Raw genomic sequence first — 72,089 nt, 5'->3', positions numbered from 1 at the left:
TCTTATCATTTTATCATCTCATCTTATCTCATGTTATTTTCCCTCCAAATACGGCCAACTCGACATACCCAGTGCTTCCTGGGACATTACCCATATAGATTCTCTCATTCTAACGTCCTCAGTACCTTAAAAGTCCTTTTCCCCTTTCCTTCATTACATGTTGAATTCCTACTCATCTTTGAGCCTAACTCAATGTTGTCTCTTTCAGGAAGCCTTCTATGATTATCCTGCACAGTAATAACCTTGAGTGAAGAAGGATTTAAGTACCAAAAGGGCACAAAGGCAAATCTGTGTACCATTAGGAGTTGGAGATACAAATACAAGATGATACAGAACCTGCCCTCAAGAACCTTATGTTCTAGTTGGGGAACTAAGACATGTAGGGCAGTGGTGGCCAGGAGGGTGGAGTTTTGGTGTGGGACATCACTGAGATAGTGAGTAGAACCATAATGTGGTCAGTTGTTACATCTTTTCATGGTAGTGTTAATCTGATCACTAGTCCCTGACCAAATGGCGAGGAAGTCTGGGGGGAGCGGGGAAAGGGGAACCTAAACAGTGACAGGGCAGATGGCAATATGACCCTGGGTGGCTGGGATGCCCCTGGGAGGCATGGTCTGGGGCCAGTTAGATATAGGGGGTTAGGTGAGTTTGTAATCACTCACTCGGCCTTTCCCCCTTAAAGCTAATGTAGCATTTTATCTTGCTTCTCTGTGATACATTAACCACGTAACATTTGGTATTATTTATCTGTGATGGTGTCTTTCTTTACTAGACTATAAGTTGCATGAGGGCAGGGATTTTTGTCTTATCTAAACTTTGTATCTCTCCCTCCCCACTGAGTGATCTGTACATAGTTGGTACTTAATATTTTCTGAATGAATAATACTTCCAAATCCTTTTCAGAATCTTGAATCAGTTTTAAGATGCGAAGGTACTAAATGGATAAACAAAACGAGTTTGGTGTCAGCGAAATAGGGAGGACAAAAGAGTTAGTGACCCAGCTCAGACTGGCTCATAGGGCAATACAACTTTAACATCCTCCACTCTCACTGGAGGAATCCTGAATAGTCTGAAGACCCTTTCTATGGATCTAGTTCTAAATCTGCCGTTGCCATTAGCATCCCTTTTATCCCTCAATACCCCCTCCCTTCTTCTACCACCTGTATAGTCTTGGCAATACTCAGGCTTTGTAGATTTATTTTGGTTGATGTTTTAAAGAATAGCCTCTTTATACTTATATACTCCCACTTCTTTTCTTAAGAGGGGTATTCTCCAAGAAAGTATTCATGAGAAAATATATTGGGGCCAAGAGTAACATAACAATCTTATATCTGCTCAAAAGACCATGCACACAGAAATTATATTTGTATGCATGTATCCATGCAAGTAAAACCACCATTGGAAAAGAAAGAGACTAGGAGAAATACAGAAGAATATTTCTAAGTTGTAAGAACAGTGGTTTTATCAGCAGCTAGGCAGGAAGATAAGGTGACCCAGCCCACCCCAGTGCTTACTAGCCTTACTCTTTAGCTCTGATTCTCCCAGGAAAGAGGAAAAGGAGCTGCTGACATTTCTGCTTAAAAGAATCAATGCATCTTTGTTTCCCTGTCTGTTCATTTGACCTTATTGTGTTATGGAACAGGGGGGAAAAAGCTTCCAAATGAAAGTGGTCAGGGTAAGAGAGGCAAGGTGCAAAGCAGGGGGAACAAGGTTTTTCCTACTAGACACCGTAGGTGAGATCACAGACTTCTGATCATCACCAGGGTGTTATTATTTGGTGGTGGTGATCTTATTTGTTCCTGCTTCTAATTTGGGATTCTTGGCTTGCTGTAATAAGTCACCATCTTCTCAGCCATCATTCCCGTATTGACAAGCAAATGTCATCCACATTTGATTGACGTCCATTGCTCCTGAATGCAGAAGTACGATTTAGGAATCAATGCTGCTTATTTATTTAAAGCTGCTCTTGGTGTGTCTTGTGTATTTGTTGGTGGGATAACTTGCTTAATACTTACTCTGGGGACTTTTCCATTAATATTACAAATTCAGAGAATTCTTTGACCTCACCCTTAAAGCTGCCCATTCTTCCCCATCTCTTTCTCATTTCCCTTCCTCTTCACCCCTCCCCCAACACACATGGGAAATCTGCTATGGAAACTACGTATCTGTATCTGTATCAGAGAGAGACCTTTCCTAGAGCCCTGTGATACACTGCTTTGTGTGAGGACTTTTAAATGCAGTTTGCCAAATAGTCACTTTCTTAGGGACCAGAATTCTTTTAGGAAATGAAATCCACAGACAAAAGAAACACTCAGTAGTCTGACTTGAATTCATGTACATATATGTCCCACTCTTTCCAGAAGCAATGTTGGGCTTGATTTGGTCACTGTTCCCAGAGCATGGGGAAAGACAAACCTGTCCCAAATGTGTAAAATGTTTGGACTTAATGGCAGGAATGACAACTCCCAACTACAGTGAGTTACTTCAACTGCCCTCAGTAAGTTTAGTATGCTAACTTTCTTGCTAGAAGTGAAGTTCCTTCATTTTAAGAAGCCTGTCAGGAAAACTAGGTGCTTTCAAAAGAACTTTCACTTGTGCCATTTAAAAATTCTAAAGGGCTGTGCTTATATTTTAAAAAAAAATGGTATTTCACATAACACTTGAAGGGCTAATGAGAGTCAGGCCTTTGTGAAGTGTTGTTGGTCCAAGCCCTTCCACCTCCATTATTCGGATGCTGCTCCTGGTAGATGAAAAGCAAGGCAAAGACAGGAATGACCCTTTAGTCCAAGTTGAGTGACTTGGAAAGCTGTCGTGTCCCTCCCAGGCCCCCCCTTCCCCCGACCAAGTAAGGGAGATGTCATCACTCAGGTCCAGCAAGGGGAATGTTTGGGATTTCACTGTTCATCCTTTTGAAGAGAAAGAAAAAAAAAGGGAAAAAAAATCCCCACATTGTCAGAGTAATGCCAAACTCCCTATGAGTGGGAAGAGCAGAGCAGATGCTGGAATGTGATGCCAAAGCGGCTCCCCTTCCTCTGTGCCTTGGGTGCCTATAAATTGCTCGGGCGCGTTTGTCAGCCTCCTCTTCTCCTGGCAGGTGGCATCGGAGCAGAATCCTGCTCTCAGTCTCTCTGTGTGCCCGGCCGAGAAGCGCTCCTCTCCTGGCTCGTGCTCGCTCTTCGCTTCCACGTCGCAGGTTTCTGGTGCCTCGAAGGGGAGTGGGAGCGGGAGGCAAGGGGTCGCAGCCTCTCCTCGCGGCTCCAGCCCTGCGTCTGCTGCTGCTGCTTCTTCCAGGCAATTGGCTTTGCACGCTCCAGGAGTTGCACGGCTGAGCTCGCGCTCTCAACCCTGCGTGCGCCTATCTTAGAGTTGTGCTTGGGGGAAGAAGCGGTAGGGGTGGGTTAGGAAGAAGATCTCCAGGACAAGAAAACGCGACAGTAAAAGGAGGAGGGAAAGCAACTTCAGACGGAAAGTTGATTCGAACTGGCATAGTATGCAAAAAAAGGGGACAAGTCGATGACTAGCAGCAGCATAAAAGTGTGAGAGGCTTCAGTGGTACCCAGGAGGCGGGCGGTTCCTCTCTGCCCCACGATCCCTCTACCTCGGCTGCTGCAGCGGCTGCAGCGGCTGCAGAAGCTTCACTAGCAGCAGCGGCGGCGGCGGCGGCGGCGGCAGATCAGCAGAAGCAGCCACAGGTGCGAAAGGGCGAAGGGGCGCAGAGCAGGCGAGAGGGCGCCCTCGTCACCCTTCCCCCCTCCCTCCAATCTCAGCCACCCCTCCCCGTACAGCTTGGGACTTTAACTCAAGTCACCTTTCTCCCGCCCTCTCGCCCTCCCTCCCCAGCGGTAGCCACAGCAGGGAGGAGGAGGAAGAAGAGGAGGAGGAGAGCTGCCGGACGCTCGGCGGCCCTAGGGAGTTGGGGGTTCGTAGGGGGTCGTTTTCGGCTCTGAGGAGGTCCCCGCCCAGCCTTCAAAATTTTGTCCAAAAGCAGACAAGAGGATCGCCCCGCGCTGAGCCGGTTGGTGGGCAGCAGGAGGCGCCTGATCGCCGCCGGGGCCCTGGGGGTGGTCATGGTCCTGCTGCTGGTCATCCTCATCCCGGTGCTGGTGAGCTCGGCGGGCACGTCGGCGCACTACGAGATGCTGGGCACCTGCCGCATGGTCTGCGACCCCTACGGGGGCACCAAAGCTCCCAGCACGGCGGCGACCCCCGACCGGGGCCTCATGCAGTCGCTGCCCACCTTCATTCAGGGCCCCAAAGGCGAAGCCGGCCGGCCGGGCAAAGCCGGCCCCCGCGGACCTCCCGGAGAGCCCGGGCCGCCGGGCCCCGTGGGGCCGCCCGGAGAGAAGGGGGAGCCGGGCCGTCAGGGCCTGCCGGGTCCCCCCGGGGCTCCGGGGCTCAACGCGGCCGGGGCCATCAGCGCCGCCACCTACAGCACGGTGCCCAAGATCGCCTTCTACGCGGGCCTTAAGCGCCAGCACGAAGGCTACGAGGTTCTCAAGTTCGACGACGTAGTCACCAATCTGGGCAACCACTACGACCCGACCACGGGCAAGTTTACCTGCTCCATCCCAGGCATCTACTTCTTCACCTACCACGTCCTGATGCGCGGGGGGGATGGCACCAGTATGTGGGCTGATCTCTGCAAAAACAACCAGGTGAGAAGAGAAAGTGGGATTGGAGAGAAAGGGGGACTTCGAAGGAAGGGAGGAGGGTGAAGGTAGAGGAGATCTGCGAAATCAAGTTGGGGGTGGGCTAATGTTAAAGGACGTGGGGAAGGGGAGACGTAACCAGGACTCAAGAGTGAGACCGGTGGAGGGGACACTGTCGCACTCAGGGGTCCTAGGATTGGGAAAGGGGTGGAATTTTTCCGACGGCCGGTAGAACTGCGGGTCAGCTTGGAGAGGGCGGTCCCAGGCTGCTGTGAGATAGCTCGACTCCTCCACCCCCGACGTCCAAGCCCAGGAGAGGTCAGATCCAGGAGCATTCCGAAGGGCGGGAGTGCGCCTGGGGGAGTTCCACAAGAGTGAAAAAGTTGGGACCTGTATCATCCGGAAGAAAGGGGACGAATAGGGCAGAACCTACAAGACAACCGGGCTCTCGCGGGAGCCGGAGGCTGTCAACCCTAGAGGAAAAAGCTAAGTCCCAAGAAGATGCTCAGAGCAGGGGCGCGCACAAGATTGACGGGCTCCTGACCTGGGGGCCAAAGGGACTCACGCTGCCTCCTTGGACAAAGGAAGGGAGAGATCTCCTTAAGTGTGAAAAATTAGAACCTCTACTGCAGGGAGGAGGAAGGACGAGACCCGGGATGTTTCTGGGAAGAAGAAAAGTAGAAAGGCTGGGAAGTCCGTGGGGGGTCGACACAGCACCTCGCGGGCCTGGGGGGACGCGCGCGGGGTAGCGCACCTTGTGCTAAGCTACTCTGCCCGGCCTGTGCCCAGGGCACCAGAGGAGGAACTTCGTCCCCTCCCAGTCTCCGGCCAGGGCCCAGGGCTGAGGCCAGTTGAACTCAGGGCTCCCTCCCTCCCACGCGCGGCTGCGTTAAGGGTGGGAGAAGAACCCAGGAAGACGGAGCGGCCTTACCCACGCACAGAGACAGAAGAGTGTTCGGGGAACTGGGTTGACACTTGGCTCGCGCAAACTGGTGTTCCCAGCGCTTTTCACTTTTTCTCCGGTAGTGAACTGCTGCTGTAAACGAAAATCGTGCGCAGTCCCGTGGTTGGAGACAGAAAACAATGCTGTAATCCTCTTTTCCAAGACGCTCTAAGGAAAGCATCCACACCGTGCTTTTAAAATACGCGCCTGCCTCCCTCGCAGTCAACTCATTCAGAGGCCTTGCAACACCCAGCTAGGGGTCTTGTCTTGAGAAGAATCACGATGTTAATTGGGTGGCAATTAATGGGGACCCTCTAATTCCCCTAGGTTAACTGTTCTGGCAAGAGTTGGAACCGCCATTTACTTAACTAAGGAAAGTACGGCATCAGGTCACCCTTTCTCCTCTCTCCCCTAACCACTAGAGGCCTTTCTTCCATTATTTCTCATTTCAGCTCCATGAAAACAAAAGCCAGATGATAGATAGCTAGAGGGGGGAAAGGGCTTGGATAACACCCCCCCCCCCAAAAAAAAGGACAAAGGCCTTTTCCTTTAAGGGGCCTTCAGGGCCCAAGGATTAGAAAAAGAGGCGAACTGCCACCAGGAGGCACTGCCAGGGATGTGTATTATAATTATTATGAATGAAAATAATATTAAAATAAATAACATTTTTCTCTGATTCCCTGGATAGTTATAGGTAGATTGCTGAAGGCGACATTGACTCAGTGTAAGAAAACAGGTCATTTAGGGTGTTATGATATCCTGAAAGGTGTATTTATATTTATAGACAACCAATGAGTAGGTATTTTTTTTAAATGTGATTTAAGATGTAATAGGTAACATAAGTGGACTTTGAGGGGACAAAAAACATTAAAATATTATTGCATTTTTAGTTTAATTTTTTTTTTTTGCCTCTCAGAATTCACTTAATCTATAGAACACTACGCTGGCATGAATTCACAAGTTTCAGTTCTATGGACAAATTAAGTTTTAAGAAAGTCTATATGATGGATTATTCATGGATGTAATAAGATCCAGCTTTTATTAAAAACATTTAAAAATTCACTTTCTAGAGATTGGGCAATAGAACAGAAAACAGAGGAATAATCCATTTAAAACAGTTGAAATTTGATCCTCACCTAGTGAGCCTGTGTATATTAATAGTGGTTCCATTAAAATCTCACTCCCCCTCCTTCCCCCAAAGCTAATTATTTTGGTGTTTCCAATTATTACACTGGTGGAGTTTCACTGATAGAGGCCTCTTTTGTACAGTCAGAAAGAGAAGGCAAAACAGATAGCCAAGCTTTGTGAATGACAATGTGTAGAATGTATAATGCTTTAAATCATTTAGATAAGTTAATTCTGCAAGATGTATGCAACAGGTAATTCTTTAAAAAAAATCTGTATAGTAGTGAGCAGATAACTGTACATTTAGAGCCTGGTTCTGAAATAATGGGTCCTGTTGGAGAGTCCAGGTTGTTGGTAGAAAATGTGATAGGAATTCCACAAAAGTATTCTTCCTTCATTTTTCCCCCTTTGAAATTATACAGCATTCTGATAATTTCTTAGAACTATTTTCTATCCTACCCCCTTTTTGAACCGATCTAATTTATGTCCATAGAACTGAAACTTGTTCATCCATGTCAGTGTTATGTTCTATGGATTAAGTGGATTTTGAGAGGCAAAAAATGAAATAAAATTTAAAAAAAACCAAAAAAAAATGTGCAATGTGCTCCAGGAAAGAGAGAAATGCTACTGTACCAGAACCATGTAAAAGCCATTTCATTTACGCTCTGTGTTGAATGCAGGATCACAAATGAAAACATCAAAGGCCAGTAAATTAATCTGATATGCCACTTAACCTTTTGTTTATGGTTCTTCAGAAGTACTATGAAAATGAAGTTATAAGGACTTCAGTAACAACTAATTAAATTAGCAAATGTCTGCCATAAATATTGTCTGTAATGATAAACCTTTAATAATAAGATAATGATAAAACAATTCATCCTTACTTTGATAAACTTACCACTAAAGGGATACAGCTGGCTTTTTACATTTTGTTATTGTTGTTGTCTCACCAAATAAGCTTAAATTTATTTTTGCATTTTGCCTCTTTCGTTATTTAGGATAGGCTAAAACCAAAATTATTCAAAGTAGAAGTAAAAAAAAAAACAACAGAGAAAAAATCCTTATATAACTTCAATTAAGCAGGAAACATTGAGAGTAAAAGATTGTCATTCTATTGAAAGTACTACTTCTGCTTTTTAAAATGATAATAAACTAGCCAGTGAAGGCAGAAAAAGATCAGAAATGGATAATTTAATAATACAGATATTTTTATTTCCTTAGAATTTAACTTAAGTACCTGATCTTATCTTTAAGATGACTCTTTTAGTGGGTTGATAGTTATTGGTGTCATTACTATAGTATATTTGTTATCTTTTTATGGACTTTGGGAAATACTGGAAGACAAAAGCAAATTCTTAGGTAACATGCAATATAGAAAAGATGGTGGATCCCATTCAGGGATATACTAGTGATAGTGGGTTGAACATGAAGAAAGCATCCCATTCCCTGAGAAAACATCCAAATTAGTGTACATTTAGGAATTCCAAATCATCTCCAGGGTGAATATATTACCCTTAATAGCCTGAGAGCTTCAAGAATTGCTGAAGTCACAGAGCTGGCTCCTACGTGTTTGCAGTTTCCAGGTCCCATTATGCCTTTGCAATATGATGAGGTGGGCAGGCATATTAAATGATATCAGGTATACTAGAGAATGATACTTGTTTAATTTGGAAGGTCTTGTAGCAGAGTATTTTAAAGTCTTATGGGATTCTTCTCAGACATTAAAAAGAAATTGCACTGGCTTTTCCAAACAAAGGAAGGGAAATCTGTAAGGGGAAATATGTTGGAATGGGGGATCAAACTAATGCATTTGCAGGATTTTGTGGGGATACACAACCGAATAGAAATTGCTTTATATCTTAAGGACTGTCACCTATAAATGATAACATTTTAATAGAGAGAAAATGATTTCTTAGCCCTGTAATGCCCTTCTAGAGGATGCACTTAATGTTTAAACCAATAAACTGCAAAATATACTTAAGCATATTACCCCAAATATGAAATGTTATGTAAATCCTATTAACAGCTATTAATTATATACTGGATTGCCAAACACATGAATGGATTTTTTTCCCTATCCAATAGGACAAAGAATTATTATGGAATTTATTTTTCACCACCCATTAAAACTAGCCTTTGTGTTTTTTGTTTTTAGTATTTGTTCCAAATAGCAGCATCCTATAGTTTGGGGGTTTTTCTGGGGAATAATGACTAGGTGAAGTTGATGACTCCTTCCAGCTGGTAATTAATTCCCAGGAAATGTTCTGTGGTTCAATTGTTATTATTTAATGATCAAAACAGATCATTTCACTCAATTGGTGTATATATTTGAGTGAATATTCCCAAGTATAATCACATGGTATATTGCCATCATCATAAGAAATATACGTGCAAGTTTGTATAGTGTTAAACTAGTCTACTACCTTGAAGCTCCTCTTACCCTTTGGTATGTGATACCTAGAAAGATTTCTCAACTCCCTCACCCCCTCCCACCCTGTTCCTTACTCAAATTACTTTTCGAGTTCAGCAATGTCAGAGAGGTTTCTCCTCTTTTTAACATTTCAGCATTGATATGGTATCATCCTACATGAAAATTTAAATCTGAAAACCCATCATTTAAACTCTGAAGGGAGGGCAAGGAAATTCTCGACTTATGGGTCATTTCCTGCCCCTCCCCCTCCAATTTGCCAAATGATAAAAATCCAGCATATTATTCCCGAAGTCATCTATTATTGCTTAGTGGAAGCTTGCAAAGGTATTCTATCCCCAGGTCCTTTACTTGGGGAGATGTCATTAGTCTAGGAAGAAGTAACTAGTCACAAAGAGGAAGATGTTTTTCTCTAATAAATCACCTACAAATATACTTGCCAAAATGCTTTACAAGGCAGAACCAAAACAGGACTAAATGAAGCTGAAGCTTCATTTGAGTTGTAGATGTGACAGAACGCTCATATCACTTGATGTGATGGGCAATCTGACTGTTTGCAAATGCCTATCAACTCACTAATGAGATCACAGACCCAATTCATGAGCAGCTTACATGCTGAAAACCAACAGGAAAGGACACATTTACAGCCATCAAATGATAAAAGTACATTCAATTAGAGAATTCACATTCTAAGCCACATAGAGCCCTTAAATAATGGGAATTTAGTTCATTTTATATCTTCTAGGTTATGCTCAGTTTAGTTCATTGATTTAAGGGGACATGCCAGCACTGCCTGGCTAAGCTATGATGCTCAAAAAGATCAATATATAGAAAAAGGAACTCCTAACAAACTTAGGTTGCCTAACCAAAAGATGTTCGATGAGGTCAGTTTCTAAAGCTTGTCTAGGTGGTACAAGGAGGTACTAGGAGGGAGGCCTTAGAGTAAGAAAGACCCAAGGTCAAATCCTGCCTCAGACACTGAATAGATGTATGACTGGTCAGATTACAAAGTCTCATTTGAATTTCACTTTATCTGTAAAATCAGGATAACAATACCTACCTAACAGTTGTTGTGAGGATCCAGTGAGATAATATGTTAAGTACTTTGAAAACCTTAAAGTGCCACATAAATGCTGACCATCACCACCACCACCATCATCATCATCTCAGGTTTTTGTAAACTGTAAGACCATACTACAGATTTATTTTCTTTTATATTTAATATGAGGCTTTGAGGACCCAACAAATCTGTTGATTATCATTAGTTTAAAAAACAAATCTTCCCTAGAATCTGCTCAGTCCATTCAGAATATATTTTTTGAGGTTTGCTTGTATCCATTATTTCTGTTTTAGTTTTATTATTTTTTTTAAGTCCAAGTAGTTCCTTGGATCTTTTTCTACCACAAATACTATAGAATCGGTGCGAAGTTCCAAAAGTAAAGACTAATGGAATGCAGGCATGAATAGTCTCATATTCTTTTGTCCCTTCACTAGGTTGTCTAGTTAATGGTGGTTTAAATAAAAATGAAAGAAACTAAGTAGGTGTTTTTCTTACTTCAAGAAGAGACATTTGAGGGGTGAGTGGAGTCAGGATAGGAGGGATTTTTTTCAAAAAAGAGGAAAAATTGTTTTTGTATTATTTTAAGTAGTAAATGTCACAATGGTAATGATAAGTATCAGTCAAAACTGACAAGGAAGCTGAACGGTGCCTCACTGCACTGCTGTCCTCAAGATTTGTGCAACAGGACTGTGAGGGAGTGGAAACCATGGTATAATGACATCATTCTTTTCCAGTAACAAACAGTTACAGACTAAATATACCAATTTCCATGCTATGGAGGGTCACATTAGAGTAATTATAAAGAAGTCCACAAGTCTCATTTAAGTCTAGGTCTTTTGAGCACCAGAAGGAAGCATCCTAAGTTTTTAACAATGATTTTAATTATGTCTGTTTTACACAGGTCCGTGCTAGCGCGATTGCTCAGGATGCCGATCAGAATTACGACTATGCCAGTAACAGTGTGGTTCTTCATTTGGAGCCAGGAGATGAAGTCTACATAAAATTAGATGGAGGAAAAGCACATGGAGGAAACAACAACAAATACAGCACGTTTTCTGGATTTATTATTTATGCAGACTGATAATTCAGAAACTAAGCTTATTTCTTCTGAATCTGAGCACTGGATCCATAACGGCTCATGCCTGTGAATCAAGAATCCCAGTGGATACCAACAGTGGGGCACATCAGTAGTGTGTGTGTTGGGGGGAGGGGGGAAATCAAATGCTACCTGACTCACATCTGTACAACTCAGAAAAAAACCTTATGTTAAAAAAAAATTAAAAGCAAGATACGCAGATGTGTGATCCACTACCGCCGCCAAAGCAAATACTCCTTAATGTTAGTGTCCATGTGAATGAAGTCCTATAGAGATCACAACTTTTTATAGAAAAATCTGCTACATTGAATTATTTCTTCAATATATATGATACTTTGGTGTATTATGATATTGCTGCTTTTATCCATATGTCAGCTTTGGTTCTTGTGAGTTTACCTGCTAATTATGAAACCTGGAGGCCACTTATAGCGTGGTGAGGGATGATTTTATGCTAAAAGGAAAGATTTGAGGAAAATCATACTGTTTCTTTCCAAAGAAATTGTTTGCCTTGTATTTTTGTTACTTTTACACCTAAACCTAGGAATGATTCAGCTTTAAGCCTTAACCTGGAATGTTCTAGATTTTGAGGGAAGTAATTCTCAAGCCTTGTATTATTGCCACATAATTTTTTTATTAATTTGGTTTTCCCCTCCCTCTAATGATGATTTTTAGAAACAGATCTAGAATGTGACATTGAATTGTCCTGTACGTGTGCTAAGAAATTTGTGTATCTACAGTGTTTAGATAGCTTCATAATTGTTCATCTTGTTAATATAAATATTGAGTCCATATAAAAAAAATTGTACACTTCCTTCAAAAGGCAAAAGCATTTCTTCTTCTTCAGTATAAATCCAGATTGCTGTTCTCTTCCCCATCCACACCCCCCATACCCTGGGATGGAACAAAAGATTATTGATGCACAAAGGCTTAATTTGAGCCACAGCATGATTTGCCAAGGGGAAAGTTTGTAATGCCTTCTAACCCTTACTACAAGTTTGTAGCCTGAGGTTATTTCAAAATTAACAGATAGAAATATTATCAATACAACAAGATGTATATATTTTATATACAATATATATTATATATAATATGTACATTATATATAATGTATATATATATTATATGTGGCTTAGGCACAGTGGATATAGAGTCTAGAGAACTACATTTTTAAAAAGTATACTATATATGGTATTTGAATTATTTTGAATGTCAAAAATGTATGGAGTACCAAAATAACAGCTCTTAGTGAAAACAGCTCCTGTTAAGAATTTAAAAAGAGAAAATTATTTTGCATAGGTTAAAGATGGCCTGGAGCACGTTTTTCCTTCCTATTTGACCACTCCTCTTTTATTCAAACTAAGAGTTTATCCCAGGGTCTGTGGTAGACTATTAACATTAGGCTTGCAGTAACAAAGCGGCTTCTTCTTCAATGTTGATGTATTACATGTATTTGAGCCATCAATTTGTTCTTGTTTCAGAGGTGGACTGAAACTGACACTAATGTAGATTTTGAGCGCAGTAAGAGGCCAAAATCCAGCCTTTCTGGTTAACACGTACCGCCAAAAGCCATCTCTTTAAACTACCAAGTGAAAGATATAAAGTACGCATTGTCATACACTGAACTGTCAAACAACTTCCCCCATAATGATGAAAAATCTATTCCTTGCTATTTGCCTTTGAAGATCCTTTGACAAATAGCTTTCAGAAACAGAAATTTAAAAATATTTAACCCACTTGTTTCACTGCTGAAGGAATTGTACATGTCCTTTCTGCTTTTTTCCAGAAACTAGTTTGTCCCTGTGGCTTGTCTCTTTTGGGACAGTTCCATTCCGAGTCTCTGGGTCATTGTCATAGTTCCGCTATGCTCATTTTCAGTAAACCTCTAAGGTAGCCTAGTCAAGATCTCAAAAGGCAGTATTGTTGTTCATCAATACATTTATTTATAGTTCCTGTTTTCCCCAGTAACATGTCCCAGTCTGGTCAAATACTATGATTTACCAGATGAAAAAGCATGAAGATACTTACCAAGTGTAATGATTAATCTTCTCTGGTCTTTCAAATGCTAAGTTATTTCATTAAAAAGAAAAAGATTAAAATGGACTACTCTTCCACTTATGGGACTCACAATTGTGGATATGTATGTTTACTACAGAGGAAATTGGAAGCAAGGTTTGGGGAAACTCTGTGTGTATCAACCAGAAAAATGAGCATTCAAGCAAAAGATTTTTTTTTTAGGAGCCGAGTACACCAAGGAGTTAATAAAAGGACTTCGGGGGGGAAAAAATCCCAACAACCCAGAGCTGGGTACCAAGCTCTAAAAATCAAGACTGTCATTTCTAATAGATATGACCTTTTCTTCAGATAAATAAGCATTGCTTACCCTTGTTTAGGCCCAGAGAAAAATACTCAAATAAAAAGTACACAAAGGAAATGGGAAAACGTATAAGGCAAACATTTCTTTCATTTATTTATTTATTTGTTTGTTTGTTTGCTTATTTATTTATTTATTTATTTATGTATTTATTTATTTTGCATCATATCTTACAAACCAATTAAATTGTGGCCTTTGTTATACATGTAACAATGATGATTCATTAAACTATATTATGTAATATATTTCAACTTTTATTATTACATTTTTATAATTCAGAGCGAGTGTCCATGGTAGTTCATGTTCACCCATGAAAGCATGAGAACAAAATTTAGAACAAAACAGATATGGATCTCTGAATGTAGATAGGAGAGGGACCTGCTTTTATTGTTTGTATATGTGTAAGAGAGAGAGAGAGAGAGAGAGAGAGAGAGAGAGAGAGAGAGAGAGAGAGAGAAAATACATTGGATATTTCATTTAAAAATATTCTAAGGCATTTGTGAATTGGTAGCCATGTGACAATATCTTTTGAAGAAAAAACTTAAAATCTCAAGTTCAGTTGCTACAGAAGCTACTTTAAAGTGCCATATTATTCATTAAGCATTAATTAAAGAACAGCAGGATAATTAGTAGGATCATCAATATTACAGGAAACCTCAAATTGCTCCAGAGGGGGGTGATTTAACTGGAAATAGTTTAAATTTTCTCAAGTAGTGCAGCTGATGAATCTTCAAAAGAGTCCAATTATTGGGTAAGTATAGGATTAAAATCACCGTTTGGGAACAGGTATTTCTCAATTTTTTTTTAAAATAAGGAACACTGGTATTAGAGGTAGCCAGATTCAGAGATAAGGCAAACCTCTCATTATTCTAATAAAAAGAAAGACTATTAGCCCTGAGGGGATCTGAATAATCTCCCACAAGTTTACCCCAGTCCTCAACCCCCTCCCAGCCCCTCCTCCCCTCCAAACTGGATTGGTTTCAAATAGTTGGATTTTCTCTGTCAGTTTCATGTGCAAGATTCAGAAATGATTTTACTATTTGAAAGTTAGCCATCATTTAGGGTTCTCTACTAGTATCTTCTCAATTGCATACTCAGATATGCCTCTAATTAACATCTTAGGAATTACATCAGTGAGAGTATGTGAGTAGCCATGACCTCCATATTTCATCAACTGACGTTTAGTATGTACGGTCATGAGCACCCAGAAGTTTGTCTTCATAGCTTTCATCCACCAGCACCCTGCAAAAATGTTAACATATTACTTGGCATTTGTCTAGCATTTTATATTTTTTGACTGCTTTATAACTATTTTTATTCATGAATCTTATTTTGCTTATGGTAAAAGATAGTGCCTACTTGTCATTGCATGTGTAGTAAGAGACCTTTAATAAATATTTTGCAGTGAGGATGATATTGCTGAATTCTGGTAGAGACAACATCTGGATTCAGGGCACATAAATCGATCACTCTTGCCTCAGCTATTTATGGCATAATGTCCCGAAACCTGCCTGAGGGGTTGCCTCTGATAGGTGATGCTGTCTTGAGTGACCACTTAAGCATACCACCAGTGATACTGTGATCTGGCTTTACATTCAGGTCACCTCTCTCCAAGGTCTGCTCCTTCCCAAATTTCAGCGATCTCTCTGTTCCCTCGATCTTTCTTCTGCATTTAAAATCAATGCATGTTAAGAGGTCTAGAGGACCAGACCGTTCATGCCTCAGATAAAGAAACAAGAGAAATGTTTATTAAAGCAAAAATTGGGTAGCTTTATGAGAAAGCTTTAAAGTAAACAGGACAGGCAAATTAGTAGCTTTAAAAATGGAGGGCAGATCTATCTTTCCCTAGTGTGCACGGGGAGCCTGAGTATTGAACAATCTTTGAAGTCGATGAGAATTCTGATTTAGTGGTAGTCTTTGGGGGTCGGGCTAAATTGGCCCAGAAAAATTTATGATATCTTCCCTCTGCCTCAACAAGATTTTTGAAATAATTAATAGGTTTCTTAATATTTTATAGATGGATGAATGAACAATAGCTTCCCAACCATCCAGCTCTGAAAATGATCTGAGAGATTCTCTCCAGTCTGCTTATTAGGATTGCCACTTTCTGAATGGGTTAACCTCAGAAAACTGCTGAGTGACAGTGACTGGAGTTGAACAATCCCTGCCATGGCTGAAAGAGTGTATTTGATGCCAAAAGATATCAATTTGGAGACAATGGAGATTTGGAGGAATACTTTGTCTGGATAGCAGAAGTGAACAATAGACGACTAGTGACTACTTCAGGGTTAAGTTTTCAAATGATCCCTCAATGCCCTCAGCTTTGGCTGGTGCAAAATCAGGTATGGACCACTCTGGTACACTCTGGTACAAAATCAGGTATGGACCACCATTACCAGCAATTCAAAAAGATATGATCTGTGAACTTTGGGAATGTGGTTTAAAAGATAAATTTGCAATTGTAGGTCAAATTCTTCACCAGCAGGCCAAGCAAACGTTTAGGCTAATCCCAGATACTCTAAGAAAACCTGGAAGCCGTGCCTAGCAAGTGATTGACAAGGCATATATCCAAAGAATTTATCATAGGATCATAGGTCTATAGCTAGACAAGACCTTAGAGGTCATCTAATCCAACTCCCTCATTTGCAGATGAGAAAACTGAGACCCACAGAGGTTAAGTGACTAGTCCAAGGTCATAAAGATAGTAAGTGGTGGACCTGAAATTTGAACCCAGAACCCCTGGCTCCAAGTTCAGCTTCCTTTTCTTTGTAATGCACAGTGAAATATTACTTATATATGTCTTAGTTAACCTGTTGAAACCCTTTCCCAAGTAGCTTAGTCTTCCAGAAGTTCTAGGGAGAATACCCTTTAAGGGGATTTATCTGTCTGGAGAATTTATGAAAAAAGAGAACTTCTCTCCCTCTCTCTCCCTCTCTCTCCCTCTCTCTCTCTCTCTCTCTCTCTCTCTCTCTCTCTCTCTCTCTCCTCTCTCTCTCTCTCTCTCTCTCTCTCTCTCTCTCTCTCTCTCCCTCCCCCCCCTCTCTCTCTCTCTCTCTCTCTCTGTCTCTCTCCCTCGCTCTCACTCTCCCTCTCTCTCTCTCTCTCTCCCTCTGTCCCTCTCCCTCTCTCTCTACCTCTTTCTCCCTCTCTCTCTCCCTCTCTCTCTTCCTTTCTCTCTCCTTCCCTCTCTCTCTCTCTCTCTCTCTCTCTCTCTCTCTCTCTCCCTCTCTCTCTCTCTGTCTCTCTCTGTCTCTCTCTCTCTCCCTCTCTCTCTCCCCTCTCCCTCTCTCTCCCCTCTCTCTCTCTCTCTCTCTCTCCTTCTCTCTCTCTCTCTCTCTCTCCCTCCCTCTCTCTCTCTCTCTCTCTCTCTCTCTCTCTCTCTCTCTCTCTCTCTCCAAATCCATATACACATATACACAATTCATATCAGTGGAAGAAATTCTCATGCCAAACTAAATTGGAGGTATTTACTTTATTGATATACTAACATACATAAGTATAGCTCCATTTGATGGCCAGAGTGTCAGTATAACTAACTAACTTCAGTAAATAAAGAATTGGGATGGCCCTATTCTTTTTCTGCCTCAGGCTTTTTGGGGCTCCTCCTTCTTTTGACATTGCTTTTCTGTTATCTGTGAAATGGGGAAAATAATACCCTTTTACTAGACAAGGCTGTTACAAGGCTAGTTAATGACGGCAAAGTGACTCCTTGGGTCACTCCTTGAAAGTACAGAAAAGCTACGGAAATAACAAAATTGTGAAGTAAAAGAGAATATGGAAATATCTCATGTAAGGTGAGGTATTTTTCTAAATAGATGCAGGGCTCAATTTGTACTCAGTCAGATATTATTAAGTCAAGATTCTTGAGGCTGCTAATCTCACATGATACTTCCATAAGAAAGGTACCAGTGCAGTCTTCCTAGAACAACGCTTTGGCAACTGAAGGCAGCAGCCAGGTCTTTTGTCACATAGAAAAGAACTTCCCCCACGCTAGGCCATTTTGTGGAATGAACAGGCCTGGCAGAGATGCCACCAGGAGGGAGGGACTACTACAGATGAGGCTAAAAAAAATTACAGTAATTATAGAGAGACAAATTAGTTAGTAATTTGCAAACAAATATTAGAGAGAGACTCCAAGTGTGAAAAGCCAGTGATATAATAAGATTTGAGAAATGGAGCATAAGATTGAAAACAGGTGTTAGGCATAGCACATTTCTGGTGATGAAAACCAGAGTCCAAGTCCACTGGTGCCCAGGCTTTAAAATTAGTTTGGACCTAACTAATAACTGTGGATTAGTGATGGAAATCAGGAACCCAAGGGACTGAAAATGGCAGGATAAAAGGGAGTTGTATAATGGACACGGGTTAACATGCCAAAATAAGTCATTCTAATGATTTCACCAAGAGCCCCAATTGGATAGGGCAGCCCAAAGCAGGGCTTCAATTTTAGTAAATATAATGGGGAAAAGATGAATTCCTCAAAAGATGTGGGGGTGATTTTCTTGCATCCCAGGTACATTTGAGTCAGTTTCCTTAACTTCTTAGCATCAATTTTTTTTTTTTTACCAAGTTTAATGTCTTGAACCCATTGGCTTAGAAAAGGAATCATGAAGAACTCTGGCTCATTTCCTGATACCTCCAGATGGATTCCCTCTAGGAATCACCTCCTATCCATACTGGGAGCTTTGAGGGTGCTTCCTTAAAGGCTCAAGGATAAAGACAATATTCACTACTACAAATAGGTTTTGGGAGAAGGGAAGCTAGTTGGCAAGAAATTAATCATTCTGAAAATCAATGTCCAGCTCAACTTACGTATCACTCACAATACTGACAATCTTAGGCTACTCACATCCTGGACCAAAGTATTCAAGGCTTTAGAATATTTGAAGGGAATGCTTGTAGAAATAAAATGTTCACCTTTCCTAAACACATTGGTAAAATGACTAAGGCAGTCAATTAACAGTCTGATAGATTTGACTGATTTGAAGAGTCATCAATTAAAAACCAACCAGCAGAAACAACCCAACACAAACAAAGTTAAGTGAGACAGTTAATTTGCTATTTTATACAATTAATTTCACTAGCCAAGGCAAAGAAAATATTTTCTTTGTTAGGCAAACCTAATTTTTGCTATGACATTAGGAAGGGGTTGATCTAGACTTGTTAGTTCATAACTACAAAATATAAACTGAACAGACTGTGGAAAAAATTAAGCTTAAATCAGTTTGTTGTCTGCTTTCAACAGAAAGAGCCATGACCCAAGTTAATAATTCAGCCCAGCTGTAGTCCCCCCATGTTCCAATGCCCTAAAGAAAAAGACTTTAATGCTTCCAGATCTGAGTGGTCTAAATGGAACAAGAGCAACATTGAGTGAGTAGACTCATGGAAATGATAATTTTTTTTTCCATAGGAAGCACTGTGGCACACTGGAAAGAATGGGATTCAGAATCAGAAGAACTGTGTTCAAATCATGGCTGTCATTCACTACCTCGTAACCTCTGTCAAGTCACTTAACTCTCAGAACCTCAGTTTCCTCAGCCATAAAATGACATTTTGATTAAATGGCCTCTAAATCTCTCATCTTATAAGATATTCCAATTGCCAACCAACACACATACTTTATAGCCTCATCTTTTTTTGTCTCTGCATTTAAGGCAGAAATATAAAAAGGCTTTGGTCCAAGACCCACCCACTCTCTTTTCCTTTTCATGCTGAGAACGTTAACAAGAACTAGGTCTCTATTCACCCCTGTGCTAGGCTTGAAAACATGTAAGTAGTTTCTTTTAAGGTCAGACTGGGAATATACGAGTTTGCAACGTCATCCTCCTGCTAGTTAATGAGGCATGATCCTCAGCTCCTTATTATCTCTCACCTCCCCATAGCAGATATGTTGCCTAGTGCTCTCCTTTGTAATGTCTCTCTTATATGCCTTCTTTGCTTTTTTGATGCTGCCACCACCATGATACAGGCCCTCATCACCTCAGCCCTGGATTATTACAACAGTTTGCTGGTTGGTCTCCCAGCCTCAAGTCTGTCATCAATCCAGGCCATTGAAGTGAACTTCCTAAAACTTTGGTTTGAATATGTCTCTCCTTCTATTCGGTAAACTTCAATGGCTCCCTATTACCTTCAGCATCAGATATAAAATCATCTGTTTGGTTTTTAAAGCCCTTCACTAGCTTTGTGCCTGGCACAAAGCAAATGCTTCATAAGAGCTTGTTGACTTGGCTTGACATGACTTGACTTGCTTTTTATTGCTTTTTGGAAAATGTTTGGAAGAAGGGTTTTGTACTGTCTTCTAAATTGTATCTCATCTTGGTGAATGCTCTTAATGAAGCACTAAAAGGTTATCTCATGGTGAATTATGATGCTGAGTTTATCCCAGAAAAAAGATAAACCAGTCTAGTTCAATCTTAGTGGTAAAGATTAGAAGTGCCATTTGGATGAACCAAGAGAGGAAGATCCATTTTGATTTCTTTCTCCAGCATGGTCATGGGAAGTTCTTCCTATTGATCAATCAACAAGGTAATGTCTATGTGCCAGGGTCTGTGTTAGGTGCTAGGGTTACCAATACAAAGAGAGATGCGAGATTCTTGGCTCAGTAAGAAGTCTGATGAAATTCAGTTTTACTCTGACAGTAACAATCCAAAGCACTTTTGTGATGCCTTGAAGACTATTTATGGACCAAAGACTTTTGATGTATCTCAACCATCAGCACTGATGGAGCCATACTGATCAGTGATAAGGATATGATCCTGGAGAGATAAATTTCCATTTCACACTGTTTACTTTTTTATAAAAAAAACTATGTAATGGGTACCACACATCATTTTCAAAGCTGCCCTGCTTTTCTGTGCTTTCTTCTAAGTTTTCATTTGTTCTCTGTTGTGAACTTTTTATTTTTTTCTCCTTCTCTCTTCACCCTACCCTAGAGAAGGCTACCATTAGACACAATATACACACACACACCTACGGGTGTGTGTATGTGTGTGTGTTTGTATATATGTGTGTATATATATATATGTATATGTATATATGTATATATATAAAACTATACTATATGTGCTTCTATTTAAGAGTTCTTTCTCTGGATATGGATAGCATCTTCCTTCATATGTCCTTTGCAGTTTATTTGACCATTTATAATACTTAAAATGACTTAGTTGTTCTAAGTTCTTCTAAGTTGTTCTTTAAAACAATATTGTTGTTACCGTGTAGTCTGTTCTCTTGGTTTTGTTCATTTTGCTTTTTGTTATTTCATGCAAGTCTTTTTATGTTTTTCTAAAATAAACCAGCTCACCATTTCTTATAGCACGGTAGTGTTCCATCACAATCATATACCGTAACTTGTTCAGCCACTCCCCAGTTGATGGGCAGCCCCTCAATTTCCAGTTCTTTGCCACTACAAAGAGAGCTGCTATTAATATTTTAGAACATATAAGTTCTTTTCCTTTTCCCCTAATTCCCTTGGGAAACAAACCTAACAGTGGTATTGCTAGGTCAGAATGTATATACAGTTTTATGACTCTTTGGGCATAATTCCAGAGTGTGCTCCTAAGTGGTTGGATCAGTTCACTGTTCCACCAATAGTGAATTAGTGTCCCAATTTTTTCACATCCCCTCTAACATTTGTCACTTTTTCCTTCTATCATTTTAGTCAATCTGATAGGTATAAAATGATACCTTAAAGCTATTTAAATTTGCATTTCTCTAATTAATAGTGATTTAAAGCAGTTTTTCCATCAGACTATATATAGTTTTGATTTCTTCATTGGAAAACTGTCTGGAGAGGATTTTGGGAAGATGGCAGAGTAGGTCAGAAAATTCCAAGCTCCCCAGATTTCCCCCCACAAATAAGACAAAATAATGCCTCAGGGCAAATGTAGAGTAGGTAAAAATAAATAAGAGTTGGGGCAGAACAGTAGTCCTCTTGGGACAACTGGAGAACATTGGAAGAAAACTGGTGAAGTGTAAAACACCTTCAGGCCAGTTCCACTGAAACAACAAGCGGCAAGCCCTGAGGCTAGCTGGTTTGGGAGCAAGCCTTGGCTCCAGCCACAGGAATTTTCATTTCCTGGACAGTGTGGGGAGTCAGGTATCTGAGCAGGGGAAGATTGAGGGAACCTCTGCTGATAGGGGATGCCAGGCCAAGTTGTGCTGCCAGACACAGCCCTGGGCAAGAAGGAATCAGCACACACCCAGTGAGTACAGAAACAGCAGGGCAGGGACACCCACTGGCTATGGACACTTACAGGAGGATAGAGTTCTTGGTTTCTGTTCCAGGCCAGAGGGGAGAACTGAAGGAGGATATGAGGCCAGAGGCACCATCACCCATACCCCAGAATTAGAAGCGATTACAATAATAAGCTGCTACAAAAAAAATGAGCAGGCAAAGGAAAAAGAACCCAACTATAGAAAATGACTATGGGAATGGAGAAGACCAGGAATCATCTTCAAAGGAGGATATTGAAGCAAAACAAAAGCCTCTCCAACCCCAAAGAGCAAAAACATCAAGTGGTCACCTGGCCAAAAAGAATTTGTAGGAGAACCTAAAAAATACTTTAAAAATCAAATGAGAGAAATTGAGGAAAAATTTTAAAAAATAAGAGCAACCCAGGAAAAACCAAGAAGATTGTTAAAAGAAAGTTAATCAACTGGAAAAGGAGATCCAGAATCTTAAGGAAGAAAATGACTCCTTGAAAATTAGAACTGGGTAAGGGGATGCCAGTGAAGTTATAAGAAACCAACAAATAATAAACAAAACATAAAGAATTAAAAAATAGAAGAGAATATGAAACATCTCGTAAGAAAAACAACTGATCTGAAGAACAGATGAAGAAGAGAAAACATAAGAATAATTGGACTACCTGAAAGCTACAATATAAAAAAATTTTGATACAATAATACAAGAAATAATTAAAGAAAATTGTCCTGAAGTATTAGAACAAAAAGGGCAAGAAGAAATAGAAAAAAAAACCTACCAGTTATCACCTGAAAGAGATCCTCTGAGGAAAATCTACAGGAATATCATGGCTAAAGTCCAAAACCCCCAGCTTAAGGAGAAAATATTATGAGAAACAAGAGAAAAACAATTCAAATATAGCAGCACAATTAAAATTATACAAGGCCTACCAGTGGCTACACTAAGTGACCACATGTCTAAAGCACTATATATCAAAGAGCAAAACAACTGGGGTTGTGACCAAAAATGTCATACCCAGCAAATTTTAGCATAATCCTGAATGAGACAAAAGGACATTCAATGAATTGCCAGACTTTCAGGATTTTATAGCAGAAAGACCTAAACTCAATAGAAAATTTGACATAGATCCAAAAGAAATACAAAGTAAACATCAAAGACTAATTGCAAGGGACTCAACAAGGACAGACCGTTTACTTTTTGTACTAGGAAGTGTAAACTATATGTTTAAGATTGTAATTAGTAATTGGGTAGTTCAAAAGAAAAATTGGGGTAGAGCTTAGTATGATGTGATTCTAAAAAGTGATACCATCTAGGAAAAGGTAAAAAGAGTAATTATCTTATACAAATGAGTGTGAGGAAGAGCTGACACAGAGGAATTAGATAGGGGAGGAGGGCTGGTAGTTCTAGAACCCTACTCTCACCAGAAATGGGTTAAAGAGGGAACAATACATACATATTTTGAAGGGTATAAAAGTCTTCTAAATTCAGAAAGAAATAAAAGGCCAAGGGGATAGGGAGTGGGGAGAAGATAAGGGAGAGATTTTTAGAGGGAACCCTACTCACATCATATCTGGGTTGAAGAGAGAACAACATATACATTTAGAAGGGAATACAAGTCTTCTAAATTTATAAAGAAATAAGAGGATGAAGAAATAGAATAAAGGGGGTATAGAAGGATGGGAATAGGATAAGGGGGGTATAGAAGAGTGTCTAGATTAATGGGAATGGGATAAAGAGGGATAAGTTGCTTCTTATAGCTTTAAGGAAAAATCTCTTTGTATATATGCTTTCAAGTACTTTCTTTAAAATAGAAATGAGTGTTGTATTTTATTAAAAACCTTTTCTATATCTATTGATATAACAACACGATTTTTGTTACTTTTGTTATTAACATAATCAATCATGTCAACAGTGTTCTTTATTTTAAACCATCCCTGCATTCCTGGTATAAATCCCACTTGGTCACAATGTGCAATCTTTGTAATATACGGTTGTAGTCTCCTAGGTAGTATTTATTTTACTTAGGATTTTTGCACCAATATTCATTAATGAAATTGGTCTATAATTTTCTTTTTCTGTTGTTGCCCTTCCTGGTTTAGGTATCAGTACCATATCTGCTTCACAAAAGGAATTTGGTAGGATTCCTTCTTTGCCTATTATTCCAAATTATTTAATATTGGAATTAGTTCATCTTTAAATATTTGGTAGAATTTACTCGCAAATACATCTGGTTCTGATGCTTTTTTCTTAGGAAGCTCATTTATGGCCTGTTCAATTTCTTTTTCTAACATAGGTTTATTCAGATATTTTATTTCCTCTTATGTTAATCTAGGCAGTTTGCATTTTTGTAAATATTCTTCCAATTAACTTAAATTGTTAAGTTTATTGGCATATAATTGGCAAAATAACTCCTTATTGCTTTGATTTCATCTTCATCAGTGGTATATTCACCCTTTTCATTTTTAATAGTAGTGATTTGGTATTCTCTCTTTAAAAAATCATATTAACTAATGTTTACTATTTTTTTTTATAAAGCGAACTCCTAGTTTCATTAATTAATTCAGTGATTTTCTTACACTCAATTTTGTTAACCTCATTTTTAATTTTTAAGGTGTCCAATTTGGCATAGAGGGGATGTTTAATTTGTTCTTTTTCTAGCTTTTTAAAAAAATTGCATATCCAGTTTACTGGTCTGCTCTTTCTCTATTCTATTGATATAATCATTTAGCAATATACAATTTCCTCTGATTTCTGATTTTGTGGCATCCCATAGGGTTTGATATGTTGTCTTATTATTGTCATCCTCCTTAATTAAATTATTAATTGTTTCTATAATTTGTCCTTTAGCCCATTCATTCTTTAAGATTAGGTTGTTTAGTCTCCAATTAATTTTTAATCTGTATTTCCATGGTCCCTTATTGAATATAATTTTCATTGCATTGTGATCTGAAAAGGATACATTTAATATTTTTGCTCTTTGGCATTTAATTATAAAGTTTTTATGCCTTAATACATGGTCAATTTTTGTAAAGGTGCCATGTACTGCTGAGGAAAATGTGTGTTGCCATTCAATTCTCTCCAGATAGTTATCATATCTAGCTTATCTCAGATTCTGTTCACCTCCTTAACTTATTTCTTATTTATTTTTTGGTCAGATTTATCTAATTCTGAGAGGGGAAGATTAGAAGTCCCTTACTGTTATATTATTACTATCACTTTCCACCTATAATTCATTTAACTTTTCATTTAAAAATTTAGATGCAATAGAATTTGGTGCACATAGGTTTCATATTGATGTTGTTTCATTTTCTATGGTACCTTTTATTATAATGTAGTTTACTTGTCTGTCTCCCTTAATTAAATTTATTTTAGCTTTCGCTTTGTCTAAGATAGTGAATGCTACCCCTGTTTTTTTTTAAATCTCAGCTAAAGCATAATAAATTCTACTCCACTCCTTTATTTTAACTCTCTATATATATATCTCTCATGTTTAAATGTATTTCTTGTAAACAACAAATTTTTTGGTTCTGATTTTTAATCCATTCTGCTGTTTCCATCTTATGGGTGAGCTCATCCTATTCACACTCAAAGTTATAATTACTAGTTGTGTATTTCCCTCCATCCTATTTTTCCTCTCTATTATACTTCTTACCCTCTCTTTTTATCCTAATCCTCCTCACATGTCTGTACTACTTTCCTAATCTGCACCCTTTTAAAGAATCACTTCCTTGTCCTCTCTCCTTACCTTGCTATTCCTTAATCTACCCATCCCTCTAAGTATCCTTCCTTTATCTTCTCCCCCAATCTCCTACTTTTTGATATGTACCTCCTTCTAAAAGTCCCTCCCTTATCTTTTCCCATTTAGAAGCCTTTTATACCCTTCTAGATGTATATATTATTGCCTCTTAAACCCAGTTATGATGAGAATAAAGTTCCAGCACTCCTAGCCCTCTACCCCTACCTACTTCCACTCCAACAGTTCTTCCATTCATACTTTGTTTGTATGAGATAACTGCTCCATTTTACCTCTCCCTACCCAATTTAATTTTTTAGAATCATCCTTCCATACTCAACTCAATCCCAAGCCTTCTATTTATGTATGCTCTTTCAAACTACCCAAAGCATGATAACATTCTTACGAAAATAGATAACATTTTCCTATATAAGAAGTAAACAATTTGACCTTTACTGAGTCCCTTATAATTGGTCTTTAATGTTTTCTTTATGTTTCTCCTGGGTCTTATATGTTGAATTCTCCATTGAGTTCTCATCTTTTTGTCACAAATACCTGAAAATCTTTCAATTCATTAAATATCCATTTCTTTTCATTCAGGATTGCACTCAGCTTTGCTGGGTAAGTTATTCTTGGTTTCAAACCCAGTTTCTTTGCTCTTCAAACTCTAATGTTTCAGGCCCTTCATTTTTTTAACGCAGAAGCTGCTAGATCTTAAGTTATCCTGACTGTAGTTCTACAGTATTTAAATTGTTTTTCCCCCTTTATTGCTTGTAACACTTTTTCTTCAACCTGGGAGCTTCAATACTTGGCTATGATGTTCTTGTGAGTTTTCATCTTGGGATCTTTTTGAGGTGTGATTGGTGGGATTTTTTTTTCTATTTCTATTTCACTCTCATTCTAGAACTTATGGCAATTTTCCTTAATGATTTCTTGTTCTAGATTCTTTTTAAAAAACCATAACTTTCAGGTAGTCTTATATTGCCTCTCCTCAATGTATTCTTTACAACAGTTGTTTTTCTAATGACAGGTTTTACATTCACTTCTATTTTTTCATTCTTCTGATTTTGTTTTTATTATTTCTTGGTGTTTTCTAACATTATTAGCTTTTCCTTGCCCAATTATATTTTCTTCCTTAAGTTTTTTGATCTCTTTTTCCAATAGTCTTGAATTTCTCGGATTGCTCTTATTTTTTCCTTGTTTTTCCTCGACCTCTCTTATTTGATTTTTTAAGCCCCTCAAGGTAGAAGTAACTTTTTAAAATTCAGTATTTTCTGAGTATGAACCCAGATCTTCTCTTTCCCCATAGTAGCTATCTATGGTCAGGTTCTTTCTCCTTTGCTTACTCATTATCATTATCATTATCAGTATTATTTAGCAGCATCTTATCACAGTCAGGTTGTAGTCCAGGTTGTGGGGAGTGATGCCTCAGGCTTCAAGTATTTTGGTGCTATTGTTTTCTAAGCACTGTCTGAGGACCTACTTTGGGTACTCTTCTCTGCCCCTGAGCCATAGCTAGGTTCCCCAGTCATGATGTCACCACAAATGCTCTTGCTCCCTGCAGTGCCTCCTGGGGCTGCAAACTTCAGCTCTCCTATCTGCCCTAGAACCAAAACCAGGGACTCTTCTCTTCTGCAAGTGCCCACAGCCAGCAGGGTCCCTTCTGCTACCACACTCACGAAGTGTGTGCTCGCTCGTCCTCACCCATAGCTGCAGCCTAGGACTGTGTCTGGTGAGCACAACTGAGTCCAGCATCCTGTGACAGCAGAGAGTCCTTCAATTTTCCCCCACTTAGCTGCCCAGCCCCCATACCATGAAGTGAGAGTTCCTAAAGCTGAGGCTGCCCCCAGGGTTTGTTTGTTGATTCAGCAGAGTTACCTGGAGGTATCTGCACTTCCACTGGGACAAACCTCTGCCCCTGGAGGTCAGATCTTTCCTAAGTCCTCTTAAGTTGTCTTAGGAAGATGACTTTTAATTATTTCTGTCACTCTAAGTTCACTTTGGGATGATGTTTTGTCTTGTTTGTGGGGGAAATTTGGAAAGCCCAGTATTTTCTGTCCTACTCCACCATCTTCCCAGAATCCTCTCCAAAAGCAAGTTTTTAATGCAATTAGGCTCTTCTCATGTGGCAAAGTGCCTACTGTTGATTCCATTCCAGCAGAGATCTACAAGGCAGGGGGTCCACTGCTCATATAAAAGCTGAAATCTTCCAGGTTATATGGCAAGAGGAGGTTATTGCCCCCAGGAGATCAAGGATGCCTCTATTGTCCATTTCTATAAAGGAAAAGGAAATAGATTGTTTTATGACTATCAAAGCTGGTGGTGGTGGGGAGGTCTCTCTCTTAGTCATTGCTGGCAAGATTCTTGACCGAGTCCTCCTTAATTGGCCAATCCTTCACCTGTAAGATGGTTATCTACCTAAAAGCCAGTGTGGCTTCAGAAAGGGCTGAGGAACTGTAAATATGGTGTTTGTTCTTTGATAATTCCAAGAGAAATGTCAGGAGTGGAACAGAGGTATGTACACAACATTTTTTGATCTGACCAAGGCCTTTGATACTGTCAGTTGTGAGGGCTTGTGGAAGATCATGGTGAAATTTGGTTGCCCAGAGAAATTCACCCATATTATACTCATGATGGCATTGCTTGCACAGGTTCTGGATAATAGACAATGCTTTAGTGCTTTTCCAGTTACCAATGCAGTGAAACAGGTTTGAGTGCTTGCTCCCATGCTATTTAGCATGATGTTTTCAGCAATGTTGTCAGACGCCTTCAGTGAGGATGAAAACAGCGTCAAGGTCAGCTCCTGCAATAATGGTAAATTATTTAACTTGGAAATGCTATAAGTTTAGATAAATTTTAAGCAACAATTTTGAGAGAGGGGGGTCTAAACTTGTGATTTCATTGGCATGGGAAACTCTCAGTATAAAATCTCCATCCACCAATGCAAGTAAGTAACTCTTCTATAACTTGTAGGCTTAGTGAGTTGACTGGTGTCAATGAGCAGTTAAGTAACTTGTCCCCAGTTACACAGCTTGTATGTTCCAGAGGCAAGATTTGAACTAGTCTTCCTGTCTCCAATTCACGATAACATACTACCTCTCTTATAAAGCACTAGCAAAATTGTCCTTCTCTCAAAGTCAGTGGTTCAGTGTGCCTATTCTTTGATGAACCTGGATCCCATAATTAGATAGATGTAATATTAAAAGAGCTTAGCAAATGAGATAGTAGTAACCAATTATATTTTATTTGCCTTCTTATTCACTTGTCATCCAGCATGTCAATTTCTGGGTGCAGTTGGTAGTAGAGCAGGACTGTACCAAAGAGATCATACTCTAAGCAACATCCAAGTTGGGTAAATTCTAATAGCTCTTTCAAAAAAATCAAATATAGTCCTAAAGGTAATGAGACAGAAATACTATTATCAAGACTTTTATATATAAGAGGTTTCAAAAATTCTATAAGCAACTATACCCATTAAAAATTTCAGGATATAGTCAGTCAACAAACATTTATTAAACATCTACTATGTTCTAGGCGCTGTGCAACATACTGAGGATACAAAGAAAGGCAAAAACCAGTCTCTGCTCTCAAGGAGCTCACAATTTAATGGGGAAGATGATATGAAAACAACTAGGTACAAACAAGCTACATCTAGGATAAATTGGAGAAAATCAACAGAGGGAAGGCATTAGAATTAAGGGGGATTCGGAAAGACTTTCTGTATAAAGTGAGATTTTAATGGGGAATTTGAAGGAATCCAGTGAACCCAGGAAGCAGATGGAAAGAGAGAGAGAATTCCAGGCATGGATTCAGTCAATGAAAATTTATGGAATTGGGAGTTGGAGTGTCTTGTGACAGGGACAATAAGGAAGTCAGTGTTGATGGATCACAGAGTAAGTGAGGGTGAGGAAGGAATGAGAAGACTGGAAAGGTAGGAGTGAGACTAGAGTTTATAAGATATGTTGCCAAAGTAGCCTGCAAAGAACTTGGAAATATATTGGATATTGGAGGGTGAGAAAGGACGAAGAGTTGAAGAGGAAATCAAGGTTGTGAGCCTGGGTGAGTGGGAAGATGTTCACACCCTCAACAATTACAGAATTGCAGATAATGAATTCAGTTCTGGGCATGTTTAGTTTAAGATATTGATGGGACATTCAGTTCTCAGTGTCCAAAGGCAGTTGGAGATGTGAATGTGGAAGTTAGGAGAGATGTTAGGGCTGAATAAGCAAATCTGAGAAGGAGCACAGAGATGATAATAGGATCCATGGGAGCTGATGAGATCACTAAGTGGAATAGAATAGAGGGAGAAGGGAAGAGGGCTGGGAACAAGCCTTGGGGGACACCCACCATCAGCAGATTTGATCTAGATGAAGATAGCTGAGTAGCCTGTAACTTGTGAGTCAGAAATATAGAAGGCATGGCTATAGATAAAAAGACTTACCGATAAACATAATAAAAACTCAACCCCCCAAATTACTCTTTTTTCTATCAAAGTGGGAAACACAGGATGCTACATGTTTATTATAATGTTCAAAACATTTTGTCTTGTTCTGAATTGCTTTTAGCTGCTTTTGCCTTTTAATATTATCAATCGTGTCAGCTATTCATCTTTTGATATTTTTCCTCTTTGCATACTACGTCACCTGTACTTGCAATGTATTTTCCCTCACCTATACCTTTTAGAATCCTTCAATTCCTTCACTTTTCAACTCAAATGACGCCTCTTACAGAAAGCCTCTTTTGATTCCCTTTAGATGTCAGTTCTCTTTCCTTGCTAAAACTGACTTGTATTTATTTGTCTATTTAAATGCTGTATTATCTAGTAGAATATAATATTCTTGACAACAGGGACTAATTTGTTTTTTAATTTGTATTCCCAGAATCTAGCAGAGTATCTTACACATAGTATGCACTTAATAAATATTTGTTGAACAAAGAGAGAATAATTATGGGCAAAGCACATGAAGGAGGAATAGGAAATAGTTTAGATAGAAAAAAGAATAGAGAAGGGAAAAATTTGAGTGAAATACAAACTTACAAATTTGCTTTTGAATATTAAAGGACTAAATGTGGCTGGTACCTTATCCTGCCAGATGATCTTTAGTATCTTCCTAAGACAATTCAAATGGAAGTGATTCAGTTTCCTGGCATGGTGCTGGTAGACTGTCCAGGTTTCACAAGCATACAACAATGAGGTCAGCACAATGGCTCTGTAGACCTTTCAGTTTGGTAATCAGTCTAATACCTCTTCTCTCCCATACTTTCCTTTGGAGCCTCCCAAACACTGAGCTAGCTCTGGCAACCTCACTGTCAATGTGTACATCCCTGGAAAATATACTACCAAGGTAAGTGAACTTATCCACAGAATTCAAAACTTCTCCATTTGCTGTAACTGATGGTTCCACATATGGATGGTGTGGTGGTGGCTGATGGAGCACCTGTGTTTTCTTGATGTTAATTGTTAGGCCAAAATTAGCACAAGCAGCAGAGAAGTGATCCATACTTTGCTGCATCTCAGCTTCAGAGGCTGCATTGAGTGCGCAATCATCTGCAAACAGAAACTCATGCACCAGCACTCCTCTACTTTGGTCTTGGCTTGTAGCCTTTTCAAGTTGAAGAATTTACCATCAGTGCGGTAGCTGAACTTGATGCTGTGTTCATACTCATTGAAAGCATTTGACAACATGGCTGAAAACATCATGCTAAAAAGCATGGGAGCCAGCACACAGCCTTATTTCACTCCATTAGTAACTGGGAAGGCACAAGAGCATTGTTCATTATCTAGAACCCAGGCCAGCATGTTGTCATGAAATTGATGTACAATGCCGATGAACTTCTCTGAGCGACCAAATTTTGACATGGTATAAGCAATACTAACTCTAAGAAAGAAAAATAAACTAAGCAAACGAATTTTAATAGAAAGGAGACTGAATTAGGGCCACATGTAGACAATATACTTAGAACCTCACCCCCCGAAATCAACCAAAATACAACAATTCAGCACAGCATCAAGATACAAACTAAATGCATAAAATAATTTTCTTTTCTTGATATTACCAACAAAAGCCAGGAGGAACAGATAGAAAAATTCTAGTTAAAATAATATGTCTTGGATTTAGCTTAAACACACACACACACACACACACACACACATACATACACAGAGGATTCAGAGGTAGCCATCATGGTATAATAGAAATAGCACCGCATTTGGAATCAGAGGATGTGGCTTTGAGTCTTGGCCTAGACCCCTGGGCAAATAAATTCACCTCTCTGGACCTAAGAGTCTTTAAAAAGAATTTTCTTTTTCCGTAAAGACCTACCTTTTCTCCCTCCCACTTATGTTCCTCTTTATAACCCCCTCATTGAGAAAGGAAGAAAAACAAAGCTCTTATTATAAACACGTAGAGTCAAGCAAAACAAATTCCCACATTGGCCATGTCCAAAAACAACAATGTCTCAATCTGCTCCCTGGGTCCCTTACCTCTCTATTAGGAACTTGGTCGCGTGTTTCATTGTGAGGCCTCTGGAACTGTATTGGGTTATTTTGTTGATCAGAGTTCCCATTTTTCAAAGTTGTTTGTCTTTACACTATTTTTATTGTGTAAATTGTTTTCATGGTCCTGCTCACTTTATTCTGTATCAGTTCACACAAGTCTTCTCAGGCTTCTCTGGAACTATTCCTTTCATTGTTTCTACCATAACTTATATAGCTATTCCCCAGTTGCTGGGCATTTCCTCAGTTTCCAATTCTCTTCAACCACAAAAAACACTGAAAGAAAACTTTTTATACATGTGGATCTTTCCCATCTTTCTTTTATTTCTTTGAGATACAGACTAGGTAGCAGTATTTCTGGGTTAAAAGATATGTAGTTTAGTACCTCTGGGGGTGTAATTCCAAGTTGCTTTCCAGAATGGTTTTGAATCAGTTCACATGTCTACCAACACTGCATTAATGTACCTCTTTTCCCATAGCCTTCCATTATTTTTTTCTCCATTTTCTTTTTCTGTTTCTCTATTTCTCCATTTTCTTTTTTAGTCATATTTTCTAAGCTTATGGGTATGAGGTGGGAATTTCAGAGTTTTTTAAACTTGTATTTATCTAATTATTAATTAGATTAATTAGATATTTATATAATTATTAATTAGATAATTAGATTTTCACCTGGTTATAGGTAGCTTGGATTTCTTCCTCTAACAACTAAAAATTCATATGCTTTAACCATTTGTCAATTAGGGAATGGTTCTTATTCTTATAATTTTAAATCAGAATTATATCTATTTTAGAAATGAGATCTTAATCAGAGAAATATATTCCAAAGATTTTTCCCATTTGCCTGCTTCTCTTCTAACTTTACCTGGATTAGTTTTGTTTGAGCAAATCTTTCTAATTTTTTATCATCAAAACTGTAAACTTTATCTTCTGTGATCCTCTTTATTTTGCTTGGTCATGACCTTTTCCCTTATCTATAGGTCTGAGAGGTTATTTCTTCCTTGCTCCTTTCATTTATTTATGTCATTCTTTTTGTCTAAGTCACATACTCATTTGGACCTTCTCTTGGTATATGGTGTGAAATGTTGGCCCATACCAAGTTTTGGCCAGACTGCTTTCCAGTTTTCCCAAGAATTTTTGTTGAATAGTGAATTCTTGCTACAGTATTAGGATCTTTAGGACTATCAAACACTAGGCTTCTGTGCTCATTTTTTACATTGGATATTTTGTACATAATTTATTCCATTGATCAACTTCTCTATTTCTTATACAGTACAAAATTGTTTTGATGATTTCTGCTCTACAGTTTAGTTTAGCATGTGGTGCTACTACATCTCCTTCCTTCCTACTTTTTTCCATTGATTTCCTTGAGATTCTTCCTCTTTTGTTCCACCAGGTAAATTATTTTTTTCTAGTTCTACAAAAGTAATCCTTTGGTACTTTGTTTTGTATATCACTGAATAAGTAAATTAATTTATATAGACTTACTATTTTTCTTATATTAGTTTGGTCTACCCATGAGCAATTAATATTTCTCCAATTATTTATATGTCTTCATTTGTGTAAATTTTGTTTTGTAATTATGTTCATGTAATTCTTGTGTGTCTTGGCCTGTAGATGAACAAGTATTTTATATTTTCTGTATTTTTGAAAGAAATTTATTTTTCTAACTCTTTTTGCTGGAACTTTTGGTAATATACAGAAATGCCGATGATTTATATGGGTTTATTTTATATTCTCCAATTTTGATGAAGATACTAATTGTTTCACACTAGTTTATTAGTTAGCCCTCTAGAGTTCTCTAAGTAAACCATCATATTTCTGCAAAAAAAGGATAATTTTGTTTTCTTTTTGCATATTCTTAACCCCTCAATTTCTTTTTCTTGTCTTATTGTTACGGCTAGCATTTTTAGCACTATGTTGAATAGGTATGGTGATAATAGATATCCTTGCTTTGCTCCTAATCTTATTGGAAAGATCTCTAACTTATCACCCTTAGAGATAATTCTGACTCTTGGTTTTTAGGTAAGATTTCAGTTCAAACATTTTTCAGTTGTGTAAGACTTTTTGAGACTCTATTTGGGGTTTTCTTGGCAAAGATACTGGAGTGGTTTGTCATTTCCTTCTCCAGCTCATTTTACAGAGAGGGAAACTGAGACAAACAGGGTTAAGTGACTTGCCCAGGGTCACCTAGGTGGTAAGTGTTTGAGGCCAGATTTGAACTCAGGAAAATGAGCCTTCCTGACTCCAGGCCCTACACTCTATCTACTGCACCACTTAGCTGCCACTTGAGATAAGATAAACTTATATTAAGGCAAGATCCATTCATTCTTATGCTTTCTAGTGAGTGTGTGTGTGTTTTAACAAGAATGGATGTTGTATCTTGTCAAAAGGTTTTTCTGCATCTAATGATATGATCATATGCTTCTTGTTGTTTTGTTAACATGATCAATAATGTTTATAGTTTTCCTAATAATAAACCAGCCCTGAATTCCTAGTATAAATTGAGCCTGCACATAGTGCACAATCTTTGTGATATGTTGCTCTAACCTCCTTGCTAACATAGTACTGAAATTTTTTGCAGCAATTTCATTAGGGACATTGGTCTACCATTTTCTTTTTCTGTTTTTACTCTTCTTCATTTAAGTATTGAGACTATATTTGTCTAATAGAAGGAATCTGGTAGGAAATTTTTCCTAAAAAAATTTTTATGTATTTTTTAGTATTCTTTTTTGAGTTTCAAATTTTATCCCTTCCTCCCAACCCCTCTTGCACCCAACCAGGAAAGCAAGCAATATGATATCAATTATATATGTGAAATCAGGTAAAACATATCCATATTAGCCATATTTCAAAAGAAAAGCAATACAAATAAAGTGAAAAAATTAACTATACTTCACTTTGCACTCAGTTTATCAGTTCTCCTCAAAAGTCTGTTTTGCTTCTGACCACCACTTCCCCCAATCTGCCACCTCTCCTATTAGCCCCTCACCCCCTTTCTTTTATCTCCTTCTCTTCCTACTTCCCTGTAGGGTGAGATAGACTTTTATATCCAACTAAGTGTGTCCCTCTTTGAGCCAATTCCAATGAGACTAAGGTTCAAGTGTTGCCCCTCCCCCATCTTCCCCACCACTGTAAGAGCTCTTTTGCAACTCTTTTATATGAGATAATTTACCCCAGCCTGCCTCTCCCTCCCCTCTACTTCCAGTGCATCCCCTTTTCTCACTCCTTAGTTTTGTTTTTATGGATATCATCCTATCATAGTCTCACCCATGCCTTATGTTTATGTATATGCCTAGCTGCCTTAATAATGATAAGGTTTTTAAAAGTTTCAAGTATCATCTTCCCATATAGAAATATAAAGTTTTACCTCACTGAATCCCTTATGATTTCTTTTTCCTGTTTACCTTTTTATTCTTCTCTTGAGCCTTGTACTTGAAAGTCAAATTTTTTATTCATCTCTCGTCTTTTCATCAGGATGCTTGAAAGTCTTCTATTTCATTAAATATCCATTTTTTTTTTGCCCTGAAAGATTATATTCAGTTTTGCTGGGTAGGTGATTCTTGATTGTAATCCTAACCCCTTTGCTAGGATTATCATATTCTAACACCTCTGCTCCTTTAATATAAAAGTTGCCAAATCTTGTGTTATCCTGACTGGCTCCATGATATTTGAATTGTTTCTTTCTGGATGTTTGCAATATTCTCTCCTTGACCTGGGAGCTCTGGAATTGGGCTATAATATTCCTGGGAGTTTTCATTTTGGGATCTCTTTCAGGAAGTGATTTGTAGAATCCTTCGATTTTTATTTTACCATCTGGATCTAGGATATCAGGGCAGATTTCCTTGATTATTTCTTGAAATAGGATGACTAGGCTCTTTTTAAAAAAAAATTGTTTTTAAACTGAATTCCTGTTAGAAATTTAAACACAAAACTACTGTCCTCATTCATAACAAAGATAGCATGGAGCCAAGAAAAGACTATTGTAGTCTAAAGAACATATTATTCATTTCTTTTTCCAATTAAGAAGCATTTTTTCTCCCTCCCACCTTCCCTTTCTCCTACTGGAGAAAAACAAAACAAAATAAAAATAAAATCCTTAGCAACATATATGCACAGTTAAGCAAAACAAATTCCTACATTGGTTATGTCCAAAAATATATGTCTCATTTCATATCCTGGGTCCATCACGTCTTTTTCTATAGGTGAGTAGCATGCTTCATTCATCATTAGTCCTCTGGAATCATGGTTGGTAACTGCAATGATGAGTTTTTCAAAGATTTTCATTTTTTTATATCATTATTATTTAAATTGATCTCATGGTTGTGTTCATTTTCCTCTCTGCATCAGTTTACAAAATCTTCCCAGGTTTCTCAGAAACCATTCCCTTCATAATTTCTTGTGGCACAATGGTATTCCATTACACTCATACAATATAATTTGTACAGTCATTTCTCATTTGATGAGCAACTCCATTATTTCCAAAAGTGCTGGATTTTGATGAAAAGTCCTGGGTTCAACTTTTGGCCCTAGCATTTGCTCCATGTACTATTTGTGTAACCATGGGCAAGTTAGTTAACTTCTAGGGGCTCCAGCTTCCTTGTCTGCTCAGGGATACCCCAGTTAGAAAGCCGGGTCACGTCAGATCAAATCATCTACGTCTCTTGTTTACTCTGCCTGCCCGGAGCTGCCTGATGTGGGGGATGGTTACACAAGCCTCTGGGACCCTGAGCCTCGTGAGTGGCTGCGTGGGTGGCCAAGCTGGCTCCCCTGGGGACTCTATGGGGCGGAGATCACCCCGGGAGTCCAGGCGCCCTCTGTGAGTCCAACCTGTGCAGCCATCTGTGCAGGCCACCAGGCTCCCTGCTGGAACTCCTATTGAAACTGACTAGGCTCTTTTTTTGATCAGGCGGTCCAATAACTTTTTAATTATCTCTCCTTAATCTATTTTTCATGTCAGTTGTTTTTCCAATGAGATATTTCAGTGCCTGCAAAGGGTCCCTTGTAATCCCCTTTTAACCAGTTATGCAACCCCATTAGTGTCTGTGTGCTGAGAAGTACAGAAGCCACTGTTGCTGTGTCAGTCATCCCTGCTGTCAATGCCTGCTGCTGGCTTGCCAGGGCAAGGTCCTGTGCTGGACCATGCTCCACTCTTACCCCAGTGAGACAGACAATTTCTCACAACCTTTTCAGTTGTCTTGAACTGAAAAATTGTTTCACTCTGCTCTTTTGTTGGTTCTGTTATTCCAGAATTTGTTTTGAGGTCTTATTTTAAAGTTGTTAGCAGGGAAATTTTGGAGAGCTTCAGTGAGTCTCTACCTTTGCTCTGTCATCTAGAACCTCTTTTCCCGTTGGAATTAATTATTCTTTAAAAGTCTGATAGAATTTGATAGAACTCATTTGTCAATCCTTATGGTTATTATACATTTTATTCATATTGCCAATTTTACTAGTACACAATTCAGGGAAGTATTCCCTAATCCTTCCTTTTATTTCCTCTTTATTATCGTGAATTCACAGTTTTCATTTTTTAAATACTATTAATTTGGTTTTCTTCTTCCTTTTAAAAAATCAAGTTAGCCTATGGTTTATCAATTAATTGTTTTTTATAATAGCTCAATTTTATTTATTAATACATTGGTTTTTTTTCCTTTCGATTTTGTTAATCTCTTCTTTGATTTAATTGGGTTCTTCTTTAATTAGATTTTAAAATTTGTTAGTTTTAAGTGTTTTTATTTGCATACCCACTTCATTGGTCATGAAAAATAAGTCAACAGCTTGGTAAAGGAGACACAAAAAATACAAAAGAAAATAACACCTTAAAAAATGGACTAGTTAGGAGAAGAATGCCTTAAAAAGCAGAATTGGCCAAATGGAAAAGGAGGTCCAAAAGCTCACTGAAGGAAATAATTCCTTAAAAATTGGGATGGAGCAAATGGAGGCTAGCAACTTTATGAGAACTCAAGAAATAATAAAACAAAACCAAAAGAATGAAAAAAAAATAGAAGAAAATGTGAAATATCTCATTGGAAAAACAATTGACCTGGAGAATAGATCTAGAAGAGATAACTTAAAAATTATTAGACTTCCTAAAAGACATGATCAAAAAAATAGCCTAGACATGATTTTTCAAGAAATTATCAAGGAAAACTGCCCCAATATTCTAGAACCAGAGGGTAAAATTGAAATTGAAAGAATCCACTGATTACCTCCTGAAAGAGATCTCAAAAGGATACTGCCCTCTCTGCATTCCTGCCAAGCTCAAGCAATTTTATAGAGCAATATAAGGGTGTGCTGATAAATATTTAACAACCAGAAAAAAGATATGCACATATACTTTTAAATTTGGTCTGCTCTGTTAACACTTTCTTAAGTCTAGACCATTGCTTTCAAACTTGGACCACTAAGTTATATGTAAGGATCCCTGGTATGTTGCATGTTGATTTAGAAAGCTACATATTAATAGTATGTTCTATTGTATTTTAAGTATTTTGTTAAATATTTCTAAATTACATTTCAATATGATTGGGGTTTCACTGCAAGTACTGGTTGTCGCTGTGCTTCACACCTCTGGTCCAGACAATCGACAAAATAATAAATCAAGCCTTGATTTGTAGCATTGCTCACTTCTCAGGTATAAATGCTCAGTCTAAAAATTTAACCATTGGCTCCTGACCTGGTTAGAGATGGCTCCAGCACACCCATGGGTAAAGATCAATGGAAAAATAGTGTCATTGAAGTATAATTCACACCAAAAGGACAGAAAGAGAAAAGAGATGAGAGATCTGGGAAAAATCACAAGGATGGCACAGATTGATAAAATAGTAGTGATTGGGGACTTCAGTTGTCCATACTTCTGCTGGAACTCTCTCTCTCTGAGAAAAGCATAATGTATTAACTTAGCAATAATTTCCTCCTGCAAAAAGGAGAGAAATCAACACGAGGAAATTCTCTCTGAATCTGATTTTCAACAAGGGGGACCTTGTTTCCAGGGCAAAATGATGGGAACCTTGGAGGAAAGAGATCTCTCCATACTAGTATTTGTGATACAGGAGAGGAAAGCCAGGCAAAGTCTTCACAAAGCCTAGAATTTTTTATTTTAATAAGTTCAGCAAAAGGACAGGTAGTTTCCTATGAACTAAAATCCCCAATAGAGTGGGAGTAAGCCTAGGAGGGACGGGAAGCTATCGAAAATGAAATTCTGAAGGAAAAAAAGAGAAATAACTCCATTGAGGAGGAAAAATGGAAGTTGGCTTAAAGAAACTGACATGGACACACAAAGAACTCACCAACAAAGTTAGATTTGAAAAAGACATGTACGGAAAATGGAAGCAATGAGAAGTAATGGAGGTGGAATATAAAAGCATGAGTTGGTCCTGTGAGAATAATGTCGAATGCTTCTGCTTAGAATGAGTTAAAGCTGGTAAGGCAAGTTAAGGAAAATTTTAAAAATGCTAAATTGAGAAAAAAGAAAAGAAAGGCTAAAACCATTTCTTGAAGGTGGATGGGACAATGACAGCTGGAAATAGAAGGAAGGCACAGCTGCTCAGTTTTTACTTTGTTTCTGTTCTTTCTACCAAGGGGAATGCTCTTGGAATTTGAAAGGACAAGACAAAATGGCTGACAGGAAGTTCATTGCCAAAATAAGTCAGGAGATAGCAAAAGAGAATTCTGTTGAGTTTGAAGAATTCAAGTTAGATGAATTACATCCCCAAGAATCAGGATGATGAAGGGAAAGTAGGTTTAACTTGTAATGCTAAATTTGGAGTCATGGGACTCCATTAGACAATTTGGGTGCCACATCTGTCACTTATTACCTGTTGTACTTGGAAAAATCACCTGACCTTAATTGCCTCAAAATGAGGGATTGGGCTTGATGACCTCTAAGGCCCCTCCAGCTCTGTATCTGTGAGCTCCTATGAACTTAGAGGTGTGATTGAGGAGTTAATCTCAGTGATCTTTGATTATGGAGACCTGAAGAGCCACTGCAGGAATAGAAGTGCAGGGACTGTCCTGTTTTCCCAAGAAGAACAAAATGTGGTGTATAAATTCTGGGTTAGAGGGATCAAATTTAATTTTGGGCAAATTATAGATGATATCATTAAAGAACTTGTTAGTAAACATCTGGAAAAAGAAGTGGTAGCCACAAAGAGTCACCATGGCTTTATTAAAAATAGATAATGTCAGACTAACTGTATTTCCTTATTGACAGGGTAACTAAACTGGTAGATTGAGAGGTGCTGTAGATAGACTACCCAGGTTTTAGCAAAACAGATACAGACTCAAAATGTAAATATGATGTGCAAATGTGGTCCAGATGATAATACAGTTGGGTGGATTTGAAATTCAAAGAATGCTTCTGTTTTTCCTCTCTGTGTATGTGTTTATTTTTTCTTGATTTTAGGTGAACATGTATTCTAGGATGGGAGTGCATAGGCAGTGGTGAATTTGGGAGATGTAGAGATTGCATATAAGTTCTCAACTTCTCTACCAAGGGAGAAAAGGACTCCTATGTCCAAGATTTGACAGCCATCGCTTTGACACATGTTGGTAACAGAGTTTACCATAAAAATGGTAGCAGTAGCCACAGGAGGCAAAAGTTAACCAAAAAGCAATCTTTAGATAGATGTGCCTAGACAGCAACTTTTGTGAATATTATAATATCTAGAGAGATTTTAGGACAGAAACTGAGTTACATTACTGAGCAATGGATGTTGGGATGTTAACGGCTGGTGATAAAGGAAGTTCCTGTAGATAGACATGGGGAAACTGCCACTTAAGGATAACAACTTCACAGAATGTGAAGAGAGAAATATCAGTTATGGGACCAAGATAGGTACTGACTCTTGGAGCCCAATAGAGATCTGTATCTAAGGGGAACTTTATGAGACCTCTATAAAGGGAGGAAAAAGGATTTCCAGGGCCAAGAGTCAGGATGTGCCCTTTTGATACATATATAGTCTACAAATGTAACTCACTACACTTGTATTTTATATTTGAACTCACCCTTCCCAGGGACCTCATATATGCCAGGGGAAAGTGTGCCCCCAATTTGGGGTGAAATGTTTTATCCCCATCATTCTTGCCATACCTTGTCAGTAAATCTCTTTTCTACAAGTTAATTGAGTCTGTATGACTGACTAATAATTGGGGGAGAAGACTAGTGGGGGCTTGCGTTAGAAATCATACTCTTTAGGGTCATCCCTAGAACCACTACAAGAATAATTATCAGCCATATTCTTTGAGGATGCCAAATCACAGGCATTAGGGTAATTTAGAGAAGTGGCCTCATAGAGGGCACTACAAATGGATCAAGCATGGGTGATATGTTTATGAAACTTGTATGTTAAACAAGGTTAGGATGGAAAGCTGCATAACAAAGTTAGAATTAAAAAAAGATCTGTATAGGCTAGAACTTTGGACCAAATTTTTATGCAAGATGCAAGTTAATAAAGATATATTTAGGTTAAAAATAAACTTCAAAACTACAAGATAGTAGTGGAGGGAGAAGGTGGCTAGATAGCATTTCATCTGAAAAAGATCTGGGGGTTTTAATGGATTGCAAACAGAATATGAGTCAACAGTGTGATATTTCAGCTAAGAAATATAATGAATCTACCACTATATAAAACACCTAAGACTAGGAGGTGACAAATTATGGGGAGTCAGTCACTCTACCCTAGGTAGATTATCTCCAGAGTACTGTATTTAGTACTGGGTGTCTAGGAGTCTTCCTCAACTCTTGCCAGTGGCCATCATCCTAATTTAGGCCTTTTTTGTTTATGGCCATAACCTCTTGAATGATCTTCTGAGGAACTCAAGAATATAAATATAAATATAACTTTTTATTATAATTACAAGGAAAGCTGGAGAGCAATTTGGTGGAAAATAGGTTTAGAGCAACAATTTGCACCATATACCACCATAAATTCCAAACTTATACATGCCCTAAATATAAAAAAAGTTACAATATAAAAATAGAGAAAAACCAAAGGTAATAAGATTTACAACTATAGTCAGGGGAAGAATTCAAAATACAACACAGAATAGAAGAAGTTATAAAAGAAAACAGATACTCTCAATTGAAAAAAATTAAAGATTTTACAAAAATTAAACAAAAATTGGAATGAATAATAATAACAATTATTGACCTATTATTTAATGGGTGTAGGGAACTTCTATCAATGCAGTTTAGCAACTTCCCTGAAACACTTTCATAAGAAGACAAGAATTGATGGAATTAGATTAGACAAAATAATAGTATTAAGAAATAAAGAAGAATGGGTTGGTGGAATTCAACACTTCAAAGTTTAAAGGCTTAGAGATATAAAGAGAAATGATAATGAAAATTCTACAAAAATACCTGGGGAAAAAATAGGAAGAATAAAAAAAATGTGCCCCATTTTACATTGTTCAGGGCAGGGTTAAGTGTAAGAAAGGAAATGATTGAGATCCAGACTTTGCCACTAACAGCACTGGAAATTGAACTCCATCCCCATTGTCTCCTGCTTTAACCACGGTAATATCTTATTACCATGGCAGCTCCAGGATACAAGGATTAATGTAGTATTAGATTTCTACATAGCACAGTGGGGAATTATGCTTCCAAGAGGTCAAAAATATCTTCAAAAGAATATCCTAAAAAACTATAGGACTATAATTATTCAATAATCAATCCTTCCGACACAAAGAGGCTAAGGATTGGATGATTTCCTGGGATACTTTTTAGGGTCTGACTTTGCTTTTATCCTGATTAGTCATTTCTGAAGAATGACTGAATCCTCCTCTTTCCCTATTCCCTAATCAAACATAGCACATACTGTGGCTTAAAAAAGTCTTTGAGCCTAGGAAAAAAAATTGAAAAAAAAACTTTCCCTTGGCTATAAAATGTAGATTAGTCCTAGACCCATTTTTAATTAATGTCATTCTCTTGTGTTTCACACCATTAACATAGGATCAGAAATTTATAGCTGGAAGAGAACTTAAAGCTATTATAGTCCAACCCTTTCATTTTACAGATGAGGAAACTGAGGCCCAGAGAGGATAAGTGGCTCACCCAAGGTCATACAAGTAATGAGTTGCAGATCTGGAATAAAAATCCAAGTAATTTGATTCCAAATTCAACACTCTTTTCATTCATCATACTACCTTAGGAGAAGCAGCATAAAATATATACAGGGTATCCCAAAAGTCTCAGTGCAGTTTTAAGCTGAAATAGCTTTTTATTTATTAAGTTTTAGTGGCTTAAAACTTCCATGGGACTTTTAGGACACCTCATATTGTCAAGGAAGTGTAGGAGCAGAAAAGAAGGTGGTTTAAAACACAAGTAAGCATGGACTATCTAAATGATGCTCAATCTTGGTGGTTCCAGTGGTAGTTAATCAACCTCAAGACATGTAGAAGAAGGCTCTCCAGTAGATTGGGTGGATCCCTCCCACTTACGAAAGAATATAACCAGAGCTAAATAGGATGAGGCCATTGTAGATGTGTTGTAATCTGCAGGGATGGGGCAGGGGATTACCAACATAGATGTGATCACAAAGACATGGAAATAAGCTGTCCTGATATACACAGGTGTAATTGATGGGAAAATGGAAGAGAGGTTAAGGAAATGCAAAAGAAGAGATTCCTGGGTATATTCTCCTTCCTGGCAGGTTTTCCCATAATAATAAGCTATGTAAACTAAGGCATTTTCTTTTCCTGTACCACACATACTGAGACTAACCCACAAAAATAGATGCCTAAAACCCTTTACTACTAAGTTCGAGACCTAAGTGCATATCTCTACATTGACAAAGGGCTGAAGGGCATAGAGGGGTTTGCATCTCTGGGTATGAAAACTGCCAGAAAGACCCTATGGTATTATCTGGTGGATGACACCAGTGAGGTTACTGACATGGGCACAGTACGGTACCACTCCATAATATTTACTGCCCTGTGATATGATATATTCAACTCACTTCATTTCAATTCCACAAACATTTCTGAAGCAATTGTCATATGCCAGGCAGAATGGATAGAGAGCTAGCCTTGGAGTCAGAAAGACCTGAATTCAAGGTCAGAATCTAACACATACTGCCTTTATAATCTCAGAGAGACATTTGAGTTTTAAGCAACTCTCTAAGAGTGTTGCAGAGGAGTTGCTAATCTATATTGGGAGAGGAAGTTTCCTGACTTGAAATTCCCTATACCAATGAAATCACAGATCTAGACTTCTCTACAACCTCCACTGCCCCATCAAAAAAATTTAGGGGGAAAGGATATAAAAATAAAAATACAACAGTCCCTTCCCTCAAGGAGCTTACATTTTACTGGAGGCACACAATAAATACAAAATATATTCAAAGTAAGTATGGGTAATTTTTTGGGCGGGGAGGGCCCAACTTGAGGCATTAGTAAAGGTCTTTTGTAGGAGGTCATCCCTGAATTTTTGCCTTGAAGAGTGATGGGTATTCCAAGAGGCAGGTATGAGGACAAAGAGTATTCCAGCCATCCAGTACAGTGGAATATGGTATATGGGGACACTGGCTAGCATAGAGACCTAATATGTAAGGGAGAATAATATAAAAAATTAATCTAGAAATATATGTTGGAGCCAGAATGTGAAAGACTTTACAAGCCAAACAGACAAATTTATATTTTATTCTAGACGCAATTGAGAGATACCTGATTCTTTGGATTTCTTGATGTTCTCCACCACTCCTGTCCCTCAAACCCTAGTACATGGGTATGTTCTTCCTCCTTCCCCCTTTTATTTCTTTTATGTGTTGCCTTCCCCCGTTAGAATGTAAGTTCCTTGAGGGCAGGTACTGCCTTCCTTTTTTGCTTGTATTTGTATTCCCAACACTTAGCACAATGCGTGGCATGTTGTAAATGCTTAATAAATGCATGTTCACTTGACAGTGAGTTGTTTTGGACATAAGTTTGCTATGTCTAATGGACAAATTGATGGAGATAATTAATAGGTTGTCGGTAACATAAGACCAGAGCTGTGGAAAGATATAAGGATTAGATATGGAGATTTGGAAGCCACCTGCACAGAGATGTCAACTAACTGGGAGCTGATGATATCACCAAAGAAGAAAGTATAACAAGGGGACAAGGACAGAGAAAGCCCTGGGGTTAAGGGGATAACCCTGCGCAAAGATGATAGAACATGGATGATGATGACTGTACAAAGGAGATTGAGAGGGAACAGCCAGACAAGTGGGTGAAAAACTGGTAAAGTATCATGAAAGCCTAGAGTTTTAAGATTATTTTGAACTGCAACTTCCATGTTTTTTATCTAGAAAGTTACATAAACTCCACTGGTTTTATATCAGCTAAGTCTTCCATTTCTGCTAAGTACAATGCCATTTAGAAACAAAGTAATAGCGAGTGAATGGATACATTGACATATGTATTCTCTCTCTCCCACTCTCTCCCTCCCCTCCCCCTCTCTTTCCTTCTCTCTTCCTCTCTCCCTCTTCCTCCCTCCCTCCCCCTCCCCTCTCTCTTTCTGTGACTTAGTAACATTGACTGGTCTCCCATTCATTCAGCAAATATATTAAGCAGCTGCTAGATGCAAGACAGGTACTGTGCTAAATGTGTGTGTGTGTGTATAAGGGAAAATCTTCCTAGGAGTGCCTAGTATGAGAGAATGTAAGGTATATACAAAGACAGCTATAACATAAGGAAGTAAGATAAATCCCACATAAATGGAACAAATGATGAGCAATATATAAATTCAGAAGAAGAAAAGATCATTTTTCGATTTTGGGTAATCGACAAGGTCTTGTTGGAAGAGGTGGTATTGAAGGTGGGTCTTGGAGAACAGGGAGAGTGAGGAAGATATTTAAAGGAAAGGGAATGCTAAGGAATATGCAGGAAAAATATAGATCTATTGATAGCTAAGTGAGTGGAGTGTTCATAAAAGGTAAAATGGGAGGGAGAAAAGGCCAGAGAGTAGGAAGGCGTCTGAATGGGAAGGGTTTTGAATGTCAGGCTAAATACTTTAGCCAGCAGGCAACAGGGAACCTATTGAAGATCACTAAGTTGTATAGTGGTCTCAATAAAGTATCAGACCAACAGGGGATTCTGGAAGATGGGGGGGGGGTCGCAGGAATACTAGGAGACATAGAGGGACGAGGTGGTTAATGGGAAGATAATTCTCTTTTGTTGTATACCAACATAGATTTATCTACTTGAGAAGGATAGGGAAGGAAGAGGAAAAGGGACTGGATTGTGATTTACTGGTATAGGAAATAAACTGTATATGGAAAATTCCTTTACCAATGCATGTCAGTACTTTTTTGCAGCTTAGAATTTAAGAAAATTGCCTAGAGCATTGAGAGTTTAAATGATTTACCCAGGGTCAGAACCAGTATGCAGCAGTGACAGAATTTGAACCCAGGTCTTCTTGAGTGGGCAGGGGTTCACTTTCCACTAAACCATGCCAGTAACCAAATCATCATATTGTCTAGGTTACAGATATTATCCTGAGAACTTGTTCAGGGAGAGAATTTCTCTCTAGAAAGAGAATTAACACTTCTCAAGAGGGCTTGGCTTCAGATACAAATATATAAGAGTCTATAGAGGAAGTAAGAAGGGCAATGGGAATGCTTGTCCAAAGAAAGGGGTGTGTATGGTCTCACTGGGATCGCTCCTTAGGCATGCATGGCCACATACATACTGAAGCCAGGATTTTTGAGGAAAGGAAGTGATTAAGTTGAGGAAGAAGCAATGATCCTTACTCAGACATGCAGTCATAGAGATATGTTTTGGCTCATGAAAGGGGTAGTCAATTTGATGTCAAAAAACACATTTCCTGGCCAGATGTTACAAGTTAACTACATATGATTGTTCACAAGAGTAGTTTACATGTCATCCAATGTATTTCATTATTTATCTTCCTGACAGATGTATTTTTATGGGACCAACTTGGGATAACTAAGCATTAGTATGCAGGCAATTGAATGACTAATTCATGTAATTATTCTTATCAGAAGTGGCACAAAAATATGGCTCAGAAGTCCAAGGGAAGAAAATCTCCCTAACAGTCAGTGTTATTCATCAAAGAGATGCCTTGGAAAGGAAGAGCTGTGTGCTTGCTGGATAGATGGTGTGTGGGGAGAGTGCCTATTTACAGTTCTGGCTTTATTTCTCTTCTGGTGTTTCCCAGAGCAATTCACTCTATGGAGAAAGAAGTTACATCACAGCAAGACATGTGAACCTACTTGTGGCAAGGAATTAGCACCTTGTACCATAATACTGTCAGACCTTCTGAGGTGAGAAGAATCAGGGTGAGTCAACATTTAACTGGATGACTTCCCCAAAGAGCCAACGTGTTGCTGAAATAGTATTTATGCTGAAACAGAAAAAAACCCTTTCTTTTTAATACATAGCCAAGATTAACCCCAAGAAGTTGTTATGGCATTCAGAAATCATCTGCTACTGCTCCAGAGTAATCAGATGAGATATGTAACAGATGACCTAACTAGTCAAAGTCATCTACAATTTTAAGGCATTTCTAAATTGATTGGTACCATTCTATCATTAATATTACTTTTTACTTCAGTTTTCTCTATTCTTCCAGTCAGAGAATTTTTCACTTTTTGCTCTAAACTGTTCGTAATATAGCTAAGAACTAAGAGTTGCTGCATTTTTCTCTGAAAAAGTATCCCTTCTTCAAGGTGGATATGATGATCTCTATGCCATTAAAATATCTTTTTTTTTAGGATCGAAGATAGGATCTATGAATCAAATATTTATCGTTGTAACCTAGTTAACATTTTAACATTATTTTTTGCAGTTGCGTGATTTATATTTTTGTTCCACAGCTAATCAATACATTCTCTGTTTATAAGTCACTGGGGTAATTTTATGACAAAGCTTGTTGCCATCAGCTGAAGGAAATGGCATCTCGAGCTATTAGTTTATCTTCATAGGAGGGCACACAGTGATCACTCACCTGGTCTCTGGAGGCTTTTGCTATAACACTGGACAGCTGGCCCTGACTTCTGAACTCTTTTATAAGCTTGAGCTCATCTAACGCAGAGTTCTCTTTCAAGGGAAATGAATTTTGAATGTGAAGCAGGAAGCAATAGAAAGGAAAATTGAGACAAAGCAGGAAATTGGACTACAAGGTAAGTATCTAGGTAGATAGAGCTGCTATCTCAGCATCATGGCTGAGATAAAGATTAAAAGACATTTTGACCAAAGTAAAATCTAAAAGGCATTACTATCTATTGACACCACCCTAAAACTTGGACATTTGACTTAAAATAAAACAAATTTTTGAGAACTCAATTAAACCTTAAGGCTGTGTTTATACATACAAGCTAAAATAGTTACCATTGAATTCAAATAACTCCTAGCTGGCATAATAGATAAAGTCTTAAACTTGAAATCAGGAAGATCCAAGTTCAAATTCCACCTCAGATACTTACTAGTTGTGTGACCCTGGTCAAGTAACTTAACTTCTTTCAGCCTCAGTTTCCTCATCTCTAAAATGGGAATGATACTAGCCTCTTCCTCACTGAGTTATTGTGGGGAAAAAAATGATGCAACCTATATTTAGCACTATATTTGAGAAACCTTAAAGCACTATGTTAGCTATTATTACTATTACTGTTTTCAATAGAAATAATTTCTAAATTTCGCAATAATAAGAAAGGATTTGGGTCTGTAATAAAAGAACATGTAATGTTTATGTGGTGCTTTAAGATGAATCAAGTACTCTACATAGATTAGATCATCCGAACTTCACAGTCAAGTTACCTTCCGCGGTCACACAGTTAATGTGTCAGAGGTGAGATTTGAATCCACATCTTTGTGAGCTGTCAAAGGCCAACTTCTATCCAAGACTCCATCTAAAAATCTACTCTTGATTAAATAGTTCTAAGAACCTTCGAAGGAATTACCTAAATGCATTATTAAGATGGCTTTCCACTGTTGTTGTTCAGTCACGTCTGTTTTCTTTGTGACTCTGTTGGGAGTTTTCTTGGTAGAGAGCCTGGAGTGGTTTGCCATTTCCTTCTCTAGCTCATTTTACAGATGAGGAAATTGAGGCAAACAGGGTTAGATGACTTAGTATGTGTGTGTCTGAGGCCAGATTTGAACTCAGGATGATCAGTCTTCCTGATTCTAGGCCCAGGGCTTTATGCACTGCTCTATCTGTAGCACCACCTGGCTGCCCATTAAAATGGCTTACCTCTTTTCATTAAGTATCCTTAAAATGAGATAAAGCGACAGTTTGACCCCAAGTCACATATCTATCTCAACTTCATTTTTCTCTTCTACAGAATGAGAGGGGGTTGGACTAGATGATCTCCAAGGTCTCTTCCAACTCAAAAACTTTATGACTCTGAGTTCAGTATTTAAAACACAATGTAAAAGTTCGAGCTAAATTAAACCTATAAAATCTAATTTCATTTTGTCCATTAAATAAATAATGATAACTAATGTTTCTACAATGCTTTATTATTTAAAACAGAGGTTCTCAACCTTTTTTTTGAGGCATGGTTGTTGCAGTCCATGAACCACCTCCTCAGAATAATATTTTTAACTGAATAAAATAAAATACATAGTATTTCAAAGGAAATCAATTATATTTAAATACAATTATCAAAATTTTGAAAAAACCAAATTCATGGAGCCCAGGTTAAGAACACGGTTTTCCTCAAAGCCATAGGAGATAGGGGGATGTCATTATTTTTAATATGATATAACATAACATAACGTATCCCTGAAGAAAGACTAATTTTTGTCTTTGTATCTCTTTCACTGGACCTTGCCCATAGGCACTTAATAATTGTCTATTGGATTAGAATGAATCCCTACTTTACAGGTCAGGAAACTGAAGCTCATAGAAGTTAACTGACTTATGCAGAGTCATGTGGGTAATAGGCATTAGAGCTAAAGTTCACACTTAGGTCTTCTGATGTTATATCTTATATGGTTCCAAGGCCACCACAAAATTATACACCTCAATGAGAGAACCATAGTGTATTTTCAATTGGTCAGTTTCCATTTTGCCTTTAAGTTTTTTAATGTTGAAAACATATAGTAATATCTGTATATCTATATTACTATATACATAAAGCAAAACATATCTGACATAGGGTCAGATCCCTAAAAGTATTAGCTAAAAATTATCTAATTTGTTAGTTCAAATAAGCCCTTAGTAGAGACTTTAATTTCATGCATATACAGTATAAAATCAGCAGTTAAAGGATTGCATGGGTATGAGTGTGCCAGTATATATGCCTCTAAACCACTCGAATATTTTTCTACTCATCACATTCAGTTCACTGCAAATCATTAATTTTATGGATATGTACAACAAAATGTCACTGTAGAAATAAATTTCAATATTAGGGATAACTTCAACTAAGAGTAATTCTGATTGCCTTGTACTTGTATTCCTCTGCCATTTGTATTTGAATGGGAGTCTTTGTTCCCACATGATCTAGTCCTCGGTCTGCTTAAGTCTGCATAGTTAAGTCATTATCTCCTGTTTAATGACATCATAGTCTCTTACCATGGCAATGGCTGATGTCACCCCTTCAATATTATGACTTAAGTACAGGCTCAAGCACCAGAACAGATGGGCTGCAAGGGAGAAAAACCCTTGTTTAAATAAGATTGTTGCCAGAAGTAGGCTCAGAATTGCCAAGTGTAATTAAATTTTTATTTTAAAATACATTTCACAGTTTATACATGATAGGAAGAGGGTTGTTTTTTTTTTTTTAAACCATGTGAACTTTCCCACTGCCACACAGCACAAAAGAGGCTCTGGTTTTCCTGTAGGGCTACGCACAGTTCAAGGAAGTATGATATCTAGGAGAGTGAAGATAAATCTCATGGACATGGCAACCCTATTTGTTAAGGTGTCACATTTCATGGGAGTGGTGTCGCCGGCATGAAAAATTGCTTTTGAAAAAGAAAATTACTAGTGAAAGGTTTAGGTGGCTGTAAAGTACTAGCTGGAATGCATGATCCTCCACCTTTTCTTGAGCAAAGTGTCAGCTTTGCTCACGTAGCTGTATAAAGATAGCAATGTTGACGAATAGTTGATAAATCCTTAACATCACGATTTGTCATCACCTCCTCAAGATCTACCAAAAAGATACCATTGCTTCTCATGGTTCATGGTTGTTACACCAACACACTGAGGGACTGTGGACATTTTTATAAGGGAAGGCCTTGAGGTGAGAACAGAAGTCTGTGAGAGCCAAGAGTCATGTTGCCTTGTTGCTTAGAATGGCTACTGCCTATGTTGTTGTTGGTGTTGTTGAGTTGTTTTTCAGTTATGTCTGACCCTTCATGATTCCTTTTGTGGTTTTCTTGGCAAAGATAATGGAGTGGTTTGCCGCTTCTTCTTCAGCTCATTTTACAAATGAGGAAATTGAGGCAAACAGTGCTGTGTCCACTGTACCACCTAGCTGTCTCTATGAGAACACTACTTTGATCTGGAATTTGTTATACACACACACACTCTCATTTCTATACAGTCTTTGCCTAGTTGCCTAATATATTACATATACATGTCTATAAATACATGCATTCATATGTATATGTCTATAAACACGCATATATATGTACATTTATATAGATCTATATTCATGCATAATGAATTCCAGGTCAAAACAGTATATGTGTGCATGTATATGTACATACACACGTATATATACACACATATATGCATGTTATACATTACTAGGTACAGACTGTACAGAAATGAATCTATTTTACATGCTTGTGTAAGGGTCTATGCATGTCTTTTTAGACATATTTATAAAGAACAGGTGTTTTCTGCACTTTCTAAGGTCATACCAAGGACACAAGCAGTGACAGCCAGCAATAGAAACAGGAAAAAGTCAAGCACTCCAAGTGTTTTATCTTTTATGAATTGTTACTTGTTTATCCTTCATTTTTTTTCAGGCCTAGGCTGATTTCTTTTAATTCCTGATAATCCAGAGGGACTTGGCCCATTTTTGACTAAGGGGTAGCCTCTATTCTGTCTATAGGGTGTCCCTAAAGTCTGGACACATAGGCAATTGATGGCAATGTGGAGTTATTGCATCGGGTTCACGTGAATCTTGCAAAGCGCATCAACCCTTGCATCACAAATGATGGAAATCATATTGAAGATGTTATTTGCTAATATTCCAATTAAATAAAAGTTTCATTCATTTCTTGAAAATATGCATTTTTGCCCATGTGTCCAGACTTCAGAAACACCCTGTATTATATATAGGCCAAGAAAAAGTGATAATACTAATAGTGACCAGCCATTGCACTAATTAATATAGGATTCTAAATATTTGAAACCATGTTAGTTAGTAAAATTTACAGTGCCTGCATTTAAATACTTTCAGAAACATACTTTAATACTGAAAATTTCTAATTTAATTTAAATTATTTTAGATTATATACTTTAAATCTTAAATTTTAATTTAATTTAAAATAATTTGTTATTTTAACATATATACTTTAATACTTTTAAAATACTGTTTTTTACTATAAAACCGTAACTGTACTATTTTCTTTTCTGGAGAGGTTTTTCTGAGGGGAGGGGATGGGTGCTGAGTATTTGCCTGAGATTTCTTAGTGAATGGCATTAGGCTGATGCGTGAGCATGAAATACTTGGGCTGACGGGAGCTGAAAGATTCCTGTTTTAAGTGAGTCTTTTAGAATGTTAGTCCTTGTGGGAGACAAGCGCAGGACCACTCAGTCAATCTGGCTTTGCAAAAAGAAAAAGCTTCAGGAGTGGAACTTTTGAAGAAGAGTGGATGATAATTCATCATCTCTCTTCTAATTAGGAAAGTGAGAGAGTGTGTTAAAGCACCTCTTTCCTCCTAAGAGCTGTGTGAATGTGGCTTGAATGACTATAAGCAAATGAGATGGAGATTGGCATTCTCAGCCAATCCTCCATCTCAGCTTGCCTGGTTCTTTTTCTGTCTACCTTAGCTTCCTTTAGCTCCCTTTCAAACCCTGCCATCCCCAAGCAGGGATTTGTAAAAAGGAGTGATGTTCTGTTTTCCTGTACAGTTCATCCACCTTTCCAAAGTCTGGGCATTCTACTGCAAAATCCTTTGGGTTTGTTATGATAGATAACCAAGCAGCAAAAAGATCAAGGCATAGCAGCTGTTTATTGCCCTCTAGGGCGAATGGAAAATTCCCTTCAATTTACTGGTTGAGAGTGTCAGAGAAGCGAAATGGTGGTAATTTGAACTCAGGTCCTTTGACTCTAAATATAGTACCATATCGTCTACTGACAGCGCCTTAACCCTTTCTAGTTATTTTTGTTTTACATCCACTAATGAGAGGTTAGAGTTGTACTGGAAAATATCAGGCACATAGTTGCCTTAAATAACATGTGGAACTGAAGTCTTGCCCCACGTTAGGAATTAGGTATATGACATCACCATGGCATTATCTTCAAATACAAATGGTCTGTAGTAGTTTGGGAAGAGGTGGATAGGTAAAGTTCAGAGTCACTGGGATGCATGGTAAAGGAGGTTTAGTCAGTAAAATAATTGCTTTGAACAATTATAAAGACTTAAGATTCATTATGAATTACACGAATTTACATGAATCCCCTAAGCATTAACGTGACTTTGTAAATTTTACATTTGGGCACTTCCAATGGTCAAAGAGTAATGTTGTTTTCTAGGGTTAATTTCTAATGCTTAAGGAATGCTTTCAACAAGCTCACATTTCTTCAACCATTTATTAAGGGAACAGATGGTAATAGAGGCCCTGTTATCCACAGAAGCAGATTTATCTCGTCTGTCTGATATCTCTAGGTAAATGACCTTAAGCTGGTCACAAATAGTCACATGACAGCAATGTGGTCCAGAGGTCTCCTAGGAAGCCAGTCATTTATTAACTCTTTTGTGCTTGGGGGATGAAATATCCCCTCTGGACAGTGAGATAACATCTTTGAAGTAAATCACGCTATAGATGAATCCCATTAAATTGATACTTATGTGCCTTAAGAAAAATAATCCTAAGCTCTCGTGTGCTTTTGGATATATTAGAATATTTTATTTTAGTACCTCTAATTAGCATAATTTTGAAATTTTTTTTAAGGAAAAGAAAAAAAGGAATGATTTCTACTAAAGACTGTTGAGGCTGGATTTTTACTTTGCTGTTCAGCCCTCGCTATCCTAAAAGGGGCCAGCAGAGCCAAGCCACCACCTTGATTCGTTGCCATGCAACGGTAACAGCCTGTGGGCTCAAATTCTTCTCCATTATGCCTAAAGAGAATGATGGGGGGAAACAAAATTATTTTCTGCTTCCTTGCTGGATGCCTTGTTTTCTGTCCCCCCCTCCCCCGTTTTTTAGTGTTTCTATGTGCATTTTGTTGCATAAAGTATGTGCTCTCTGTGATTTATCCTCTATTATGAAAAGCCGAGATTCACACTTGGTGTGGACCAGATCGTACATACTGTCCGGCAGATCTGAGACTGGCTGTGAAAGGCTGACCTCGTCAAACTCCATCCTGGAAACTGCCTTGCTGTGAATATTCCCCTGCAAGAACTACAGCTGCCTGCTTGCTGCCAGCCAGCGGGCTTTTTCCCCCTGTCTACATTATGCTTTTTTGAATGTACTGCTTCTTTGAAAGCCATCTTACCCAGCTGCCTTCCCACTAAATGCACCTACATCTTCTCTTCTCTCTTTAAGTGTGGAGAACACATAAAATAGAAATAGACTAGGTGGAGGCATCAGAAATGTCCTTTCCACAATGCTCAGTACTTTCCCGAACTCGACTCTCCCACTCCATTCCATCCTAGATCATACTGAAGACACTGGCTGATGGTGAAGCTACCGACTAGCAATTATCATGAGTCTCTAGCCTTTCTCTTTCTTTCCTTATTTTCTCTCTCTTTCTCTCTCCCTCTCTTTCTTCCTTTCCTTTGTTTCTCTTCCTTCTTTCCTCTTCCTCCCTTCCTCCCTTCCTCTTTCTTCCTTTCTCTTCCTTCCTTTCTCTTCCTTCCTTCCTTCTTTGCACCTGTGATGGATTGCTACCCCATGGAAAGGCAGCATAGACTTGTGGAAAGAGAGCTGACTAGAATCAAAAGAACTGGGTTCAGATCCTGGCTCTGATAATTCTGTCTGGGTGAACTTAGGAAAGTCATTTAAATGCTCTGACCTTTGTTTTCTCATTTGTAACAACGAAGAGGCTTGATTAACAACCTCTCCCTTTCAGCTTTAAGTCTGTAGTCTATGATGTCTATGAAAGTTCTACTGTCAAGGGGGATGTTTCTCAGAACTCCTTATGAAAAGCTCTCTCCAGGCTTTGTCAGGTAACATTTTGTACTCCACCTCATCAATGCAGTGCCCTCTTTGAGAGTGAGAACTATTTTTTGTGTTCTTGTATTCCTCATAACACCTAGCACAGTGCCTTGTGGTTAGGGGGCATTCAACAAATATTCATTGAATGGAATTGAATTTGAATTGTCTGTCTACCCTCAAAGCTTTTTACTCAGCGCTGGCTATATAGATGCAAGAGATGGAAGAATCGCTGTTGAACCATCATCTCTAAATGTAAAAGATGATATCTCTGAATGACATAGCATCATTCTTTTCAAGTCAGAGGAGTCTGGTACATATTACTAACAATGGTCAGAGACAGGCCAGAGATATTATATAATCACTCGTTGAGATACAAATCTCCTGGTGACAGTGTTAAGTCAAAACATATTAGAAGTTTGCCGAGATGGCTAGGTGGTCAACATGAAGCCATCACAACTACAGAGATTGCTGGTTTTATTTTGATGGGCCTTGGCTTCCTCATTTTGGGGACACACTGTTTGAGTGATTTCTTTTTTTCTGCACAGGATTCTACAATATTTCTATTAAGGGGAGCAGCTATGTCCATAAATTCTACTGCATTATTAGTTAATCAAATAGCAGAATGTCTGGTCTGTTCATCAGGATTTGTCAATCTGTTGGGATGGCATTATTCCAGCGCGTATGATAACAGCTATTTTCTAAAATATTCTTAGCTTCATACTTAGAGAACTGTATTAATTCTTGTATCAATTACATTTAAGGGCTATTACTCATGGAAAATCTTAGCCAAATTGTTATGGCTGTTTATAAAATTCATCGCTGCAAATGTCAAATGCTCTCTGCTACTCAGCGTATATGTTCTTTGTCTCTCAGCCCTGGCACTGGGAGAATTCTCTGCCAAAGAGCCCGGATTTCCTGATTGGTGATTGACTCTCCCAAGACCACTACTTCAGGAAAGCCCCAGTGACCATGCTTCCCTTCATTCCCTATTGTCTGGCCTTCCCTTCTAATACAGATAATTTCATTGCTACAATGTACAGACGTACAGCCCCTCTTCTCACCATGTACCCCTCCCCCCACCCCCAGTTCTGGAATCATTCAACTCTGCCAATGTTCCTGGATGGGACATGTTAATCTCTGGCCCCACTCACTATCCCTGTGACTCTCAGGACCATTGCATCCCTCCTTGGCCACCATTCCCGCTATTGTTTTAGCACTTAGCAGGGAAACTCCTTGAGAACAGGGATTACCTTTGTTTTTGTTTTTTTATAATCCCTACTACTTAGCCCAATGTATAATATATAACAACTGATTAATGTGCGACACTGAGTAACTGCACACTGCACAATGGTACAACGTATAACACATAGTAACTGCTTAATAAGTACTTTCTCTTCCTCTTATTCATTCATTCATGAATTACTGAATGAACAGCTGGGGGTGGTGTAGTGGATAGAGCTCTGGGCAGGGAGTCTGAAAGACTAGAGTTCAAATACAGACATTTACTAGCTGTGTTTTTCTGGGTAAATCACTTAACCTCTATTTGCCTTAGTTTCTTCTTCTGTAAAATGGGGATGATAATAATATAACCTATTTCATAGTGTTGTCGTGAAGATCAAATGAAAGGATATTCGTAAAAAAAAACCCAACAAAATCTTAAAAAAACCCAAAACTCAGCAAGTTTCCTGTCACATAGTAGGTCCTCTATAAGTGCTTATGTCCTTCCCCCTTCCCTCTTACTCATTATCTTCCTTTAATATGGATCTGTGATTTCATTGCTCTTGGCTCAATTCACTGAGGAGGAAATTTTTTGTAAGCTTTTCAGCTTCAGTCACTCCTGCCAGGGCCTGTGCTCCAGGATTAGTGGTCATGAACTCAGGACAGATGTCCAGGCCAGAGTGAGGCATCAGAGAACTTTAATGAAAATCTACACTCTTGCTTTACACATTTTTTTTTACTCTTCTTGTTTTTATTTCTCATGGGCTTTTCGAAGAACCACCAATTCCAAAATGACCATCTCAAATCCAGCATGGTAATGTGGGAATGAAAGGCTACATATCAACAGTCTCTTGGGAGAACCCTTCCATTTACTCTTTTTATTAATGCAAGTTACTCTACAACTCCATACAATTACCTAATATGGTAAATTGTCCATGATTGTAATATAAAATCTTGCACATGTTTAAACTTGACAAACAGTGCTTAATTTCTATGACCATTGCAGATTGAAATGATTTGCTCATCTCCTGGTAGGCTAACAAAATAAACATCAGAACCTATAGGCTGATTAATTTGGCCATATGCACATATCAGGCTTTTTAGCTGTATTCTGAACAAAACTGGTTCCCACTTGTGATTAAAGATCTTCCCTGCCCATTAATACCATTAACAGGTCTCAAGCTGGTTAAGGGAAGCTTGAGTAGGAGAGGCTTGTTTGTAGGAAGGCCCATACCTTTTTGCTAATTAACAAAGTTTGTGAAGCTCTTGGGCTCTAAAAAGGGTATATGTACTCTGAAGGTAGCCATTAAGCTCTCTCTCAGAACTGGGGGAGGAAAGGACGCAGGTGTAATATCGATTAAGTTGGGAGTTTTTTTTTACTGTTTCAGAATGATAAATTAATTAAGTATCTTTGATTGAGCCTTACTAGGTGCAAAGCCCCAGGCCCAAACCTTTATCTACTAGGTGCTAAGCCTATGTGTGTGTGAAGCCCTGAGGGTCCTAAAAGAAGTTGCTAAGACCAGAGCCAATAGTAGGAGCCTGAGTTCTGGTCACTCAGATGATGTTTGATGAGGACTAAAGAGGGTATAAAAAGAGAGAACAGAGCTATTTGCTTGAGGCGCTCACTCCTGGAGGCGCAGGACTCTGGGCAGCTACTCTAAGAGCCTCCCTGCTCACCCAGATGTTGATGGTTTCTTGGTAACTATGAATTGTATTTGGTCTGTTTATAATGTATGTTTGTATTTGCTCTGAAGTTCAGGGTGCTGGCTTTTTCCCCTGAACTAAGTGAATTATATTTGTATGTTGGATTGAAATAAGATTGTTAACCCCTTAATATTGCTTTCCTTAGTAAAACAGATCAAAAGAACCTGTGCTGGCAGCATTCTTGTTGTTGGGCTTGTGTTGGTCTTTCACCCCCACAACAGCTGCTAGCCAAATTGTTGCAACAGCAGGCAAGCAGACAGCTAAGATTTGTCAGTGAGTATTTATGGGAAGACCCCAGCAGAGGGGAAGGTTATGGGATGGATCGGCTCCCTGCTGTGATACTGTGTTTTAAGTTCCTTGCTGTTATGATAAAGTGGGCTTACTGGTTTTGGGATGTAATTGCTGCTATGTTGAATTGGAGTTATTGGTTTTGGGATTTGATCCTCTGGTGTCTGAATAAATGTTTTACTTATTCTGCCTTCTATATGGAGAATCTCTTATATTCTGTGATACAGAACCATACAAGCATATTCATGGTCACTATTCATATTGTGACACTTGCCTTACTGATACACCATATAGCCTTCTTACCTGTCAAGGTGACACATAACTGTCTTGGAGATGTCTGCCCCAACTTCTTTCAAGATTCATATAATCTTAAAGGGTGAGTATGGATTCCTATCAGCATGGATGATAACCGGCCATCCAAGTAAGACTGTGCATGGGGCTGTTGCCTGAAGTACCTTATTCTTGCTTTCAGTGAGAGGCCAGGAACAGCCAATTTCTCCAATGTTTCCACACTTCCACATTCCACATCAGCTCCATGTAGTATTTCATTAATAAGAATATCAGTAAGCTAAAGAAGAATGAGAACACCTTATAAACAAAAGAGTATGTAAAAGTATGTGGTGAAGAAATCTAGTCAGCAGATATTTAATTCAACACCTATTTATTGAATACTTATTAGGCACTATTAAGTATGAAACAATGTTACATGATTCTTCCAACTCAAAGACTTAAAGCACATTTCCTACAGATTTTTCATAGGATGGGGCGAGGGTAGGAGATAGGATTCCAGACTGGTGATTTCATTGGTTTTTGGAAATTTCTTCCACTGCTATAAAGAAGCAATTCAACTCATCTTGTTTGAAGGTTTCCTGGGTGCACTGGTAGGTTAAACAACTTGCTCATGGTCAATTGTTTGTCCTTTATTCTTGAAGAGGACCAATGACACTACCAGGTTGATATCTTGACTTGCAAGTGAATTGGATTTAAGTGAGGCAGGGTTGTGCAAAGTCATCAGCTTCACTCTCTCTTCTAGGGTCAGTGAAGTCCCATGGCAGGACACAAGTCAGGACAACTGGTGAAGGCCCAGGATGCAGTGGATGACCTTAGCCTTTCTAAATTAACATCTTTTTCAGGCCTCAGTTTGTCTGAGGCAACACCCATTCAATAACTAAGGGCTGGGTAAGAATTGAGACAAAAGATGGCTTAGTTTACTGTCACAAAAACATCAATTTTGTTTTGTCTCACAGTCAGTTAGTTTATGTTAGAGGCAGAATTTGAAGCAAGAATTTCCTGATTTCAAGACTAGCACTGTAACATGCTGTTTTTCTTAATATAAATATTTAAAACTCTTGACTTTAAGATCAATTAACAAAATAAGGAAAAGAACAATTAGGTAATGCATGGATTGAGAAAGTAGTCTATGCCCAAACTCGAATGTCTGGCAGACAAAGGGACAGCTATGGAATATATTAAGTCTATGGTGAGCAAATCTGTTATTCCACCTTCTTTATTCAATCCTTTATCCCACACAAACAGAAAATACTATACACAATACATTTGTCCTATAACATTATACGTTTTGGTTCATGCATTTAAGATGGTTGTTAAAAGTAATTGGGAATGTGTGCAAGCATTGCTGGGAGAATAGAATGCAAGGAATATAGTCCATTCAGTTTTACCTACATATTTTGGAAAAGTAAAGTCCTCATGACTGAAGAAATGGAGAATTATAATTTTGAAAATGAACCCTCTGTCAAACAAATTTTAAAGATTAATTGTTCCTTGCAAAAATTACAGCTGCTCTGCTGTTGAATAGATGGTGGTAAATATATGCTTTGGGGAGTGTTTCTCTATTTCTCCCCATCCCGTAAAGAGTCATTCTTACTTCTCCTCTCTGAACTCATCCTTCTTACTCAATAACATGATACAGATAAAAACAGATGAGTAGATTCTCCTCCACAATCCCTCCAACCCCCAACTTCGTAAAGGGAGAGGTAAAAAAAACTTTCCAAACTTGCCAAGTCTCTGCCTGCCAAGTTTCACCCTACAGTGAATTTTTACTGCTGGGTTATTATAAAATCGTGAAGGAAAATTGAGCTTGTATAATTGAGCTTTATAATGAAAAACTGAGGTTTATAAACAGGCCATGGTACCACTACTGAGCATTGATACAATACATATGAAATATAATTATCATTATTTTGAATCTTTCAACATAGGGTACATCAAAATTTTCTTTGTTCAAAGTTTTCTTTATGAAGTGTGAATGATCCAGGGTTCAATCTCCATCTCCTTCTGTGCCCCCATGACTCTGTAGCATGTGCCATTGCCTCTGAGCCAATGAGATTTTCATTTGCTGCTGAAGTTCTCTGATAAATTAGGAGATAAACACAATACTACTCTAATCTTATGTGTAAATATTGATTAAGAATTGTTTACCTGCTCTATTGACATGACACGGTTCTTTGGAGAGGGTGTGGCACCCACATAAAATCCAGCGGCAGAGATCATATGGACCCCATTCTCTCCCATAGACCACTTCAAAGTCTTCACATCTTGACTAAGTGCATTGGTTGTATTTTCCATCAGAGCCCTGGACCACTGGCTTTGTAATTCAAAGGCTCTTCCTTGATGGCTTCAGTCTCCTGATTTAGTTGAAAGTTCTCATTGTGGGAATATGACTTCTTCTGAATTCAAAACAAGTTCCACATTATGAGGGGTTCCTTAGACAAAGCTTCTTGGCCTGAAGGAGGAGGGGAGTAGCTTCAGTCAAAGATCATGCTCAAGTGTTTGTGGTTAAAGTCCTGCCAAGTTGACCTGGTTCCATAAGGCCCCAAAACTGCCTGCACCTTGCCACTTAAGGAAGCCATTTCCAAGGACAGAATTTTAACAAAAATATTTTCTGAAAAAGAAAAAAAGACAAGTAGTCAGGTAAAATTTAACAGAAACACAAACCCCTTCCATCCATGGGAGGATGTGTGATTAGGAGCAGACAACTGGGACTGAGTCAATGAAATTAGAGATGTCATCTCACTTATCATCCTGCCAAAGTTAGGCTCTTTCTTACTATGTTTTTTTTGGAGCATTTAAAGTCCAGTCCAGTTTTAAGTGACAAGGGTGATAGAGAAGGCTCATACCACTTCCATTGGGATACTACTGCAAGATCTAATCACAGCCCCATCTGGAGGAAATATTTCTTGATATTCAGTCCACATTTTTCTTTCACTTAATTTCATCTCATTAGTCTTAGCTATGCCCTTTCAGATCCCCCTACCGCAATCCTCATTTTTCTTGCCCTCTCTAACCTTCAAGGTTTATACCAAGTTAAGAAGACTCTTCCATTAGTCATTGTTCAGATAAGGCATGCTTCTTACTTTACATTGTGTCCTTTAAAGAAAAGCTGGGAAAGGGAATCACATCCCACTTAACGTAGATTTTTCAGTATTTAGAACTGGTAAGGAGAGATCTTAGGAAATAATTTAGTCCAATGCTGTCATCACACGTACTGAAATCCAAGTCCAATGAGATTATAGATCATGCCCATGTCACACAGGTAACAAGAATCAGAGCTTAAATTAGAATTCAGGCCTGCCGACTCCAAACCCATCTCATGTCAAATATTCTCTACTATGGAGATTACGGAGGTTGTAGGGGACATAAGGAAGATTTTCAGCAAACCTCAAAAATGACTTTATAGATAATGATTCTCAGTTATATGTGAAATTCTTATTTTCGATGACAAGAACCTCATGATGCAATTAATTAACAATGATTTAAGTGTGTATCACATGTCTGTGTTCTTACTGTATGGCTACCTAGGTATTCTTGTGAGGGTACAGAAAGGTGAACTCACATTTAGGAGGTTTGGGTTTGAATCCTGCCTCAAACACTTAGAAGTTTTGTGACTGGAGGAGGGGGGAGATCAGTTACTCTGTGAGCCTCAATTTCTTCGCTTGGAAGTGGGAAAATGACAGAACCAACCACACAAGGTGGTAGTGAGGCTTAAATGAAATAATGTATGTAAAACACTTTGTAAACATTGGAGTGTTATATAAATGCCAGCTGTTATTTTTAAAAAGGAAACATGGGATCCCAGATTTAGAGCTATAAGGGACCATCTGGTCCAGGGGCTATTAACTTTTTGTATGTCATAGACCCATTTGAAGCCCATGGACCCCTTCTCAAAATCATGCATAAAATAAAACACGTGGGGTTCAAAACTAAACCAATTCTATTGAAATAGTTATCAGAATATGTATTTTTAAAAATTCATGGGCCCCAGGTTTAAAAGCATCTGAGGTTGAAAAGCCCTTATCCTACAATCTATTAGAAATTTGTTGTTCCGTTGTTTTCATTCATGTTCAACTCTTTGTGACCCTATTTAGGCTTTTCATGGCAAAAATTCCAGAGTAGTTTGCCATTTCCTTCTCCAGCTCATTGTACAGATGAAGAAACTGAGGCAAACAGGGTTAAGTGACTTGCTTGGGGTCACACAGTTAGGAAGTGTCTGAGGCAAGATTTGAACTTAGGAAGAGAGGTCTGTCATAGAATCCAGGTTTATAAAATCTTAACAGCTCAAAAGTGTGGGTATGACTGAGCTTAAGAAAGGAGATAGCATCAATTCAGTTACCAACTAGTTGCCAGTCACTGAAGTATTGTGGAGACTGCCAAAATATGGTTCTTGAGGAAATCCCATGAATTTGCCTGATTGGAGGTAAACTTTGGTTGCAAGTGACCAGTATACTTTATTGTTATCTGGTACTGTAATAACAAGGCCAAGATAAAGTTGATGGGTGACACTCCATTTCTGAGGGGAAGGTAACAGAGAATCCTGCTTTGGCTCAAAGGAACATAGCATTAACGGTCTTCACTCAATGATTGCTCATTACAAAAATTTCCTTCTTATGATGGCACACGTTTTGTTGCTAGGATTCTGTAGCTGTTTGGAGCTATTGGTTAATTCTTGGTGCCCACATGCCCAAGTTATTGGGTTCGATCTTCCATAAGGGCAGTTCGTTTTTCTGTTTTCTCCTCCTCTTTGCCCTCCTGGCTTCCTGGGCTTACTTCAAGTCCCAGCTGTAATCCCACTGTCCAGAGGATGCCTTTCCTTATCCCTCTTAAGGGATAAATGCCTTCCCTCACTTGCTTAAGTCCAATTTATCCTGCCTATAGTTTGTACACTATGCAAAACACAGCCGTATTTTCATGTTGTCTCCCTTGTTAGATTGTGATCTTCTTAAGAACCAGAACTATCTATTTCCTTTCTATGTAGTCTTGACATTTAGCACAGTTTCTGGCACATAGCAGGTGCTTAATAAGTGTTTATTGATTGACTAGTTCATGCAACAGCAGTAACAACAACAATAGCTGATATAGAGAGAGCTTCAAGGTCTGCAAAATGATTTGGCCAAGATCACACAGCTAGGCAGAATCTGAACTCAGATCTTCCTGTCTCCAACTCCAGCAGTCTTTATCTATTATATAGTCAACTGACTTGTAAACATGTGCTATGTAGACACAGGAAGAAAGATAATGTGGATAGACTGCCCTAAGTCCCTCACTAGTACTGGGAAGAATTACTTACACTGCTTATTTAATTGAAAGTGGGTTAAATGAGGGGCAACTAGGTGGCCCAATGAATACAGCACTGGCCATGGAGTCAGGAGGACCTGAGTTCAAATCTGGCCTCAAACACTTACTAGCTGTGTGACCTTGAGATAGTCACTCAACACTGATTGCCTCTAAAGAAAAGAAAAGCAGAGGTCCCTCCAAAAACCTATAAAAAATCGCTCTGAACAAATTTTAGAACTGCAGAACCCATGAAATAGCAGAGGGAGGCAGGGCTCCAGCCCAGGACAACCTGGATGGTTGCTGGGTGAGGTCTATCGTGCACGGAGCTGGGAGTGGAGGGGAGCGGAGCTCAGCATGGGTGGCGGCAGGACCAATCAGACCAGGAGCCTGGTGGAACAAGCCCTAGCTCCCTGAATCAGTGAGATGTGGCAGTTACCAGACGTCTCAACCCATAAACACCAAAGACAACAGAAAAGGTTAGTGGGAAAAGCTGCAGGGACAGAGTGGAAGGAGTTTGTGATTCAGCCACTGCCCTGGGGGCGGCAGAAGGTGGTGCAGCTACAGAACTACAGCTGGACTTGCTTCTGGCCCCAGGTCCACCTGGTGGGAGGAATTAAGTGGCAGATCAGAGTGGGAGTGCAGAGCCTGCTTAAGATTTGTGTCAGGTCTGGGTTGGGAGTTCTTGGGGAAGGAGGAGTGCTAGTGTGGCAGAGCTGGCTGTATAGAAATAGCTCTGAAAACAACAGCACATCCCCTCAAGCTTGGAACAAAGTACTCTCTACTCTACAAGCAGTCATACCCTGATGAAAAACTCAAGGGTCAAATAAGTTGGCTGGGAACATGGCCAGGCAGTGAAAACACACTCATATTCAGTCTCAGACTTTGGAATCTTTCTTTGGTGACAAAGAAGACCAAAACATACAGCCAGAAGAAATCAACAAAGTCAAAGAGCCTATATCAACAGCCTCCAAGAAAAACATGAACTGGTCTCAGATCATGGAAGAGCTCAAAAAGGATTTGGAAAAGCAAGTTAGAGAAGTAGAGGAAAAATTGGAAAGAGAAATGAGAGTGATGTGAGAAAACAATGAAAAACAAGTCAATGACTTGCTAAAGGAGACCCAAAAAAATACTGAAGAAAACAACACCTTAAAAAATAAGACTAACTCAAATGGCAAAAGAGCTCCAAAAAGCCAATGAGGAGAAGAATGCCTTGAAAGGCAGAATTAGCCAAATGGAAAAGGAGGTCCAACAGACCACTGAAGAAAATACTACCTTAAAAATGAGATTGGAGCAAGTGTAAGCTAGTGACTTTATGAGAAATCAAGATATTATAAAACAGAACCAAAGGAATGAAAAAATGGAAGACAATGTCAAATATCTCACTGGAAAAACCACTGACCTGGAAAATAGATCCAGGAGAGATAATTTAAAAATTATTGGACTACCTAAAAGCCATGATCAAAAAAAGGGCCTAGATATCATCTTTCAAGAAATTACCAAGGAGAACTGCCCTGATATTCTAGAGCCAGAAGGTAAAATAGAAATTGAAAGAATCCACTGATCGCCTCCTGAAAAAGATCCCAAAAAGAAAACTCCTAGGAACATTGTTGCCAAATTCCAGAGCTCCCAGATCAAGGAGAAAATACTGCAAGCAGCCAGAAAGAAACAATTTGAGTATTGTGGAAACACAGAATAACACAGGATCTAGCAGCTTCTACCTTAAGGGATTGAAGGGCTTGGAATACGATATTCCAGAAGTCAATGGAGCTAGGATTAAAACCAAGAATCACCTACCCAGCAAAGTTGAGTATCATGCTCCAAGGCAAAATATGGATTTTCAACAAAATGGAGGACTTTCAAGCTTTCTCAGTGAAAAGACTAGAGCTAAACAGAAAATTTGACTTTCAAACACAAGAGTCAAGAGAAGCATGAAAAGGTAAACAAGAAAGAGAAATCCCAAGGGGCTTACTAAAGTTAAACTGTTTTGTTTACATTCCTTCTTGGAAAGATGATATGTATAATTCATGAGACCTCAGTATTAGGGTAACTGAAGGGAATATGCATGTATATATGTGTGTATATATATATATATTTATAAATATATATGTGTGTGTGTGTATGGGTATGTATATGTATGTGTGTATGTATGTGTATATATATGTGTGTGTATATATATACATATACATATATATATATATATATATATATATATGTATAGACAGAGGGCACAGGGCGAGTTGAATATGAAGGGATGATATCTATAAAAAAAATAAAATTAAGGGATGAGAGAGGAATATACTGAGAGAGAGAGAAAGGGAGAGATGGAATGGGGTAAATTATCTCTCATAAAAGTGGCAAGAAAAAACAGTTCTGTAGGAAGGGAAGAGGGGGCAGGTGAGGGGGAATGAGTGAATCTTGCTTTCATTGGATTTGACCTGAGGAGGGAATACCATACACACTCAATTGTGTATCTTACCCCACAGGAAAGAAGGAGGAAGAAGTTAAAAAAGGGGGGATGATAGAAGGGAGGGCAGATAGGGGAGGAGGTAATCAAAAACAAACCCTTTTGAAAAGGGACAGGGTCAATGGAGAAAATTCAATAAAGGGGGATAGGTTAGGAAGGAGCAATATATAGTTAGTCTTTCCCAACATGAGTATTGTGGAAGGGTTTTACATAATGATACACATGTGGCCTATGCTGAATTGCTTCCTGTCTTAGGGAGGGTGGGTGGGGAGGGAAGAATGGAGAAAATCTGAAACTCAAAGTTTAAAAAACAGATGTTCAAAAACAAACAAAAAGTTTTTGCATGCAATTAGGAAGTGAGATACACAGGCAATGGGGCGTAGAAATTTGTCTTGCCCTACAAGAAAGGAAGGGAAAAGGGGATTTGAGGGGACTGGGGTGACAGAAGGGAGGTCTAACTGGGGAACGGGGCAACCAGAATGTACGCTATCTTGGAGCAGGCGGGAGGCTAGAACTGGGGAGAAAATTTGTAATTCAAACTCTTGTGAAAATCAGTGCTGAAAACTAAATATATTAAATAAATTTTAAAAAAGTTGAACTGTTTACATCCCTAAAAAAAAGAAAAGTAGGTTAAGTGATATTATCTATGTTATTAGGAAAACTTTTCTACTGTTATTTCATCACTTTTTGTCTAATTTCGAATGGTTTCATTTAATGATTTTCTGGAATGTAATGTTCAGATTCTTGTCTTTCTAAAATTTCTGAGGTACCCATAATCCTGAGAGTGTTACATACTGATCTATCCTCTTGGTCTGTTCATATGAGTCCTCATGGATCCTGGTTCGGGGCTACAATTCTACGATGCTTTGTGAATCTGTATTTCTAGCAACTTTATATCATGTACAATTCAGGTTTGTTTTCTTTTGGTGGTATTGGATTTTTAGGAGCCTTTTAAGATTTTCTATAATAATCTCCATTTTGGTTACTTCATCATTTCTCCTAGATCTTTCTTTAAGTCTTTAAAAATTTTAACTCGAGTTCTATCCATTGATTTGTTACTTTATCCAAGTTCTTTTATTTGGTTTCGCATTTTTCTGCTCATGGTCATTCTTGCTTAATTTCTTTAGAGATGTGGTTTACTCACTTAAGGCCATTGCAAGCTGTCTGACATTGGCTTCGCTGCCGCCCCCTCCCCACAATGTGGCATTTGGATTTGAGTTGATTCAACTGTTCTATTGTATTTTTAAATTATATTAGCATTTTCTTCACTTTGGTCATTTTCTATTTTAATTGGCTTGTATACTTTAACATAGTTTTGAAGCATTTTCCTCCCTTTTTGGTGCCTTTCTATTTCTAACTCTTGTTTTGTGAGGTGCTTGTAAGGATTCTAGCTCCCTTCAATACATTTTTTCCATTATCTTGTCAGGAGAGACCTTAGAAAAGTTTCCAGCATCAGTAAACATATTCAGTCAGCTTCATTGGTTATAATACTACCACTATACAAAATTAGACAATTTCATGCCAAGGTATGAAATTTTTGGATACAACAAAGTCCAGTAATTTTCAAACTTTCTAAGAACGAAGCTTCTCTAAGCAGTAACCCCCAAATGGCGGGTTTGGTTTCCAGTCTTTCAAAGTTCCTACATTGGATTGGCCCACAAATCTAATGTGGACCATGTACACAGCCTGCAATACTATAGTGCTCTATAAAAACACAATATTTATTATTTCAATTTGACTCACAACAGAAATGTATTTATTACATGGCTCTGTTTTAAGACATTTCTGTCAGACTCCTTACCTTTTAAATCTTTCAGTACAATAAATGTCCACATCCCAAGTATCCCAATTGGCAGCTCATGTTCTCAAAAACAGCAGGGATTTCTTTCTTGGAACAATGGAGGGAAGGAATTTTCTCAATGTATAAGTACTTAATGTATTTCTACCTTTTCTGAGATTTATTGTAAATGGTTCTGTTGTATATGGATTTTTAACTTAAATAGTATTTTAAAGAATCAGTAAGGATGCCTTACCTTATAAGGCAATCCAACCACTTCCATAGAGGTAATAATAAATATATCCATCAAGTTGCCAAATGGTGACAAACAAGCAAGACTGAGCTCCTCAAAATCACCAAGGAACAGTTGCTGTACTCAATGGAAACCACTCCAGTAATAGTCAAAGGCAAATCCTGGTCTTGGAGAAATCTATTTTTGTTTGTTTCTTGGGCTCCCTTATTTATTTATTGGCTAAGGAAGGAGATGGATCCAGTATCACAGAATTTGAGAGTTGGAAGTGACCTTTATGGCCATTGAGGCCAACGTTTCCCTGATAGGGATCCCTTCTCTGACGTACCCGACAGTTGATGCCTAAAGAGCTCCCAGGAAGGTGGGATCCACTCTCTCGAGCTATCTGATTCTGTTTTTTTTTACTTTTTTGACATTCGATCTAAATTTGCTACTTTGCAACTTCTTGCGATACTTATAATTCTGCCCCCCTGGATCAAAGAGAACAAATCAAATCTCCCTTCCACATGACAATCCTTCAAATATTTGAAGACAACTCTCATGTTCTCCCCGAGTCTTCTCTTCTCTAGGCAAAACATTCTCAGTTCCATCAATTGATCCTTATATAACACGCGTGATGGTATTTTCTAAACTAAGCATCAGGGAAATAAACATAATGACAGTTGTATACCCTCTAGAAAAGAAGGAAAGTGGCCTCCACACAATAAATCCCACTTGACAAATGATTCCTCCATTCCAGGTCTCTTGGGCCATTGTCCATATACAAGAGACCTATTTTTGCCTGATTTTTTTTTTTGCTAGAGCAAAAATTGACAACATTTCACATAACTTAAGTCTTAATTGATTCAGTAAAAACTGGAAACCAATGGAAAAATGAATTGATGAGTTGTTTGATTTAATTGAAAGGTAGAATGGTGTAGTAGGCAGAGTGCCAGGCTTGGAGTCAGGAAAGCATAGATTCAAGTCATGCCTCTGATGTATGCTAAGTTTGAGACAAGATGCAAGCTAACTTTTCAGTGCCCCAAGCAACTCTCAAAGACCCACTTAGGGATGTTGCAAAAATACATCAATGGGGAGAATTTACATATTGGAAGTTCTTTATACATAGTAACTCACAGATCCAAAGCAAAAGAAAATGGACTTAACTGGCTGACGAATTTATTCAAAACAGTTGATTTGGTAGTTTCACGCACTCGTAGCTAGTCACAAAAGTTTCCTTAAGAGGCATAGCTTCCCCAAATGAATAGATAATCTCAAAAGTCAAATAATATGGGTTTCTTTAATTGGTTATCCATTTATTCAACTAAAATAAAAATATTCTCACCAAAATGCAAAAAAAATATTATTTCTGTTCAGGTCAAAATGCAATGTGACTCACTAACTACTCACTGTCCTAATATCCTGAAGCTACTGCAAGTGTAATCTCATTGTTCCCAAAACACTTTCTATGTAACTAACCTTTATATGTTGCTAAATTTGAAAAACTCCACCTTTCTCCGTGTCAGAATAAGAGCATAAAACTCAGTTTCAATAGCTGCTATGAGTCTATTGGCTATGATTCTTTACTTCCACCAGGAACATTTTTCTCCTGGGATTGAACAATCCAGTGCTACTGGCTACAACAGTTGTGATTTCCTCTTTCTTTCTTGCTTAGTGCTTTCTTCCTTCCTTCCTCCTTCCTTCCTTCTTTCTTTCTCCCATCCTTCCTTTCTTTCTCTCTTTCTCTCTCCCTTCTTTCTCTCTCCCTTCTTTCTCTCTTCCTTCCTTCCTTCCTTCCTTCCTTCCTTCCTTCCTTCCTTCCTTCCTTCCTTCCTTCCTTCCTTCTTTCCTTCCTTCCTTCCTCCCTCCCTCCCTCTCTCTCTCTTCCTTCCTTCCCTCCTTTTCTTTCTATCTTTCTTCTCTCTTTCTCTCCCTTTCCCTCTCCCCCCTTCCTTCCTTCCTTAATAAATGAGAAACTTATCCTAGGAGATTAGAAGTAGTTGTAGAAGTAAGCACAGGTTAAATGATTCCCAGCAGTATACACTGATCTTCCAAACTAGCAATAATTTGCATAAAAGGTAAGGATGGTCCTTACTGTCTTTGGCCATAAGTGTGTCCTTGGAAATTCTTTGGTTGATTTCAATTCCTTGCCAAATCACAAATATGATAATTACTTTTAAATTACCACTGTCCCTCATGCAGTTTCATTTGGATAACTGCTTATTGAAGAATCATGGGAGATGGGATGAGCACTTGGCCCAAGAACCTGGAGAAATATAATCTTTTGCCAAATAATAGGAAGAGTCATTTGCCAAGAATATATATCAGGAGATATCAGGCTGAGTCCTGCTTGTGCTGCTAATTTTTTTTTGTTCTTGAATAAACGACCTATCTTCCATAAGTTGCAGAGAAAGTACTGATCTGTCATGTTAAAGGAAGTTTTCCATTGGGAAATGCCTACATTATTGAAATCACATGTCCAGTAAAAAATGCATTTGGAGCTTATGTTATATAGTGTAGAATGCTGGTTTAAACCCATTTTTTCCTTTGCCAAACTGTTTTCCAGTTTTTTCCAGTGGTTCACAATTATGATGTTTTTAGGAAGGATGCTGACAAATTAGAATGTATTAAGAAGAGGATAACCAGAATCCTGAGAGAACCAGAAACCATGATATACAAAAAGTGTATTGAAAAACCTTGCAAGGAACTGGCTGCAATAAATAAAAGTAGCAGAGAGGAAAGTTTTGGTTCAACATACAGAAAACCTTGGTAGCATTTGACAGCCAGGTGACTCAGTGTTGGGCCTGAAGTCAGAAAGACTCATCTTCCAAAGTTCTAACCTGGCACCAGACACTTCCAACTGTGTCACCCTGGGCAAGTCACTTAACCCTCTATCCTTCAGTTTCCTCATCTGGAAAATGAGCTGGAGAAGGAAATGGGAAACCACTCCAATATCTTTGCCAAGAAAACCCCAAATGGGGTCAGAAAGAGCCAGACACGACTGCAAAATGATTGAGCATTTGGAACTATGTAAAAAGTGAAATGGGCTGCCTCAAGAAGTAGTGAGTCCTCATTCACTGGAGTTCTTTCATTGGCGCTTGGGTGACGATATGTTCTATCCAATCAGATTTCCAACCCTGATGTCACCCTTGCCTCCCCACCCTCAGCTATCCCATGTATTTAATTAGTTGCCAAATCTTGTTGTTTCTACCTTTATAACATCTCTCACAAAGGATCCGTTCTCTCTACTCACACAGCCACCATTACAGTTCAAGCCCTTATTATCTCTCACCCAGACCATCGCAATATCCTCTTCATTGGTCTCCCTGCTTAAAGTCACTCCTTATATCCATCCCCTAAAGAGCTGCCAAAGTAATTGTTCATAAATTGTGGGTCTGACCATACTACTCCCCTGCTCAATAAACCCCTCTTACCATTAGGATCAAATAGAAA

At 38.5% G+C, this 72,089-nt stretch overlaps 2 protein-coding genes across 2 annotated transcripts; one reads left to right on the top strand and one right to left on the bottom strand.

Moving 5' to 3' along the window:
- The first annotated feature begins 4,033 nt into the window (after positions 1-4,033).
- Positions 4,034-12,378, top strand: C1QL3 (complement C1q like 3). Its single transcript, XM_036760913.1, has 2 exons — positions 4,034-4,655; positions 11,107-12,378. Exons 1-2 carry the CDS (start codon positions 4,068-4,070, stop codon positions 11,284-11,286), a joined length of 768 nt encoding a protein of 255 aa, XP_036616808.1. The 5' UTR covers positions 4,034-4,067; the 3' UTR covers positions 11,287-12,378.
- A 2,330-nt stretch (positions 12,379-14,708) lies between these two features.
- On the bottom strand, positions 14,709-61,465 carry PTER (phosphotriesterase related). Its single transcript, XM_036760518.1, is given in 8 exon segments — positions 14,709-14,864; positions 14,866-14,914; positions 28,871-28,976; positions 40,946-40,965; positions 58,899-59,112; positions 59,115-59,163; positions 61,035-61,186; positions 61,189-61,465. Coding segments are annotated over 8 exon segments (1,023 nt in total).
- Positions 61,466-72,089: the final 10,624 nt, after the last annotated feature.

The sequence above is a fragment of the Trichosurus vulpecula genome, chromosome 5 (genome assembly GCF_011100635.1).
Source record: "Trichosurus vulpecula isolate mTriVul1 chromosome 5, mTriVul1.pri, whole genome shotgun sequence".
Taxonomy (NCBI): Eukaryota; Metazoa; Chordata; class Mammalia; order Diprotodontia; family Phalangeridae; genus Trichosurus; species Trichosurus vulpecula.
This window is presented reverse-complemented; position numbering and strand designations above follow the sequence as displayed.

Coding starts and splice junctions, on each gene's coding strand:
- C1QL3 (XM_036760913.1), top strand. CDS start 4,068: ATGGTCCTGCTGCTGGTCATCCTCATCCCGGTGCTGGTGAGCTCGGCG. Junction 4,656..11,106: donor ATCTCTGCAAAAACAACCAG/GTGAGAAGAGAA, acceptor TGTTTTACACAG/GTCCGTGCTAGCGCGATTGC.